At 43.7% G+C, this 69,217-nt stretch overlaps 1 protein-coding gene across 1 annotated transcript; it reads left to right on the forward strand.

Moving 5' to 3' along the window:
• The first annotated feature begins 49,101 nt into the window (after nt 1–49,101).
• LOC143713995 (uncharacterized) lies at nt 49,102–58,612 on the forward strand. Its single transcript, XM_077204911.1, has 3 exons — nt 49,102–50,892; nt 52,088–54,864; nt 58,170–58,612. The coding sequence occupies exons 2-3, from the start codon at nt 53,196–53,198 to the stop codon at nt 58,610–58,612; spliced, it is 2,112 nt and encodes a 703-aa protein (XP_077061026.1). The 5' UTR covers nt 49,102–50,892; nt 52,088–53,195.
• Nucleotides 58,613–69,217: the final 10,605 nt, after the last annotated feature.

Raw genomic sequence — 69,217 nt, forward strand, 5'->3', positions numbered from 1 at the left:
TGAGGAAGCCGGCCGTCTTCGCTGCCTTCAGCCTTCCGTGCCTGCTACGCCATCCGGCGACGAATATCCTTTTAATGCTATTGCTTTCTGTGAGTGTTCGCTGCTGCGACACTCACTTTCTAAAATAGTTTTTCTAAAAATGCCTTGCATTTCATGTGGCTCGTGCAGAGCCCCGCCCAGCGCCAGAGACCGCCATGTGATCTGTGCTCTCTGCCTTGGCCCGGAACATGGGAAGCGCTTCCGCAGTCAACCCTGCGGGCTCGACTCGAGGCCTTCGGTGTGGATACTCTCACCCCGCCCTCTGGACCGCGCCGCTCGAGTGCTAGATGTGGAGAATGTGCCCACAAACCTGTGCTCACACCTACTCGCTGCCCGCGCTGTTACACGGCAACAGCCTAACAGCGGCCAAGTTATGAATGTAAGTCACATGCCCGCTCACGAGCGCTCACGCTTACTGACAAACACTTCGCCCCAGAATCCGCTCGCAGTAAATATCATCACAAAATGGTCCCCATTCCCAGTAATCGGGTCATCTCAAGTGATACAGACAGTTACAGCTGTCAGCGAGCCGCCGTTCCCGAGATCAGAGGGCGCGCGCGCCCCCCACACACCTCCGGTTCAGTTTCCCGAGCCCGTGAATTGCGGCGATCGGAACCCGGAGTCCATTCTGCCCCTAGCTATACATGTAGAAGCATGGAAGGCTATTCCAGGTGTGCCAGAATGGGTGCTGAGCACAATAAGACAGGGATATTCGCTTTAGTTCGCTCGTCGTCCCCCTCGCTTTCGAGCACGGACCGAGACAAAAGTGAAAGCGGATGTAGTCAGGCTTTTATAGCCGCTATTTTTCTCGTACCGAAGAAGGACAGAGCTCTAAGACCTATCTTAGATCTGAGATATTTGAACAAAGCTCTCGTGAGACGGCCGTTCAAAATGCTCACGACCAGACAAATCCTCGTGCAAATTCGCCCGAGGGACTGGTTTATCTCTCTCGATCTGAAAGATGCATACTTTCAGATCCCGATAGTCCCCCGTCACAGGCCATTCTTGAGATTCCCTTCGACAGTCGGGCATATCAATACACCGTCCTCCCGTTCGGCCTGTCTTTGGCACCCCGTACATTACGAAGTGCATGGATGCGGCTCTCGCCCCCTTGAGAGTGAAAGGGCTGCGAATTCTGAACTATTTGGACGATTGGCTGATTTTAGCACAGTCAGAGATAGAACTGTTATCTCACAGAACAGTGCTCCTCAGCCATCTGGAAAGCTTGGGCTTGCTGCCTGACAACGCTGGCTGAACGCCCAAGTGCCTCACCAGGCTTGGGTTACAGGCTACAGACGAATCAGAGTGACTCAGAGCTGCGTTTTGGCTCTGCAGCCCTGGTTAGCGGCCGACTGGTACCAGCGGGGAGTGACAATAGGGGCTGTCTCACACCGAAAGGTCATCTCGATGGACGCCTCTAACTTAGGTTGGGACGCCGTCTTCGAGGGCAGACCGGTCTTTGGCCTGTGGTCAGACCAAGAGAGACGCTTCCACATAAACTGTCTGGAAATGATTGTGGTCGAGAACGCGCTCAAACACTTCCTCCCGTTCATACAGGACCAGCATGTGCTAGTCTGCTCGGACAACATGTCTGTGGTGTCCTACATAAATCGTCAGAGCCGTGTCAGACCCAGAAGCCTCTGCCATCTGACAGAACGCCTTGTTGTATGGTCTCAGTACCTCCTGCGCTCGCTGAGAGCTGCGCATGTGCCAGCCCACTTGAACGACGGTCCAGACAAACTGTCCAGGAACCACGTTCCCCCAGGGGAATGGTCACTGCACCCCCAGACAGTCCAGTTACTGTGGCGCCTTTTTGGCAAAGCGAAAGTCGACCTGTTTGCGTCAAAAGACAACTCTCATTGCCCACTGTTATTTTTTAAAAGAACGAGGATGCGCTGGCCCAAATCTGGCCCAGCTTCCCACTTTATGCTTTCCCTCCGGTCTCTCTGTTACCACAGGTAATTAAGAGGATCAGGGAAACACGCCCCTCGGTGCTCCATATAGCCCCGCGCTGGGAGAATCAAACTTGGTTCCCGGAGCTGATGCGGCTGTCTCACACAGCCCCTTGGCCGATTCTGGTGAGGAGAGATCTCCTCTCTCAAGCCCGCGGCTCAATCTGGCATCCCCATCCAGAGCGCTGGTCTCTGCACGTATGGTTAATCAACGGATACCCGTTGTCCTGCCAGAAGGAGTTATGAACACGATTACGCAATCCAGAGCTCCCTCTACGAGGCTGCTTTTACGCACTAAATGGTCGGTGTTTTCCAAATGGTGTGCTGATAGAGATCTAGACCCACAAATGTAGGGGGTCCCGGGGTTGCCTGGCTTCCTTCAAGAGCTGTTGGATAAGGGCTGGTCCCCATCCACACTTAAAGTTTATGTTGCGGCCGCTGCAGCGTTCGCTGAGTCGAACTGACAGCTCTGTCGTCAGTCAAACCTTTGGGGGATTTACACCCACTATCTGTTAGATAGCTGTCTTAAGTTTCGGAACAGCTCTTTGTCTCGTTTGGTGGGCGCACCAAGGGTCTCACCGCCTCGAAACAGAGCCTGTCCAGATGGATAGTGGAAGCTTTCAGGGCGCATTCCACCAGAGGCGTGGCCTCGTCGTGGGGTTGGTCCAGCGGAATTTCCATTCAAGACATTTGTGAGGCGGCAGGCTGGGCCTCTCCGTCCACATTTGTTAGGTTGTATAACCTGGAAGTTCCCGCCTTGCAGGCTAGACTTCTGTCAGTGTGAGCGGTGTGTATATCCTGCCCAGGTTATCATGCGCAGACTACTCTAACACGATGTTAGCTCTCCTGGTTGAGCTGCACTATATGGTGAATAGTTATATGGACCGGCTTCGCTGCTCTGTATACCCTGTATGTGCTTATAACATGTGCTGGCCCGCATTGCTGGCCACCTGTTTCCCACTTATCCATGTTCCCCGGGAATCCCTGGGACTCATGAAGTGGAGGCTGGGTGTGCACGGCTGTCACGGACCAAGCAGTAAAGGCAAGGCACAAGGTCAAGGATTTGCAAAAAAAATTGGCTTTATTTAGCCTACAAATCAATACAAAGTTTCAAATCATTGAAAAACAAAGTAACAACAGAATTAATCAAAGTGGGTCTCAACTAAACTGAGGTCAACATAACAGAACCACAACATAAGTCTGAACGTAACAAAACTGACCTGCTGAATGACACAAAATGGGGGTATATATACACACAGGCTAGCCTACACCAAACACAAAAGGGGGGAAAACTTAATTGACTACAATTAAAAAGACCCAAAATAAACCCAACCACCAACCATAAGAATATACTGTACAAACAAACACTACTGAAACCCAATGTTAACCTAACAAACAAAATATCCACATGCTGCTGTGCTATTAAAAACTTTGTAGTTCAGAGTCCCTCTGCCCACTGCCAGGAGTTGGTTCCTTCCACTTCCTGTGGTGGAGTATAAAAGGTGCTCTCAACTCCAGCACACCCTTTGGCAGATGACTCGGCAGCCGCATGTGGAGAAACAAAAGACAGGTATAAATCCCGCCACTTTAGGTGTTGGCGGTTGGTAGAACCGCCACATACTCCCCCTCCTCTGGAGACTCGCTGGGACAGCGGGAGAGGTAGTCAGCCGTAGCATTCTGCTTGCCTGGGATGTAATGTACTTCAAACTTATAAGGTTGCATGGCCAGGTACCAACGGGTTATTTGACTGTTGGTATCCTTCATCCTGTCCAGCCACTTCAGGGCTTTATGGTCCACCTCAAGGGTAAATTCCCTCCCCAAGAGGTAATATTTGAGAGAGTCCAAAGCCCATTTGATTGCTAGACATTCCTTCTCCACTGTAGAATAACGCACCTCCCTTGGGTACAGTTTTCTACTCACATATGCCACTGGCTGACGGAACCCTTCAGGGCCTTGAAGGAGCACAGCACCAAGCCCACGGTCTGAAGCGTCAGTCTGCAGAATGAATGGTTGTTTGAAGTCTGGGCAGTACAACACGGGATCGCTGCTAAGTGCCTGCTGGATGTCTCTGTAGGCTGTTTCGGCCTCTTCTGTCCAACAGAGCTGATTGGGCTTTTTGGGACTGGTCATATCTGTAAGCACAGCTGCTCTTGCAGAGTAGTTAGGTATGAATTTGTGGTACCAACCTGACATACCGATAAAGGACTTGAGCTGAGTTCTGGTTTGTGGGAGTGGGCAAGACTGGATGGCCTGAACCTTCTGCACCTGTGGTTTGATGACCCCTCCTCCAATGACATGGCCTAGGTACTCAGTTTCTGCTTTGGCAAAGGTACACTTGGCAGCATTCACTGTGAGCCCTGCAGCCTGGAGGCACTTGAAGACAACTTTAAGATGTTTCAGATGTTCTTCCCAGGTGTTACTATAGACCACAATGTCATCCAGGTAGGCCAAGGCGAAATCTGACATGCCACCCAGAACTCTATCCACAAGCCTCTGGAAAGTAGCCGGGCCCCCATGCACCCCAAAAGGCATAACTGTAAAATTATAGAGTTAACAGCTTTGAAAGCTGTTAACTCACGGCATGACTGGGCTAACGGGACCTGCCAGTAGCCTTTACACAGATCAATGGTAGTGAGGTACTTTGCCTTGCCTAAGTGTTCAATCAGGTCATCAATGCGGGCTGTTGGATAGGAGTCAAATTTGGAAATGGAATTCAGATATCTGAAATCAATGCAAAACCTGATTGTGCCATCCTTTTTAGGCACCAAAACAACAGGATTGCACCACTCACTTTTTGAAGGTTCGATGATTCCAAGAGACAGCATCAGATTAATTTCTTTTTCCAGTGGGCCCAGCATGCGCTCAGGAATCCTGTAACTCAAACGTCTAACAGGGGCATCTTTCTTCAACACAATGTCATGCTCTACCAGTGTTGTATGACCAGGGTTTTCCTGAAAGACTTCTGGTATAAAAAGAGACCTCACCTGTGACTGCTGAACTTCTGTGAGGTGATCCAGATTAGGCACTGACGGGGCAGGCACTGGCAAGTACTGCTCTTCCACCTCCTCATCCCCCACACTCCGGATAAGCATCACGTTAGGTCTCCCCACAGGATTTCCCTCCAGTCTAGGAATCCATTCCTTCAGCAGGTTGATGTGCAGGATCCTTGGACGGCTCCGACCCGGAGTGGAGATTTCATATGTGGTAGGGCTGATCTTTCTAATTACCTCATAAGGCCCTTGCCATTTAGCCAGAAGCTTGCTCTCCTGAGTGGGCAACATCACCAGTACCTTCTGACCAGCCTCAAAACTCCTTTCTTTCGCCAAGCGATCATACCAAGCCTTTTGCTTGAACTGGGAAGCTGCCATGTGCTCCTGTGCCAGCGTAGCCATTTTCTCCAGTTTCTCTCTCATCTGAAGAACATAAGAAACAACATTAAGGGGTTCTTCCTCAATGGAGGGTCCCTCCCACATTTCTTTCAGGAGGGTCAAAGGCCCCCTCACCTCATGACCAAATAGCAGCTCGAATGGTGAAAACCCAGTGGAAGCTTGTGGCACTTCTCTGGAGGCGAACAGAAGGTAAGGCAACCACTGGTCCCAATCAGAGCCAGTCTCATCAATAAACTTACAGAGCATCTGTTTGAGTGTCTGATTAAACCGCTCCGTCAGCCCATCAGTTTGTGGATGATAAGGTGTCGTTCTCAACCCTTTGATTCCGAGCAACTGATACACATCCTTCAGCAGCTTAGACATAAAGTTGGTGCCTTGGTCGGTGAGTATCTCTTTGGGAAACCCAACCCTTGAAAAGAACTGAACCAGGCACGATGCTACCGCCTTTGCCTTAACTGACTTCAGGGGAAACACTTCTGGGTACTTTGTAGCATAATCCGTAACGACAAGCATAAATCTGTTCCCAGACTTACTCTTCTCCACTGGGCCAACAACATCCATTCCTAGACGTTCAAATGGTGTATTGATCACTGGTAGAGGCTGGAGGGGAGCTCTGGTTGGACGTTTTGTTGTTGTTTGCTGGCACTGAGGACAACTCCGGCAGAACTGGGCTACATCTTTATGTAAACCAGGCCAATGAAAATAGCGGTGGATACGAGCTGTTGTTTTGTGCTTCCCCAGGTGGCCTGCCCAGGGAATGGAGTGACCCAAAGCAAGTACTGATTGTCTAGCTACTTTAGGAACCACTAGCTGGTTTCTTAATCGGTGTTGATAGTAAAGGAGACCGTTCTGTAGGATATAGCCTTCAAACCCATGCTCCAAATCAGTTCTCCCTTCATTTGCCTTTGCTCTCTGGATATAGTCAGCTAAACTAGCATCTTTTTGCTGCAGTTGCACCATGTTGACCGGTAATTGGAAACCCATTGTCAGCTCAGGGGTTGACCTCACAGGGGTTTTTTCCGCTGTGTGATAGAACTTTTCTTGCCGTCTTTGCCTGCGAGACTTGCGAGACTTCCCTGGCTCGGCCTCAACCTCGGCATCATAAAAAGGCAGAGAACATAACGTGCAATCAGTCTCACCTGGATGGGATGTTAATGCCCGCGCCTGAGCCCGGGTCAAGGCCATGCTGCAGGTGGAACTCTGCTGTATCAGGTCAAGAAGCACTGGTAAATCATGACCTAACACAACTGGGAAAGGCAGGTTATCAGTGACACCAACCTTTAGGAGGTAAGTCTGCCCTTGCACTTTGACGTACACATCCGCCGTTGGATAAGGTTTCTCATCCCCATGGACACAAAAAATTGGGACTGTCTCAATGGTACAGACAGCCTGGGGGGGAATGTAACGTCGATGTACCAGTGTTTGATTACTTCCAGTGTCAATAAGTGCCCTCAGGATCCGACCATTAATTTCAACCAATGTCTCTTTAAGGGATTGCCTCACCTGCGGCCCAGGCTGACATTTCTTCCGGGGTGCATAGCACATCTGTGTAAGTTTTACTGGATTCTGTGGACAAACTGGCTTTGTATGCCCCTCTTGTCCGCATAAATAACAAACCACTGTATTAAAACTTTTACCGGAGCCATGAGCAAGTGGCCGATTCTCCTTCACAAGTGGCTTACTTATTGGTGATTGCGGGCGTTGCTGAGCCAAGACAGGTTTCTGAAAATCCTTTGAAGCCTTCCAGGACTTGCAAACCCAGGAAGGATTTTTACGGCGTGCGGCTACAAACACATCTGCTAATGTAGCAGCCTCTGCCGCAGTCCGTGGGTCATGCTCTTTGATCCAAACCTGCAACTCAGGGGACAGCATACGCAAGTATTGTTCAAGAATAATAATTTCACCAATCTCATCAACAGTTTTGTCTCTTGGTTGAACCCATTTCCCATAAAGCTCCTTAAGTCTTACATACAGCTCTTTTGGGGTCTCCTCAGGTTCCACATTAAGAGATCTAAATCTCTGCCGATATGATTCAGGGTTAATATCATATTTCTTGAGAATGGCACATTTAACTTTATCATAATCCAGAGACTCATCAAAATCCATGTGTACATAGGCACTTCTTGCCTTACCCGTCAGCAATGGAATAAGTCGAAAGCCCCAATCTTCTTTTGGCCACTGACAGGCCACTGCTATCCTTTCAAAGGTAATAAGAAAATGTTCAATATCATCTGCATCAGTTAATTTTTGAAGCTTAGGTTCTTTAAAGAAGCGTGAATGAGACTGACCATACTGAGAGTCACCCGGCTGGAACGCTATTGGTGGATAAGCTGCCGGAGATGGTGAACTAACCTGCGCTCCATTAACCTGGCTATCCTGCTGAGGAGAGGGTGATCCAGAAACAGCTGCGGTCCTTGCTTGAACTTCTAATTGCTGAAGACCAAACTGGTGTTGAAGTGCCTTGAACCTCTTCTCTTGCCTGGTTGCTTCCTGCTCCCATCTGGCCTCACGGGCTTGCTGCTGCCCCATGTGAGTACGAACGATGCTTACCAGGTCAGCAATGGTTGGTTCTGCCACATCTTTATCCTCCATGCCAGTGCCTCCACCAGTAGCTCCACCTACATCTGCCTCATCGTCTGTTTGATCTTCAATTTCCGCTGGTAGTCCTTGACCGCCTCCAGCTCTTTTACTTCCTCTTCCTCGTGGCATTCCAGCAAAGAAGGGGGGGTATAGAGAAGAGAAAAAAAAAAAAAAAAATCCAAACTCCTTGTGTCCTGTACTGAATGATCCCACCGCTGCCACCACTTGTCACGGACCAAGCAGTAAAGGCAAGGCACAAGGTCAAGGATTTGCAAAAAAAATTGGCTTTATTTAGCCTACAAATCAATACAAAGTTTCAAATCATTGAAAAACAAAGTAACAACAGAATTAATCAAAGTGGGTCTCAACTAAACTGAGGTCAACATAACAGAACCACAACATAAGTCTGAACGTAACAAAACTGACCTGCTGAATGACACAAAATGGGGGTATATATACACACAGGCTAGCCTACACCAAACACAAAAGGGGGGAAAACTTAATTGACTACAATTAAAAAGACCCAAAATAAACCCAACCACCAACCATAAGAATATACTGTACAAACAAACACTACTGAAACCCAATGTTAACCTAACAAACAAACGAGTATTGCGTAACCCGACCGTGCAGGCGCCACGAGCGATTTTCGCTTCAGCTGATGAAACCAGTGACACAGCCTCCAATCCTGACATTTATACGCTAAGCCAGCCCCATTTTGGCGAGCTATGATGCATAGAAGGCGCAAGCGCCCTCATTGGGCGTGACGTCACACGCAAGGCTCAGTGGTAGGCTGCAGCAGTTGTCACATGGCAGCCAATGAGCACGAAAGATGGCCTGCTCTAGGCTGCTCGAGAAAAGATGACTTTACCCGTAGCGTAAGCTAACTTACGCAATACTTGTTCCCTCTTCTAGAGAGAACCGAGGTTACGTACGTAACCGAGTACGTTTTTTAACAGTTAGTTAACATTAGAATCATTATGTATCATGCACTGACAATGGCAGTATTTGTTCGAGGTTATTGTAAGCTCATAACATTAGTTTACAAAATGTTGACATTAACCTGCACTTATATTATGTCATACTTACTCAGGTTATATTATGTTTTATTGCCATTGTGTTCTGTTTGAAACTACGGAACACGTTGTATGCATGTGCATGACGTCACCATTTTCACAAATTGAAGTTTTTGTAGTGTACATGGAGGCGATAATGGTGTCGCTTTAAAAATTTGAACTTTGTAACCCGATTTCAAAAGCTTGCATTTTCAGGCCACCAAAACGCCACTGTTGTGTAAAGGAATGATCGAAACACAAAACGTTTTTGGTTTTTAGTTGAAAATGGTGTTGTGAAAAAGGCCTCTTAATAGAGGTTCTTTATGGACATTGATGGTTCTGTCACCGGCACAGGTGGGGGTGGTCGCCAGATGTCCACTCAAGACCCTCAACTGTGCACCCCCATGAGGAGCCGACACCACAAGAACACACAGGCAGGCAGGTAAGATATATAAAGTATAAATGCTTTATTGATATATAAAAGAAAGTCTATTAAAAGCAGTCTTTATTTAGTAAGCCACGTGACTCAACGGTGGGTCCCCAGGGAACTCCTCTTCACAGGGCCCAGGCGGGAAAGAAAGAATTCGGGTCTCCCAGCACAGCAATACGTCACAAGACTCAAGTGGAAAAAGTGCTACGTGCTGCACCAGCGCTGCTGTATGCTCATGAACCTCAAGCAGAGAGGATGATCAAGGTTTCGTCAATGTTACAGTGCATTCACAGGGCTCCAGCAGAGAAAAGTTACGTATCTCACCAGCGTTGCTGTATACTCATGGGCTCAAGCAGAGAAAAGGTACGTATCTCACCAGCGTTGCTGTATACTCATGGAACTCAAGCAGAGAGGATAATCAGTGGTTCATCAACATTACAGTGCATCCACAGGGCTCAAGCAGAGAAAAGGTACGTATCTCACCAGCGTTGCTAAGAAGAAATAGAAAGCACATTCAATACTTCACCCCCAGCAGAGTTTCTCTTCATTGATGGTATCCACAAAGACCGACGTGTTGGCGATCCAGGCCCACCACTGCGTTGGCCAGCACCCCAAACTCGTGCTCGATTTCAATCTTCACCCAAACAAACGTGGAAGGACATGGAAAGTACTGCACAACACTGCACTCACACAGTTAAGGCCTAGACGGGAGGCTCCGCCCACCGATCACGTTGAAACTCCGTAGGAATCAAAGAGCAACATATTAAACACATCCGAATGCAGCAGACCCCTCCATTCCAATATTAATTCTCCCCCGATGTTCACTACAAGCATCAATTGTGCAGAAATTCAGTCCCCAAAGTCACTTATCTCTCTCTTCCAGCAGACTCCAGCCTGTTACAAGTATCCTCTGCCCAGCTTCCAACCGCCCATCACACCTGCTTTGCGAGTCCCGCAAGGCCCCAGCACAACGTGACCAGATCTCACCCGTCCAACGGCTCGACCGGAACTCAAAGAACCAAACCCCCCCCAAACTGCTCCAATCGCAACGCCCCCTTCTCGTCCCGCAATGATTTCTAATTACTGGTGATGAGTTCCGTCATCATTCGCTACAACCAGAAATTCCAGGATCTCGCACCGGAAGTCTTCCCCTCCGGAAACTCCGGCTCACATCCAGCGTTCCGATCTAGGAATTGACAGTTCCATGAAGAACATCCATCTTACAAAATGTTCTTCATTGCAGAAAGCAGTTCTTTAGATTATTCATATTTTCTAGTGTTTTTCTTTAATTTTCGCTGAAAGCTTCTTTGGGGAACCAAAAGTAGTAATACAGTGTCACAGCTGTGAAAATCCTTTTTTAGAACTTTGTTTTTTAAGAGTGTATGTAATCATGCTATGCCAGACTAAAAACGGAAAAAGATATTTCATGAAAATATGGAGGCATGACATCAAACTTTGTTCATTATGCTAAAAGCTGCATATTCCAAGTTATTTGCGATGTGCAAAGTGTTTGCATTTGAATGAATTTCTTTCCTAATCAGTTTGCTCTGAAGGAACACGAACTAGGCAAAATGGCCTCAAATTATCCATATAAGATAAAGCTTAACAGACAATCCACATCATTAAGGAATTTGCCCTCTGTTTATACCATCAAAACACATCTCTGTCTGAGATCACCACACAGACTTTATGACACTGGAAGATGACTAATCAGTCAGCTTTAATTTCTTTTGAGCAGATAATGGCCAGAGAGACCCGCTGCCCTCATCAATCATGCTGTCATCCCGCCTCGGTCTCAATTGTCTGTGTTAATTAGTTCCCTGTGATGACAGTTTGGTGCAGGAAAGCACTGTGGGATTACTGTGTTGATCACCTATAAGGTCAAATCAGAACATTTTTATGAGGAGCTGACGAAAGTACACATGATAGCTGACACGTAGTTACGTAACATATGCTACGTCTGGACTGCAAATGAAAGCCGCAACATGACGATGCTATATTGCTTTCATTATAATCAATGCCTTTAAATGCTGAAAACATATTAAAAACATCTGTTTTCCCTCTTCATTCCAATTTATTTTTAATTTGTAAAAACATTATTGGTGAGCACTCATAAATAGATTTTATTTCAACCATTATTTTTATTTTTATTTTTTTACAAAGACCCCATGGTTTCTGTTCGAGTAGTTTTGTAACATAATTAGGCTTAAATGACTAACTTCATATTTCTCCCCCAAAAACTTGTACCATACGTGGATAGAGAATAGATTAGTGGTGGTAGATAAGAACAGATGTGCTTTTGTCGCTGCTGGGCCAAATCAGACATTATTTTTTCTGCGTTGAAAAAAGCAGCTGGCTCCTGAATGAAGCCATTGCAACATTGCTAATGTTACTAAGCATGTTTCTTCAAAGACTAGCCCATCTGTGCAACTTAAATTCCAATTATAGAAGGTTCGGCTGGATAATTTAAGATAAATATTGGGATTTCAATCATGTATTATTGAGGCTTTGGCCCCATTTGCTGTTTTTGTTACAGAGTTCTACAATATTTATAAAGGTGGCAATATTTGAATTTAAATTTAATCAATAAAATATTAGAATTATGAGCAAGTAGAAGGGACACTCGCAATTGATAATTAAATATATGTCCAAATATATGCATAGTTTCATCCTAATATACTTAATAATGGTTAATAATTGTATTGTTATATTTAATTATTTATAATTAATTATATTGTATTTATTTGAATTAAATATTAACATTTTGTTATATTATATTATATATATTTATTATAATTTATTAATTTTATTCATTATTTTTATAATTTTTCTCCGCATTTAGTATGTTTTTACTTGAGCAGTCCATCCTGGTGCTGTTTTATCCTTGTCTGCTTCACATCATGTGAATGAACAAATCTTCATGTTTTGGAGGAAAGGTGTTGTAAGGTGTTCATTTAGCAGATGCTTTTATACAAAGTGACTTTCAGTACACAATTTATGAGGGCAATCCCGAGCAAGCTGGAGTTAAGTGCCTCACTCAGGGGCTCAATGGGGATGCCTTTTGGTTTTCTCCTAATGGGGTTCAAACCAGCTCTGAGCTTTAGCCATTACATCACATTCCCCAAAGGGTTTTGGTGAATATTTGCAGAGCATTAAATCCACAGAGACCCAAGAAACAAATTGTAATCTGATGTTTTTTTCATTAAAAATGTACCTTACTACAATGGTTGTACCTCCATCCCTTGGTTATTTCTCATCCAGTGGGTTACTTCACCACTGTCAAAATTGGCTTTCAATACGTGGCTGCCTACACAGTAAAATGTTAATATTTTACTGATTTTAATCAGAAAAAATAAATCGCCAAATAGGTAGGAAAACACCCATAATGCCCTGGCATGTTGCCGTCCAAGGCCACTCCCACCAATCTACTATGGATAAGCTTACTAGAGTCAAATACTGCCTTGCTTTAGTAGGAAATACTTCTTAGCAAACCTTTAGCCATAATGGCATTGACTTTGTTCCCAATGCAAGAATTCAAAGAGTAAATGTTTAACATGAGTGAATTGCTGTCGGTTTCCAGTGCAGAAGTGCGTTGTAGGCAGTGGCAAAAGGCAAAGTGCTATAGGAAAAAGTGAAAAACCTGTGTTTGTAGTCAACATTTCAAACTGGATGACTATAAACACAGTGTTTTAGGCCAAACGGAGGGGGAACACTGAAAGAAAAGTCTCGGTTACGTATGTAACCCTCGTTCCCTGAGTAGGGAACGGAGACGTTATGTCGGATGATGACGAATGGGGTTTCGCTTAGAAAGCCTATCAACTTCGAGTATTACAAAACGAGCCAATGGCAAAGAAATGCCATGGGTCTGCGGAATTTGCATAGCGTATCTCCGCCCCACCTCGTGGGTATAAAAGGAGGACGCCGGCAACATGCAGAAATGTTTCTTCGCTGAGGAGCCAAGACTGAGCTCAGGCGATCCCCGTAGTACAGCGGAAAGTGGCAGGCAGACGTATCCCTTTCGTTGTCACTCCGAGTTACGTCGGATGATGACGAATGGGGTTACCAGTGTAATCACGCCACCTTCTCGGCTGTCTTCCAGTGCCCTGCGTAAATCTGAGATCCTTGTCGTGAGACTGGCACGGACGAAGGACTCCTATTTAGCACAGGAATACCAAGGTACACTAGGAAGCATATCCCATAGCTTAGAGGAAGTATGCAATTATTGCCAACCCAGAGGGGGGGACTTAGAAAATACACATATGACCCAGAGGGATGCATATGGAGAACACTGGGTTGTCCAGCCACAGGTGGAATATTTCAACCCCAGGGGTGGCAAGGTGGCTTGCCAAGGGAAAGACACATGCTCAGATAGGCTTACAGTGGAAATACACATGTGGGGGTCGCTCGGAGGAGGGACCATGCACACGGGAGGCACCTAGCCGACGTGCAGGCAATAGACACTTGCGCCGACGTCAGGAATGCTGGAGGAACTCAGGGCTTTCGGAGAAGCTCACCTGAGGAGAAATCGCACGTATCCAGTTTGTGGAGTGGAATGGTGAGCAAGCGAAGACACCTGAGCGGGTCCAGTACTAGCTGGTTGAAGCGAGTACATGAGAGGACACTGGCTCCACTCGGAGATTGTAGAATCTGGCGAATGTGTTAGGTGTCGCCAAGCCTGCAGCTCTGAAGATGTCTGTTAGCGAGGCGCCATGCGCTAGAGCCCAAGAGGATGCCACACTCCGGGTGGAGTGGGCAGTCACACCAAGCGGGCACAGTCGACCTTGCTGCTGGTATGCCAAAACAATGGCGTCCACTATCCAGTGAGACAACCTTTGCTTGGAGGGAGCCTTTCCCTTCACCTTTCCACCATAACAGACAAAGAGCTGGTCTGAGGTCCTGAAACACTGCGTCCTGTCTACATAGGCGCGGAAAGCGCATACTGGACAGAGCAGTGCCAAGGCTGGGTCTGCCTCCTCCAGGGGCTGCGCTTGCAGGTTCACCACCTGGTCCTGGAAGGGAGTGGTAGGAACCTTGGGCACATATCCGAGCCGGGGTCTCAGGATCAAGTGAGAGTAAGCCGGCCCGAATTCCAGGCACGCTTCGTCAACGGAGAATGCGTGCAGGTCCCCTACCCTCTTGATGGAGGCCAATGCAACCAGGAGCGCTGTCTTCATAGACAGGAACTTAAGCTCCACTGACTGCAAAGGCTCAAAGGGTGCACTCTGCAGGGCAGTTAGAACCACTGAGAGGTCCCAAGAGGGAACGAGAGGAGGACGAGGAGGATTCAGTCTCCTCGCTCCTCTCAGGAACCTGACGATCAGGTCGTGCTTCCCAACAGACTTACCTTCAAACTTACCTACCTGCCTAGCGTGCCCTCGGTCAGGGAATAAAACAGGGCACAATGGGTCAAGTAGTGAGAGGCAAACAGATGTATCTGTGCGTCCCCGAACTGGTCCCAAATCAGCTGAACCGACTGGGGATGGAGTTGCCAATCTCCCGTGAGGGGCTGAAGCCGTGAGAGCTCGTGGGCTGCACAGTTCAGAGCTCCGGGGATATAAATGGCATGAAGTGACCTCAGATACTTCTGACTCCATATGAGGAGGTGGCGGGTGAGTTGCGACATACGGCGGGAGCGTAGACCACCTTGATGGTTGATGTATGCTACAGTGGCGGTATTGTCTGAACGGACTAGTACGTGTTGGTTCTTGCAACTCGAGGCAATTGACATGCCAGAGGCGTCGGGGTCCTGTCCAGGAGCCCGCGGCAGCACGTCCATTGCATATGGCACCCCAGCCCGTGGAGGAGGCATCTGTCGTTACAACAACATGCCGCGAAGCTCGTTCCAGGGGCACTCCGGCCCATAGAAAACTGAGGTTCGACCACGGGGTGAAGGTCTGACGGCAGGTCGAAGTAACTGTTACTCGGAGTGTGCCGTGTTGCCATGCCCACCTCGGGACTCGGTCGCGAAGCCAAAACTGAAGTGGTCTCATATGAAGCAATCCGAGCGGCGTTGCCGTGGCTGTAGATGCCATATGCCCCAGGAGCCTCTGAAAAAGTTTCAGTGGAACCGCACTCTTGCCCTCGAACTGTCGCAGGCAAGTTAGCAGTGACTGCGCGCGCTCGCTCGTAAGCTGCGCGGACATGGCGACTGAGTCGATATCCATACCGAGAAAAGAGATCCTCTGCACGGGGCAAAGTTTGCTCTTTTCCCAGTTGACCCGGAGGCCCAGACGAGCTAGGTGCTGGAGCACTAGGTCCATGTGTTCGCAAACCTGGTCTCGAGAGTGAGCTAGGATCAGCCAGTCGTCGATATAGTTCAGGATGCGAACCCCGTGTTCCAGAAGGGCACGCGCAGGTCCAGGATTGGCCGTAACCCACCAGTTTTCTTTGGGACAATGAAGTACGGGCTGTAGAAGCCGGTCCTCATCTCGGCCGGAGGGACGGTCTCGATCGCACCCTTCGCCAGCAGGGTAGCGATCTCTGGTCTCATGATATGGCCGTTGCCACCGACCAAAGTGGAGCGGACTCCCCTGAAGCGGGGAGGAGACCGCGCGAACTGAATCGCGTAGCTGAGCCTGATCGTCCACGCGACCCGGCGGGACAGGTGGGGAAGCTCTAGCCAGGCTCCCAGGAACTGTACCAGCGGGGTCATACGAACCACAGACTTCCCACCGGTGGTGCAGCAGGGCGGAATGACTGGCCCAGACGTGGACGGCATAGCGGCCCGGTGTGGGGGCACAGTCATTAACCAACCCCCGACAGAGGAGACCAGGGAAGGAAGAACGTTCCACGGGGGTCTGCTCTGGCAGGGGGCTGGCGACAGAGGCGGATGAGAGCGGCACGGTCCGGGGACGGCGTGCACTGTCAACCGGCTCTGAGACAGAGGAGGACGAGGGGTGCACGGCTCGGGGGCGGCGCACCGTGTCGTCCGAGAACTCTGTGTGCTCAGGGATGGAAATGTCACTTCTTTCTTTAACCACATTAGGGTGCTGCCCACCCGTGGGTGAGCAGCGGGGAGTGGAGAACAAAAGATTCTCCCCCGGCCCTCCACCGGGGGAAGGAGTGGTCCTGCTACCATCTCCTGTGAAGTAACTTTCAACATCCCTGAGCAGCCCGTCTCAGGAGCGCCGCTTGGCCCGGCGTTTAGCGGGGGGCCGGGCTGGAGAGGGCTGGGGCGCCTTCTTACGGCTTCCTCTGCGACCGGGCCCGGGTGGAGGCATGGGGGTGTCGAGCAGGCGGGACCGCTCAGCATCCCGCATGTCAGCCAGGTTCAGCCATAGATGTCTCTCCTGGACCACAGCTGTGGACATCACCAGACCCAGGGAGCGTGCGGTCACCTTCGTCGCCCGGAGGGCGATGTCGGTGGCAGCGCGCAGCTCATCAAAGAGCCCTGGGTCCGTCCTACCTTCGTGCATGTCCCTTAGCATCTGGGCCTGGTAGACCTGCAGAGTGGCCATGGCATGCAAAGAGGCAGCCGCCTTTCCCGCCGCTCTGTAGGACTTCGCCACTAGGGTAGACGAAAACCTACTGGCTTTGGATGGGTGCTTAGGCTCGCCGCGAGAGGAAGCACTCTGAGGACACAGCTGCATCGCAACAGAGCGTTCAACCGGGGGGAGCCCAGTGTACCCACGGGCAGCTGCCCCATCGAGGGGAGGAAAGGCGGATGAAACCAGCGAGCAGTCGCGGGAAGACATGGGAGTCTTCCAGGACTTCGAGATTTCATCATGCACATCCGGGAAGAAAGGTATTGAGGCAGGCCGAGGACGGGAAGCCGCAGCTGCACCCAAAAACCGATTGTCCAGCCACCTGGGAAAGCATGGCCGTCATCTCAGAATCAGACTGAACCACAGCCGTATTCACACCCGAAGGTGGCAGCTGTGACGAGTCGTCACTTCCAAATGAATCAGACTCGCCTTGTGATGCTGCGATTGACATCACGTCTTCCTCTGGAGCGTCAAAGGAAACCCGTGGGACCTCAAACGACGGTCCTGCGGGAATCCCCTGAACACTCGCGGTTTGCAAGACTGGTGAAGGTGCTGTGGGGCACGGACAAATAGTCTGTGCTTTGTTCCACACAGTCACCCTCAGATCACCCTGGCCACCAGCCGAAGTAGAGCCTCTCGAGGAGGCGCTAGATCGGGGTGTGGATGAGGGGACTCTCACTCTTGCGAGATCATTGAGTCTCGATCTAAGTGTTGCGATGGTCATGTTCCCACAGAGAGAACATGGCTCATCCACGAGCACTGCTCTAGCGTGATTAATGCCCAAACACACTAGACAGCGCTCGTGCCCATCAGAGTCAGACACAAGCCGACCGCAACCAGAAGTGCACGGGCGAGGCATAAGTTTAAAAAGACGTGCCGTGTACAAGCTCTTTTTGTGAGAGAAACTCAGTGCTGAAGCGCCCGCGGAGAACACACTCACTGGCAAACCACGCTCAGATAGTCAGGAAGTGTGCACTCGCCGGGAGATCGCTGTCGCACCAACACTGGAGAGTTGCTCGTCTCGTAAGAAGCTGACAATCAGAGATAGCTTAGGGAGTGAAGAATTACACTTGGCTCCGAAGCGAAAACATATCTGCATGTTGCCGGCGTCCTACTTTTATACCCACGAGGTGGGGCGGAGATACGCTATGCAAATTCCGCAGACCCATGGCATTTCTTTGCCATTGGCTCGTTTTGTAATACTCGAAGTTGATAGGCTTTCTAAGCGAAACCCCATTCATCGTCATCCGACGTAACTCAGAGTGACAACGAAAGGGAACTGCCGTTTTCACGAAAGCCCTGGAGCTGTCAAAAGACTTTTGCCGTCAAATAAGTATCAATTTCTCGGTCCATAACATGGAGAGAGAGTAAACATTGTTCATTTACATATACTACAGATGTTGTAACAATACAAAGTGGTTTGAAAATCGGCAAACTTGCACTTTAAGTGTTTTACTGGTAACACTTTACAATACGGGTGCACTAATAATCATTAATTCATGCTTAACTAATGCACAGATAATACTGAATTAATGTGTAACTAATGATTGTCTAAGCTATTCATTAATGATTACCACATTAGGAACTAATTAAGAGTCTGTATGGTTAATGTTTTAGTTCATACATGAATTGTTATTAATTAAATATGTAATTGTGAATAAATTCCCTAATAACTAATTTTTTTAACTAATAGTGTTAATTAATATGTTAATTACCAGAATGAGCCAAAGCCTTGTATTTCAACTTCCAGATAATACAGGTACACATTAATACATGATTAATTACTTCATTGTTAGTGCAAATTAATGTGTAAATTACTACAATTACTAAATGACTAGTTAATAATGATGTGCCTCAACAAGTAAAGTCATAACATAATTATACCTTTGCAAATCATTAGCTAATGATTAATTAAAGCAGACAACTTGTAGTTGAAGTGCATAGCTTTGACTAATTGTGGTAATTAACACATTAATTTACACTATTAGTTAATAAAATATGTTATAAAGGAATTAATACACAATGACACATTGAATTAATATCAATTCATGTATTACTTAATCTATTAATCATATAGACTCTTTATTAGTTGCTGATGCAGTAATAATTAATTAATGGTTTAGTTCTTCATGAATCATACATTAACTCATGATTATCTGTGCATTAGTTAAACATGAATTAATGCATATTAGTGCACCCGTATTGTAAAGTGTTACCGTTTTACTCAAGGACACAGCAAACGGGCTAGCAATTGGGTCTACCAACCCAGAAGTTAAACCAATACACCTCTATTTTACGGCACATTCAAAAAAGAGAAAGCACTTGAAAAGCTAATCTGCTTTGAGTCTATAGAATGCCTCAGAGCTGTAGATATACTGTTGGCTTTCAGCATCTCTTAATCGTTAAAAAGTCATTTGGATTAAACTGTTCTCAACAGAAAGTTCACAACTAATGTATGAATATATATAAGCTGCCTCTAGCATGCAATCACAACCTACACAACTAAACTGAATGTTTACATAACTAATGAAGCAAAAAAACTAGTTTTATGAGTGCTCTTGAATATTTTAATGGAGTTATGATGGAGTATTATGTCAACTGTTTGAGTGAGTGCCTGGAGAGTTTACACAACAGCTGTGAAATGCCAATCACTGCGAATAATGTCTACAGGTCCATTTTGCTCCCAATATCTTATTTCATGAATTATTAATTTGTCATTATTTGCCCATGTATTTTCTAATGAATCCACTCAGCTGGTGAATAATAGAATATTTTATTTATTTTACCTGAGAGATGAGAATGACAGTGAGAGTTTGACATTTGTTTGAGAGTTGTGCTCTAAATTTTGGAGCTCGGCATGTTGATTTGTAAAAGCTTTCAGTTGTTCTGTTGCCATTAATCAAATAAAAACAGAAAAAGACATTATCATACTTACTAATTAATTGCATCCATATCAGTCTTAAAATAACCCCAAGACATGTTTCCCTTAAAATAGACAGTCATAGTTTAAATGAGGCCATTAATTATTCAATCTCGTCAAGTCACTTCGTCCAAATATATTTTCAACAAAGCTTCATTTGCAATAGTTATTTTCAGTCTCTTCTTGTGTTTTCAGTGGTGTAATGGTATTATTTTTGGTCTATGGAACGTCGATCAGAAAAAAATATATATATTTCATGAGCTCTACTTCTGATAAGAGATCAATTATTTGATTATTCCAATTTTTTTTGTTTTTCTCTCTCTTTCAGACACTTGTCTTGGTCTTGCTCTTTTAATTTTGCAGAAGTGTTTCAAAGCAGCTATAAGCCAAATTTTAAAAGCACCGAACAATAGTCTAACGTTCTATGATCTGTCTTACATCAATGCATTGATACCAATGAACCAGCACTGTGTGATGAGTCACACCTAGAAGGAATTCCGTAATTCTACAATATTCTTAGGCTATCGTTGATTTCAGGATATGCAGCCCTGATTGGTTGGCAGGTTCTCGGCCAGGTAAAGCAGCAAAAGTGATCCACCAATAGTCAAAAGCCTGGCTGCATTCTTCATTGACACGCAAGGAGATGAGACGATTGAGGTAATGTTTAAGATCTAAACTCTAACTTGAACTCAACATTTGAACCAACATGCTGAAAAAGTCTAGGGAACAGTCAGTGCTCTGCTCACACAGTGTTTAAAACCTCACTCTTTTAACTTGCATTTCTTTGGTTATCAAAAATCAATTCCATAAGAAATGTCAAGTCAAGTCAAGTCACATTTATTTATACAGCGCTTTTTACAATACAGATTGTATCAAAGCAGCTTCACAGTGATAACATGAAAATAATATAACAGTTTGTTTCTAAAAGAAAATTGAGTCAACGTCCACCTTAAGTAAGGCAGATCAATAATATTATTGAATATTAAATGTCCCCAACTAAGCAAGCCAAAAGCCAAGGCAACAGTGGCAAGGAACCAAAACTCCATCAGGTGACAGAATGGAGAAAAAAAACCTTGGGAGAAACCAGACTCAGTCGGAGGGCCAGTTCTCCTCTGGCCAACGAAGGAACAGTGCATGATTTATGATTCGGGCAGCATTACAAGGCAGATTGGATCAGAACATTTAGAATATTTATCCATTTCCATCTTTTCAAAGTCCAAGTAATCACTCCGGTGTTTACGAGACGAGTTGTTGAGGATCAGTGCCGTCCACCATAGAGGGTCCATGTCGCCGTTGTTGAGTCGTCTCTTCACAGGCTTTGTGATTGGGGTATCTGAAGTCTCCGTGAAAGGCTGGATACAAACTGGAGCTGACGAACGCCGTTTTTCTCAGGACTCGCGTCCCGAGATAACAGCAGAAAAGCAAAAAGGGAAAATAATTAGCGTAGCTGCTGTTCATAATGATTTCCATAACACGGGCGTAAATGATAAAAAACATGAAGACAGTGATTCTTCCGTCCCAGAGTCAACCCCCTCCGTCCCCCACTCAACTCAGCCCTGCTTACTGACCTCTACATCCCTCCTGCTGCTGAGACCCAACCACAATCTCACAATCTCTCCGCAGCCCAACCATAAGCGCCGACCCGTTTGACTAAGGCTGTCGAGCCCCACTGTCGTCGTTAAAGCAGGTTCAGTGGCAACGGTTCCGTATGGCATACCACCTACCGCAAAACACAATATCTACCCAACCACCCGTCATTCACGCAATATACACAGGAACATAATGACTGCAAATACTATGCAACCTATACAAATAACCTACAGACTCTTCAAGTTTTATAATATTAAATTCATTCTGATTCAGCAGTGGTATAAAAGGTAAGCATTATGTAAATGCTTGGCTAAAGAGATGCGTCTTTAATATCAGGAAGGCTATTCCAGAGTTTTGGAGCTATATGTGAGAACGCTCTTCCTCCTTTAGTGGACTTAGATATCCTAGGAATGACCAGAAGCCACGAATTTAGTGATCTTAAAGAACGCGATGGATTGTAGGGCGATAGAAGGTCCATTAAATACACAGGAGCTAAACCATTTAGGGCTTTATAGGTCAGTAATAGTACTTTGTAATTGATACGGAATTTGATAGGTAACCAGTGTAGAGATGATAAAATTGGTGTTATATGATCATATTTTCTTGACCTAGTAAGAACTCTAGCAGCTGCATTTTGCACTAACTGTAGCTTGTTTATTGAGGATGCAGGACAGCCAGCTAATATAGCATTACAATAATCTAGTCTCGAGGTCATGAATGCATGAACTAACTTTTCTGCATCAGAAACAGATAGCATGTTACGTAGCTTTGTAATGTTTCTAAGGTGGAAAAAGGCTGTTCTTGTAACATATGAAATATGATTTTCGAAAGACAAGTTGCGGTCTAGTATAACACCCAGGTCTTTTACTGTAGTGGATAAAGTAACAGGACATCCTTCTATATTAAAGTTGTATTGTAAGTGAGTTTCTGGGTAGTTTTTTGGACCAATAAGTAATACCTCCGTTTTATCTGAATTTAGTAGCAGGAAATTACGCGTCATCCAGCATTTTATATCTTTGAGACACTCTGTCAAATTTGATAAGTTAGTGTTTTCATCTGGCCGTGATGAAATATATAATTGAGTGTCATCAGCATAACAGTGGAAATTAATTCCATGTTTTCTTATAATATTACCAAGTGGGAGCATATATATTGAGAATAGCAGAGGGCCTAACACCGATCCTTGCGGCACTCCATAGTCTACTGACGTTATCTTTGATTTTTCCCCATTTAAACAGACAAAATGATAAAGGTCTGATAAGTACGATCTAAACCAGCTTAATGCCTGTCCCTGAACACCAGTGTAGTTTTGTAGTCGATCCAGGAGTATTTTATGATCGATAGTGTCGAACTCAGCGCTAAGATCGAGTAGAACTAGTATTGAGATACAGCCTTGGTCAGAAGCTAAAAGTAAATCATTTGTAATTTTAACTAGCGCAGTTTCTGTGCTATGATGCGGTCTGAATCCTGACTGGAATTTTTCATATATCTCATTTTCTCGCAAGAAAGAGCACAATTGAGCGGACACAATTTTTTCTAGTATTTTAGACATAAATGGAAGATTTGAAATGGGTCTGTAATTTGCTAAATTATTTGGGTCTAATTGCGGTTTCTTAATGAGAGGTTTTATTACTGCCAGCTTGAATATTTTTGGAACATGACCTAAAAATAAAGACGAGTTAATAATATTGAGAAGAGGCTCTTCCACTACAGGTAACACTTCTTTCAGTAGTTTAGTGGGTATTGGATCTAATAAACATGTTGTTGGTTTCGATGCAATGATAAGTTTATTTAGCTCTTCCTGTCCTATAGTTGTAAAGCGGTGTAGTTGCTCCAGAGGGGCGATAATTGAGGCTGAATCATAAGACACCATAAAAGAGTGTACATTTACAATTGTGTTATGGATGCTTTCTATTTTCTCATTAAAGTAGTTCATAAAATCATTGCTACTATACTGTAACGGAATATTTTGCTCTGGTGATGTCTGTATATTTGTTAGTCTAGCCACGGTGTTAAATAAAAACCTTGGATTATTTTGGTTATTTTCTATTAGTTTGTGGAGATGCTCAGCCCTGGCTGCTTTTAGAGGTTTTTTATAACGTGACATACTGTCCACGCGATTCTAAAGACCTCTAAATTAGTTTGTTTCCATTTACGCTCTAAGTTACGAGTTTCTCTTGGAGGTCTATATACAGTCGCCAAGGCTAGAGATAATAGGGATTTCTTTCTTACATCTAAGAGCGTAATATTTAGTACAAGTACTTCAAACAAATTAAACCTGTGACCTGTTTACTGAGTAACATTAAGAATATCTCTATAGATTATTGCAACACCGCCGCCACGACCGATCAGACGGGGCTCATGCTTATAACAGTATCCTGGTGGACTAGACTCATTTAGACCGAAATACTCATTTGGTTTAAGCCAGGTTTCAGTAAGGCAAAGTACATCGAAGCTATTATCTGTGACCATTTCATTTACAATAACCGCCTTAGGTGTGAGCGATCTAATGTTTAGAAGATCTAGTTTTAGAAATTGTTTTTGTTCATTGATATTTAGATTTTCAGGTTTAATTACAATAAGATTTTTCCTAGATCCTACAGTAGATTTATTATATGGCCTCACTAAACGAGGAATAGACACAGTTTCTATATAATGTTCTACACTACTTATATCAATTAATTTGGCACAGCAAAGACTGTGATTTGGACTTTGATTTTCTAGTCATATGGTGTGTAACGTCTTGGAGATGTTGTCCGACAGAACAGCCGCTCCGATTCTGCTGGGGTGCAGGCCATCAGCACGGTAGAGCCTAGGTCGCTCCCAGAACAGATTCCAATTATTTACAAAGAGCAGTTTCTGTTCATTACACCATGACATTAACCATTCATTTAGTGCAAATAATCTACTGAACCTTTCCTGTCCTTGTCGGTACGTGGGAAGCGGTCCAGACACGATGATCGTTGCCTCAGGCGCTGTGCTGCGTACCGTCTCGATCAGGCTCTTGTAGTCCTTCTTCAGAACGTCCGTCTGCCGCAGCCTGATGTCATTCACTCCCGTGTGCAGCACCACAGCTCCGACGCACTCGTCACCGTTCAGGATCTCGGGAACCTGTGCGGCGACATCAAGAACACGAGCACCAGGAAAGCAGTGAGTGCACACCGTACCCTTACCTGAGGTGGTAAAAATGTCTTTAATATGTGAGTCAGGCAACCCCAAATGAGCAGGTTTGTCAGGATACTGAACCAGCTAATATTACGTTACTTAGATCTGAAAGGCCTTTCAGCGGCTGACAGTAAAAGACACTGAAACTCTCCTGTTCAGAATCTTCTGATTATCCTCACCTCAACTGATGATGGTGCTATTTCTTTCTGTCATTTTTTTTAAAAACCTAAATGATTAAGCTTATATTAAGTACTGTAAGATCAGAGAAGACTGATCACTGTACTTCATTAACCACTACAATAAAGAAAGAATATTTTAGTTATGCAATCAGTTCCATCTCTGGCTTGCCAGACACTCTTGAATAGTTGGATGTACAACTACACTTTAGGTCTGGAATTTGTCTACTATAAGTCTACTTTAAACCGCTTATCATCTACGCCTATACTCTCTATCTCTCTTTGTCTATAAGTTGTATTAAGAGTTATTTCTTTATGTATGTGTCTGTATTATGTATTATTATATTTTGTGTATTTTTATTAATTGTTATTTACTATAAAAATCTACTATATTCAATATATAAACTGAATTAGTATAACATTTTGTGAACTATTATAGGCAGAGCAATAAAATAATACATTTTCTTATTCAGTCTGTACTGTTAAATAAGAATATTGTTGAACATATGCATTTAAAATTCATATTACAACTAATGCATTAAAGTCTTTGATTTTAATTACATTTTGCTACTCATTTTGTTTGCAATGCAACTTTGGTATTGTGTTGGGTCGCCACTTGATGGCTAGTCTGAGTCCTGAAGTGAAACCAGATCTCAAATATTGTAGAAAATTACAAAACACAGGATAAACAAATTCCAGATAAACAATAACATATAAAACAGTATTTTCTTTTCTTTATTTTTTTTAAATTGTTTCTTTTATACAAAAATAATACTTGGTCTTGCTTGGCTGAACAGGTAAGATGAGTGCAACTCATTAACTGTCAATAACTAGCATGTGTTTCATGAAATGTTTGATTTAATTCAATATTGAATTGTGGGATATATTCCACAGTATGTAGACATCTGGTGAATCAGACATGCAGACAGACACTTGCTCTTTGATCTGTGATGGCCCCATTACAGCAAACTGGCATCAGGGAGTGTAAAGATCAGTCTGTTCAGTCAGGCAGGTTCACTTCAGTGTAACATCCCGAGGGACGGACGCAGACGAGATTAGCAATGCATATTAATACTAATGCACTTTTAGATCAGACAGAATGACAGAGAGAGTAGGAAAGTAGAGAGATGTTTAACGATAAAAGTTACTGATATAAATCCCAGAGATGGTCCATTGTAATGACAGTGATGTGGAGGTTAATGAAAGTGTCCATGAGAGCATTCCAATCAGCCGATAGTGCCATCTCAACAGATATCTCCATTGACAAAGAGTAGATTCAGTTCAAAGAAACCACAAATGGCACAGGGCACATAAAATATAAAAAAAATCTAAATTATGAATAATTTAGAAATGTAAAACATGAATAAAGACATATAAATATACAGGTACAAAATATATAAAAAAGAAAAACATAATAGAAAAATAGAAAACGAAAACATTACTAATGGAATATGAAATAAGAAATTATAGCATTACTAAAACAACAATTATTTATATTTATTATATTATATATATTATTTACCTATAATAGTTATTTTAGTATATATATATATATATATATATATATAAATACATTAAAATTAAACAAATCTAAATTCAGAATTTAATAATTATAAAATACAGTGATATATTATTTTATTTTTTTATAATTAAATATATATTTTAAGTTTAATTCTGAAAAATTAACAATAAATAGCCACAAAAAAAAGACATACAATAATATTAAAAATAATATTGCGTTTCTTGACTCATTTGACATATTAGCCAAAAGTAATGTGATTACATTAGGCATGTAACTTGTAAAGTTTGAACGACAATCAGTCACTTAGTTCTCATCTCACTCCACCACTCATAGTTTGGTGCCTGTAACAACTGCACTTTGTTGCTTATAAAGGATTTTAGATTCAAGAAGCGAACAGACACACAGCAAATATTTCAAAATTATAAAGATAAATGCTGAATTTACTTCCGCAAAACCTTATTTGATCAAATTGTGTCTGCGGGGCTTGTAAACTGAACTGAGAGAGTTTTCAGGGAAGCTCCATTTGTCAGAACAGTGATCTATAACCGAGTCTGTTTATTTGTTGTATGGTTATAATGTATGTGTTGATGGTAGCTACTGAAGGGAAAGCAGTGGTAATAAGATGTTATTGAAACCCTGAGGGGGACTGTGTCTCCATATTCTACAGAGTGGAGTACAGCCTATTGCCCTCAGAGTGGACACCATATTACAAACCACTAGCAATAAAACACCTTTAATGTCATAGTAAAGTAGTTATTTGAAGGACCTATAGCAGATAGCAGACCTTTCTCTATTCAGCTACAAATGTGGATGCATTTGATATCCTACTGAGGAATTACCCTTCTTAATAATTTTGTCTGTTCCTCATAGTTTTTTTGTTGTTGTTGTGTGTGTGTGAAAATGGTTAAAGGTAGGGTAGGCATTTTCTTCTTTTATAAACACTTTTTGTTATACTGGTTGAAAGTCTCTTTACATCCTGATAGCAATCAATAAAATAAGTGGTCTAATTCTTAAAACATGTACATATCTTTGTAAGTCTCAGGACCAAAAAAATTTCCTCCAATCATTGCATTCGGTCCGAATGCAATGATACAATGTCCTACCTACCTTCCATAACTGTTTTTGTCCTACCTGCCTTCCATAACCGTAATTACGAGATGGCAACCCGTGATGTTCTACCCGGAGCTGTTCATGTCCTCAGACTCAGGTTTTTGTGTTGCGATGTCAAAACTATCAGTACTGAAATTAATCTGCAGCAGTCAGGATGTACAACTAGAGCTCTAAAAGTCGTTTACGTTCATTATTGTTGTAATGTTATATGGTTTGAGAAATGAGGTATCGCTGTCTCTTGGCGCTTTGCAGACTGCTCCGTGTGTTTTGGAGGAGGTGTGTCTTTGGAGACGCTTTGAAAGAAGGCTGGGATCTAATGCTTTCAAGCTTGCTATTGCTTGGCTTTCCCAAATTTCGTACCCTAAGGACCTGTGGACTTGTTCTTCAAACTAAATATTTTGACATTGACATAATTGTTTATAGGGATATGACTCAAAATCATGCAGTCAGGAGCCCATGTTATAACTTCAATGCCACAGATCTAACGGTGTTCCAGATTATACTACACATACTACAGATGCTTACCACATATTTATAAATCGTGCCAGTAAGTTGGAAAAGGGTTAAATAATGAGACCTTACCGTTAATGAAAAAAAAAAAAAAACTTATGGTTTTAAAGTTCTATTTCTGCCTCTCATCATGAATACACATTCTGAAGCTTAACATGTCATTAATCACATCAACCCAGTCTGTGCATCTACTGTGCAACAGCCAACTCATTTCTCTTTAAGAATGAAATGAACTCTTCAGTACTGGTAAGTTTTATGGCTTAGATCGTTTACAGTATGTGCAAGCAAGGGCTTCTATCCAGAACCTTAAATGAACATTTACATGATTTGAAACACTTGAAATACGAACTGTCCAAATAAAGCGAGTCTGATTCATCTGAGGCCTTGTGTCGCATTTTGTAGCAGAATATTTTATTTAAATGGTTGTTCACCATTTTGACCTTAGAATTTAGAGTGTTTTCTAATTTTATTAAATTACTTAACTGCTTACAGAAAGAAATTATACAATAAACTGAGATTCCATTGTATCTCAGAGCAAGCTGATGACAGAACTGCTTGAAACTAGAACAATAACTGTTTTAGACTCTCTGATTAGCCAGCATTTCTTTAAAAAATATGTTTTCTCATCTTAACATCTTGTGGGAGCTGAAGCCTCACAGAGGACTTTATTTATTGCAGAACACTGCTCTGTGACAGTGATATTGTTGAAACTTATTATTACTTTCTTAATACTTTTTGTCCCCTATACTACAGCTTTGGGATAATATAAAAAGAAATAGCAGCAAACTAAAGCTATTATCAAGACAAAATGTTAAATTTTTCCGAACTTTAACAATGACAAACCTTGGAAGAGCAGACATTTTGCAGTACAGCCCAATATTAGAGTTTGACAAGTCATCTGTAATACTGTGTGTATATAACTGGACAACCAGCTCATACCTCTCCATGTCTTTTATATCTATATATACACTGTAGACGATTTGAAATGCGTAGAACACATATCTAACATATACAGTATATCAGATAGATAGACTCTTTTTTGGTTTATGTTTGGATATTTTCATTGCTGAACATTAATCCTGTTATGTGCAAATTTAAAGCAATGATTTTAATGTGTGTAGTAAAGCTGTGTTTATTTCACTTAAAGCTGTGTTTATTTAATATCTCCTTATTCTATTGAATTCATTTGGGCTATTGTTTGATTTTTTTTTTTATTTGTTGAAATTAGTCTTTTTACTTGTTTTTTTAATAATTGTATAATTAGAAAATAACATTTTGCATTGAAGAAAAGCATCTCTACATGATATAAATAATTGTATCTCACAATAACGATATATGTATATCACAGTATGGTTATTTTTGCTTTAAATAATGCTTTTATGATATCAAAATTCTTGATACTATTGAAATTTCACAATTCTTGATACTATTGAAATTTCACAATTCTTGTCACCAATTACAATATTCCAAAAAAATGAATTCTAGCCTAAGTAAAAAAAAAAAAAAAATACCTCAAGCTTAGTGAAGACACGTAAACAGTCAGTGATAAAAATAAAATGAAAGAAACTAATTACAAGCAACAGGACAACAATCTAGATGAAATAGATCTACCTGAAAAAACTTCAAGCACGAATGCACAGATCCAGTATACTGATACACATGCATTTTCTTTATCCACTGTTGATGTTATCCCACCCTGCAAAACTCATTTCCGGGAGCCGGCCCCTAACCCCCCCAACACCCCCAGCAACATAATCATATAAGCGTAACCACGATAGTCCAAAATCTCTACCAGTTGACACATTTCTACCAGTTAATCGTGTCTACTGGTATATCGCCCACCCCTAACAGACACATACAGACTAAATCTGATTTATCTCTTAGAATAGGACTCAACTATTTACTTTGAAAAATGCTTAGCCTGAAGGGCTACAAAATCTAATTTCGAACCAGTGCAGTTTGAATGAGAACAGCTGCTAAGATGGTTCGATGAAACTTAATACCAACTCAATGAAGAGGGACAGTGTATTTTCATCATCATTTGTTTTCAGAGAGTGCCGAGTGAGCTAATATGAGCTGTCCCACATTCAGTGAGCGACACAGCACACAGACGGCAGAATCAGCAATGGCAGTGGGTGGGATTCACACTTTCCTCCAACGGTACAGGTGACAGATGACTCTGAGCTTGAGTGTGACTGTATGTGTGACTGCTTACCTGTCTTAGAGAAGATATTTGAGTTCGGTTCCTGACTGACAGACATTGATTTTCACAGGCAGACTGAAGTGTGCAGACTTGGAAGAGGACGGCTGATAAAAAAGAAAGATCGAGAGAATATGAAAGAGTATTAGTTGGAGTATAATAACTTATTTAAAAGGCAGAAGGTATGGCGAGGCCCATGACTGCATCCCAGAATGCAATGCACTCGACTTGCCAATGTTCATTTCCAGTATGGAAAGTGGAGGCAAAACCATTTATTTTAAACAGTGTCTTAACTTCTGACAGTCTAATCAAATAATGGGTCAAGACATTTATACAAATTGTATTAAAGGGTTAGTTTACTTACAAATGAAAATTTTGTAATCATTTACTTGCAACTACCTAACACGTTGATGCTTCAAAAAGTTAATAAAGAGATTGTGAAAATAATCCATTAAATGACAAGTTCGGTATTTTACACTTAAATCCCTGTTTTAAGATCGTTTCTGATGAAATAGAACGGTTAAGATTGAAATTTGGACAAATGCTGCTGTCCAGAGAATTTTCGGTTTCTGTGGTAGCACCCAACCATTTTTTTTTCTTTATTTTTTGGTGAATTAACCCTTTTAAAATACGAAATAGTTGTATTTATTTATAATATGATAACAGGATTTGGTGAATTCAACCTTCAACATGCAACTGAAGTCTTAAGATTAACAATGTTACATAGTACTCTATCATCTATCTATCCATCCATCCATTTTAAAAGGTTATTAAAAATACTGCCAATTACAAAAAAAAAAAAAATTTGTCAGCCAGTTAGCCCACACTCAACATAAAACAAATCAATTGGAACAAAGTTGAGGTTTTCTAAGCTAAAAAAAAAAAAATGCCATCTCCATCTTAGTATCTTCTTTATTGGCAATGCAAAACCATGAAATTTATGGGCTGTTACATACTCACATTAAAGCTTTATGTAAACTCGACCAAACTTACCACCAGGGGTTCATGGAAAGTCTTGTTTGCTATTGCCTAAGATATAGATACCGTGAGCTTATCCTGACTTCATGTGTAAATAAGTCACTGTTTGTTCACAGGCGCTCCTAGTTAATATTCCATGTGCTGCGCATTGCAATTTGCCATTCTCCCCAACGTCATCTTTTTTTCAGCGAGTTTCTTCTGCACATAGAAACGTGCCTCTCATTAACCATGTAAAGAGAGACTCATTGGTGCTGACTGTAGTCATCTTCACATATTCACAAACAGACCCAACACTGAATGCAAACGCCATTGCATCAAACTGTAGTCCTGGTCAAAGGCCCTGAAATAGATTCCGGGCGATTTAGTTGAAAATGATGCGTGAATAGCCTGTTAAAATGTAATTAATATGAGAAACTCATGCATCATTTATATAGAGCTATGGCAAAGGTGTTTCACAGATAGATTGTAAAAGAAAACGACCTCAGTAGAGAGCTCCGATTGCAGGTTCATTTCAACATATGTGTATACATGAGGTACAAAAGTTATATTATATTATATATAAATTATATTATTATCAGAGTAAAATGTACTTGATTAATCACAGAAACAAATAGTACACAATCTTGAATATATTAATTTGGTTTATAGGTACACTACCTATATACTACTATATAAACTGTGCGGATGAATATGGATACCCTTACCTACTGCTCATAAAACATTAACTACTAGGCTTAAGTGATATAACCGGTTTAAATGGAAAGGTTCTCAAGCTGAACAGCTGAAGACGTTACTGTTGCTACTCCCATTGATAGACAGGGTACTTCCTTGAACATAAATTCCAGCACAGTGCTACAACAACCATAATTAAATTACTTTTTACAATGAACTCTGATAGAAAGCTACATATGGCAATTTATCAGTTCAATAAAATACCTTACTCATCTGTTGAGTAATAAAACATCTCCGGATCACTATTACAACATTTCAAATTCCTCAGATCTCGCCATCTCCGAAAAGACAAGCCAATGTTGATTCATGTTTTTTTGTTTTTTAGGCTCTGTCTTGTTCTCTTTTAGCCAGCAGACTATCTTTTGTTCATCATTTGTTTAAAATGGGTGATTCCCCTAAGGTTCGAGATTTAGCGTGCTCCGGCATGTCAACCTTTCTCGCTCGTTGTGACAACTAACCTATGAGTAGCCGGAGCAACTTTTCTCTGTTTACGGATATGAAGAGACACACTCCAGCGAGTGACATATGTATGCAATTTCTTGCGAAAACCATCCCGTCAGGTCTAATAAACACTTAAAGGCTTCCCATAGTGAATTTAGTAAGACAAAAACACTTCTTGGAACAAGGATTGATGATATATTGATGTTAATTTAAAAAAAAAAAAAAAATTATATATACTTTTAACATTTCTTTGTCAATTGTTTTTTAAATACTACAACTAATGAGGAGCTCAATTAGGGTTACAATAAACTTGAACAGTTATATTTACATAAAACAAAACATAGAACACTGAATATACCCACTGACTAGATACTGTATGTAGTTTTGTGCATCCACAGTTAGGGCTGATGGGTTGGCTGGTGTAGGGGTTTGGGTTGGATTAGAGTCTGGAACAATCCTTTACTTTTTTAAAAAGTCTCTCACAACTCTTACTTCTGTGTGGGCTTACCCTTCCCTTTCTGTCCGATTTATCATCCATTCCCCTCAGGATTTACTGGTCCATTCACATTTGTTCATTTAATGGAGCGATTCCTCTTTCTTACAGCATATGTTCATGAAAGTGAGGGTCAATTTATGAGACTGACACTGACAGATTCTTCAATACTAAAGCGCAAAATTTACAGCACGTCTAAAATCAACCCTCTACCTGACCATTCAGTCGTCTTTATTGGTCGCAGCTTTTAGAGTGCCTTCAGTGCTTGCTTTGACCTTCTACTGTTCAGCATTGGAGTCTTAAGTTGTACCTTCATAAGAATTATTAATTTTTTTTAACCGTAAAGAATAGGCTAAGGTCACATTGTCTGCAGCAAAAGAAAAAATGGAAAAAAAGTGTGTTCTCTCCCAGATATGCTATCTTTTTAAGCAAATTCATTGTTCTCATTCACTTACATGAACTATATTTTTATGAATGTATAAGTTGAATGTGAATTTGTAAAAATAACCAAAGACCCTATTTCAATTATGAAATTCATTATTAAAATGTAATTGAAAATGTAGAAAGGGGGGGGGGGGGCTTCTATAGCTATGTTCTATGTTGCCTTTCCATAGCTTGTTGCCTTTCTATAGCTTGATAAATAGCTTGATGTACGGAGCCCGTAAAGGATCATGGTGTTGAAAAAAATAGGAGATAGGAGAATTTTTCAAGTTCCCCCAAGAAACTTTCCATTCGATCGCAAAGAATCTCAGCAGTTTTCCCTCAAAAAAAAAAAATCCGGGACATTTTTATAGTGTACTCAAAGTTTATCAGGGCAATGCAAAAAACATTTGCGAGCGAATGCAAAGTTTCTCTGGGGAAATGCAAAACATTTGCGAGAGAACACAAAGGCATTAACATTAATTTTCCTCCCATCTGATTTTACACTCATTTTTACTTTATCAAATTAGCTTACAATGGATTATACTGCAAAAGTTAAACTTCAGAACCACAGATACACATTTATATCACTCAGCGTTGAGGTAATATCTTAATATGCCACTTTGCTTAGATAGAAGGGTTTTCTGGCTTCAAAAAAGCTTTTACTTTTGTTTGTCATTCTGTGGCAAAGAATAGGCCAAAAGGAATTGTTCCAATGCCATCTGCTCTTTAGTTGAGGAATATCAGGGCCGCTTCAGAGACTGAAAAATCATTCTGCCAAGAGTAAGACTGACTCACTGGAAGTGCTCAAGCTGTTCACAACAAAAGATCTCCCTGGCTTTTGCCCTACATTTGACCCTCTGTGGAACAGCTTTCCAAATCGGTCTGCTATACGGTACCTGTTATTTAAAAAGCCCATGTCCAATTTCAAAATACTCTTTCCCTGTGGTGAAAATGGCTCTCAAAAGCATGATGCAGTACCAAAATAAAAAGAAGAGTAAAATTCCACTTTCACTTTACTCTAAACTGTATATAACATGGTTTATATTCCAGAGCATCGTTACTCTATTTCCTACAGTATATCATTTCCAATGGGATGAGGATCACATTAAGCATCAGAAGGTTCATAGTTGATGACAAGTTCAATGACAAGTTGAACCTCTCCCATCCAAACCATCACTTCCAGGTTTTGTTTGAACAAATACACTGATTGATATGAATTTTGCCCGGCCGAGCATCAGCTGAACACCGACTGCAGCATAAGAACCAGCGTCAGTTTGGTGGAAAGGAGGTATTACAACAGGCACATTTGGTCATCACACCAAATTATTTAATGTGTGTGTGGGTTTTGTGTCTGAGAGAACAAGCCCCTAGTATCGGGAGCACAGAAACTCAGGAGAGTCCCCACTCCACATTAAAAATTCAGGCTAACAAAAAAGACTCCCTAGTTTTTGATGGCTGGTTCAAAGCCCATTACAGTTCGTTTGAAAAGTTACCAGTGGGAGAAGTTCTTTAGAGAGTCTAAGAGGAGCAAGCAGCGATGATGTGGCAGATATCTTCTCTTTTTTTCTCTCCGGAATCTCTGACAGAATACTCAAAAACAGCATCAAGCCAGAGTCCTGATTTTCAGGGACTAAAGGGACTGAGGGATCCGTCTCACCTTTTCCTGACTCGGAAAGTTCAAAAAGACTAAACAGTGGATTTCAAAACATGCATCTTGTTCACTAATCACCTGTAATCTTGTTAAATCAGCAAAAAAAAAAAAAAAAGACCTTGTTTTTTGTCTAAAATATATGCTAAATATGTTGGAATCAGTATGTCTTTTATCACTTTGTAGGATAATTCTTAAGCTTGTAATGCTCAAATGAATGAGACAGAACACTGAGACATGCCAGCGCAAACGTTTTTTAACACCAGGCCCACCTTACAACAACGATTAGCACTATTGTTCTGTTGGGTGGCGGGTGTATTTTGTGGTCGGATGCTGAGCTTAAGACTGGATATTTTTTAGATTAAACCATGTGGATTTCAGCAGCAAACCTGGCGCGGATCAAGCCCCGTGTTCCTTTGCAAGACGATTGGCAGCCAAAGCTGGCAATCTGGCACCAAGACACTGTCATCGAGGTCAGGGAAGCATATCTGAGCACACCTGTCAACACAGATGTGGATTAACAAACAGTTGTATTCTGGATTCACACTACCATAACTCTGGCGAGAATCACTGCAATATTAAGGCTGATAAATAAAAGATCAAGGAGAGGCGACATTTCTTATTTAGCAAACTACCGTAACGGCTGATTTCCTGAAGCTGTCAAAGAACTTCAATGAACCAAAAGTTTGATTATATTAATCTCAAGATCCCCATGCCAAGGATACCCATAGAAAGACAATAATCCATGATAGAGATATTATATGGGGCATGTCTTTTAAAATTGATCGTAAAACAGTCCTCAATCAAAATGCCCTTGAGAAGGTGAACAAGTCAGACATGACAGCACAGTTACACAATTGAATACTTCGCCTCATGTCTCACCTCACTATCTGTCTGTCTATTTGCACACATGCATGAACAAACATGACATTCATCATGTCAACTTCTCTGTGTATGGTCCAGGCACATGTCAGTTTCTATGATTTATACATCTGTCATTTAAATATTTCTTCTGGAGACTGCTGTCTTGTGATTTTCAAATCATCAGTTTATGTTATTGTTTAAATTGACATAATAGTGCTTGCAAAGCAGCAAACTAAATATTTGGCTAAAATTAGCTTAGAAATGGAAAAGAAACCATTTCTAAATGCAAATGCAAAGTGTTTGGCGATTTTAAATGTATTTTTGAGATATATACATATATTTACAGTAGATTTTAAATTTATAAATGGCAAAAAAATATATGAGGAAGTATAAGTAATTTCAAGTATTTCAGCAATTATCAAAATATATTCATGCATGGCCATTTTATATTGAAATATTTAATTTTATAGAATTAAATGTGAAATGTGCAACAATGCTGTGTAAATATTTTCTTGATGTCTGATATGTTATCATTATTTCACGCTTCCATTAAATGTAGCGATATATTAATTTCTGCAAAGGACATAAATGAAATAACTTTTATTATATTACTTAGCTACAGGAAATGAAGATGCATGCAATTTGTCAACAACAAAAAAGGCACATGAGATTGTGCACCTTTAGAATTGTCTGAATTTGAATTTCATTTTCATTTTGGTTGCAAACAGGTAATATAAATTTAAACTTACAATACATTTAAATTCAAATAAATAAATTTTAAAAAAGCATCTAAAACTGGATTAATGTCAGGTAAAGATTTTATCTTTGAGTCTAATACGTTTAAATAAGGGTATTCCTGTATTTTTTCAGTCCTGGGCCGCCTCCCTTAGACCTACATTTTCAACATGTCACATATTACCACTGAAACTCATTAACTCCAGAACTATATGTAAAATATGTTAAAATTATGCCATGGAGAGCTTGTGGGGGTTGACTGTACATGGTGAGAATAAACAGTATGTAAACTTGAGTACTGATTAATTATCGGTTCCATATGCAAATAAACAATTTGCATCATATCCATATGTAAATAACTGCATGTGCACCCACATCTCTGAGGTATATGTGAGTTATGCATGGATAAACTGAACTCTCTCTCTGTTTGACTTACTCAGAGATAAAGTTGGCCATACTTAAATGCAACAGAAATCAGTGGATTAGTTATGCTCAGTAAATGCCAATCAATTATATGCATTATGAGTTTATGCTCTTCAGTGAACCCCCGGAGTAGTTTCCATTACAGTTTTTTATGCTTCTGTATGGGTGCCAAAATATGTAAACTCATTTCTTGTATATCAGTAGAAATGTCCAGCAAAATGAACCCATCTAGTTTATTCCCTGTGTTTGAACAGGCTTTTTTTGTTGTTGTTGCAGTATAGTTTAATGTGTATGTTTGTGGACAGTATAAAGAGCTGGTAAAAGTGTTGAACTTGTACCTCTGCTAAAGATATAATCAGGCTGTTAATCATTTCATCCTTGATCCATTCACTGCTGCTCTCTAAAATCCACACACCTTATTTTATACAACAGTCATGCCCTGCAAATGTCTGATAAATGTCTGAGATTACCTAAATACCTGATTTTGCAGAAATCTTCCTTGTATATAAAAATCATTCAAAAGATTGTATGACAGCATTGGTATGACAAGCTTAGTAGTTTTTCCGTTTGACTGGCATTTAATTACCCTGCGATTTTTCTCATACCTGAAATCTTAGCATATGATTCAGCCGAATTTAAGGGGTTAGTTCAACTGAAAAATTACATTTCTGTCAAACACGTCATGTTTTCAAAACCTACATGATTTTCTTTCTTGAATTAACACGACCAGATTAACCAGCCATTTAAACGTGTCGTCCATTTATTATTCACAGATACCCTCAGGATCTATCATTGCAATGTTTTTAAAAGGTTCAAATGTACGTTTTGGACACCGTACAATAATGTTTTATTCCCTTTAGATTTACATGATGTTTGATACTGTTTATTTGAATCTGAAGCCAATTAAACTTCATTCGATAGTCCACTTCAGACATTCTATAACTACAACTAACTTTGCAACTACCTGTACATGCCCACTATTTCTCATTAGAATATTAATAGACTGTTAGATTAGGATTAGGTGTAAGGCTTGGGGTTAGTAAAATAAATTAACACGGAATAGCCATCCACAACTGACAGACAGCTTTTTACAGGAAGAAGCTTCAAATAGTTCCGGAATAGATGAAGAATGTCTACCAGTGTTTTGAGTTTCATGGGAGACCAAATATTCACTATAGGGTTCAGATCTGGACCAGGACAAAACATGAGCCTGATAGACTTGTTCTCAAGCCACTTCTTGGTTGTCTTTGCATTTTGGGCAAGAGGATTGTCTTGGTGAAAAATAACATCTGATCATTACTCTTTAGATAACAACTTTTCATTTGTGGGAAGCAAGCCATTCTGCAATATTCTCCTCCACTTCAAAGCATTAAATGACTTTTCACAGTGAAGTAGCTCACCAATACCAGCAGCTAAAAAGGCACCAAACACAATGACACCTTCATGCTACAATGTGTTAGAGATGCATATATTAATATATTTCTCAGCAGGTTTTTGAAGACATGCACTGAAACATCACCATGCAACTCGTGTTTCAGTGCGGTTCATATATTCTGCCAAAAACCTCATTCTGTCTTTGATGTTTTTATGCGACAGCAATGTATTTTTAAGCGGTGCATTTGTACGGTGGCCGAGAGAGCTCAACCCGCTGCAACCGAAGAAAAGTCCTCAGGCTACGACTGTAACCCTTGTTCCCTGAGAAAGGGAACGAGGACTGCGTCGATTGACACTTTGGGGGGAACGCCCCTCAGCGTAGCGCCTCTGAAGTATGAATGAAACTAAGCCTATCTCTGATTGGTGTTGCGTCATGACGTAATGTGTGACGGCATACAAGCGGAAGCTATAAAGGACGCGGCACACATGAGATGTCAGCTTCTGTGATGAAGCAAGCACTCCCAGGCAGGGGAAGGCGTGGCGAAGGGACGCAGTCCTTGTTCCCTTTCTCAGGGAACAAGGGTTACAGTCGTAACCCGAGGACGTTACCTTTCGAGGGAACTCGGACTGCGTCGATTGACACTTTGGGGGAACGAGTACCCACTATGCCACAAAGCGCCCTGCCTGTCCTAGTGTGAAGCTGCTCACAGGCACACATAGGACGAGAGCACGAAAGTGCCAGGTGTTGACGGAATGTCCAGGCTATAGAACCTAATAAAGGTATGAGGGGTGGCCCATCCAGCTGCATCGCAGACTTCCTGGATTGGGGCCCCCGCGAGAAGGGCTCTAGAGTACGCCATGCCTCTGGTTGAATAAGCCCTCACGGCCAAAGGTGAAGGCAAACTGCGCACCTGGTAGGCTAAAGAAATAGCATTGACAAACCAGTTGCTGAGGGTCTGTTTGGAGGCGGGAAGACCCTTCTTGGGTGACCCGAAACACACCAGCAACTGGTCCGACTTCCGCCATGAAGAGGACCTCTGATTATAGACTTTTAGAGCTCTGACAGGACAGAGCAGATGAAGTCTCTCCTCATGCGCCGTCACGTGAGGTGGAGGATGAAAGGCCTGCAGAACCGTAAGCCGTGCCGAATTTGATGGCACCGTAGACAAATAGCCCAGCCTGGGATGTAGGATGGCTTTAATGTCGCCTGGAGCAAACTCCAGGCACCCGTTAGATATAGAGAGCGCCTGGAGATCTCCTACCCTCCTCAGAGAAGTAATGGTCAACAGAAAAACCACCTTCAGGGAAAGGTTCTTGGCCTCAGCCGACTCCAATGGTTCGAAGGGGGCCTCGGCCAGCCCTTCGAGAACCACTGCCAGGTCCCATGTGGGAACCCTGGAACGACCCGCAGGTCTCATCCTCCAGGCCCCACGGAGGAAACGTACGACCAACTGCTGTCTCCCAAGAGGTCCATCACCCAGTGGAGCGTGGAAAGCCGCAATGGCAGCCACGTACACCTTGAGTGTGGACGGGGTAAGACCAGCTGAAAAACGATCTTGGTGGAACTCCAGAACTGAAGGCACTGGGCAGTTAACTGGATCCACCTCACCTACACCAGTTGGTAAAGACATTCCACTTTAAGCCGTACAATTTCCTCGTGGAGGGAGCTCTGGAGCTGAGTATGGTCTCCACTACTCCAGCTGATAGGCCGGCCTCTAGGTACTGTGCCCCCTCAGGGGCCAGACCTATAGTTTCCATAACTCGGGCCGAGGGTGAAACATTGAGCCCTCTGCCTGTGACAGCAGGTCCCTCCTGAGGGGAATCTCCCACGGAGGGCCGTCTAGGAGCGGTACAATGTCTGAGAACCATACTCGGGCCGGTAACTGTACCTCGAGCCGGGGCTACCAGCAGTAGACTGATCCCGTCGCAACGGACCCTCTCTAGAACTCCCGGGAGCAGAGCGTTCGGGGGAAATGCATACAGACGCAGCCTCGGCCACGTCTGCACCATGGCATCCAACCCCAGCGGGGCTAGATGAGTGAGGGAAAATCACAGTGGACAGTGGGTCGTCTCTCGAGACTCGAATGGGTCCACTTCCACTGGGCCGAACCTCTGAGATATTGACTCCACCACCTTGGGGTGGAGTCTCCATTCCCCTGGCCTCAGCCCCTGTCTCGACAGGATGTCTGCTCCCTGATTTTGACTCCCTGGGATGTATGTTGCTCTTAGAGATAACAGCTTCCCCTGGGACCACAGGAGGATCTGATGCGCCAGTCTGCATAGAGGGCGAGACCTCAGACCCCCCTGATGGTTTATATAGGCCACAACCGACATATTGTCTGACCTCACAAGGACATGATGACCTTTGTGGTCCAGCAGGAAGCTCCTCAGAGCTCGGAGCACCGCCAACAGCTCCAGGCAGTTTATGTGCCAGGAGGAATGATGGTCCTGCCATAGCTGTCGTAAAGCGGCCGTCCATGACCGCGCCCAAGCCCGTGAGGGAGGCGTCTGTCGAAACGGTTTTCCGGCGACATGACGCTCCCAACACTGGACCTTGGGACAGAAACCAAGCTTTTTTCCACATAGATAGGGAACGAAGGCATCTGCGCGTAACCCTGATAATACGGAACGGATCCCCCCTCGGGGAGAACCCCTTGGTTTTCAACCACCACTGGAGGGCCCTCATGTGCAGCAGGCCAAATGGAATAATGTTGGACGCTGCTGCCATGAGCCCCAATACTCTTTGAATTCAATTCCTCGGATTGAATTTGACTCACGATGATGGGAATAGTGAGCATCTTGAACCTGAATATCCTCAGAGAACGATTCAAGTGTCTGAGATTTATTATTGGACGCAACCCGCCCATCCTTTTTGGGAACTATAAAGTAGCGGCTGTAAAACCTGGACTCCCTGTCCGGTGGAGGAATATGTTCTATAGCCTCCTTTACCAGCAGGGAGTTTACTTCCTGTTCCGATACCCGACCCTGCACTGGGTCGACTGCAGTCCAGACCACCCCGTTGAACCTTGGTGGGCATAAACCGAACTGCAGCCTGTACCCCTTTTGAATGGTGCGCAGGACCCAAGGCGAAATATTCGTGAGATTTTTCCATGCATCGAAATATTTTACCAAAGGAACCAGGCTCTCGAGCCTGGCTTCGGGTACCAATCGGGATTCGTTCTCGACCCCCTGAAGCGGATCTCCGGCAGGGTTTGACCGAAAACGATTCTCGATGGGCGGACGCGATTGCTGCCTGGCCGCAAGCCTCTGGGGCAGACAGAGCAGCATGCGTTCGCTGGAAACCGATGTGTCCCGAAGCGCACTTAACAGCGGGATACAGACATCGACTTCCTGAGGGCTCCCCTGAGGGGAGGCTCTTTCGGTTTCGTTCTCGACACCCTGAAGCGGAGGACCGGCAGGGAATAATCGAAAACCGTTTCCGATGGGCGAACATGAGCACTGCCTGGCCGCAAGTTTGCTGAAAACCGATGTGTCCCGAAGCGCACTTGACGCTGGATACAAACATCGATTTTCTGAGGGCTCCGCAGAAGAGCAATTCTCGCTCGTCCCTCCACGGGGGGATAGCCCTGTTATTTTTGTCTCGTTTTCGATACCCTGAAGCGGAGGACCGGCAGGGAAGAATCGAAAAACGATTTTTGATGTGCAGAAGGAACACTGCATGGCCGCAAGCCTGCGTTCGCTTCTTATCATTTTAATTCCTCAGAAATAAATGTAGCCATAAACACTGTATAAGTGAAACACGGTCTGAATGGTAGGCTGAATTAAAGTATCTAACTTCCGATATTCAAAAGTCAGAAATATTTCATCATTTTAATTTCTTAAAATTAAATGCAGCCATAATTACCAGACAATACTGTTTTGTGTTAGGCTATCTCGTAATCCACACGCTGCCTCGGCAACGCGAGATTCGAGTCGTTCACAATATATTTGGCTTCCACTCCAAGAAGAAAGTCAACAGGTGCGAGGCTGAAACATCCGACAGCGCACGGATATATGCGTCGAGATATTTCTCAATGAACACAGCCAGCACCCTCGGGAGTGACTGTTCATGCTTCGCACACACACGGAATCTTTATTGCAAAGTAGATACGTAATCTACGCGTTGCCTCGGCAAACGCGAGATCCGAGCAACTAGATCCTGTATTGCAATGTAGACCTTTGATCTACGCGCTGCCTCGACAAACTCGAGATCCAAGTCACAGAATCTTATTGCAGAGTAGACCCGTAATCAACGCGCTGCCTCGGCAAACGCGAGATTCGAGCCACTATAGATTCTATATTGCAACAGACCCATTTGCGAGCCCCATGAAGAGCGTTGCCGCGCCGCCTCAGCAGACGCGGGTCCCGCACCACGGGGCTCGCGAGCCTGACCATCCTCCTCCTTTTTTTTTTTTTTTTTTTTTAATGGCCAGACGGGAGCGCAGCACACGGATTGGAAGTGTTTCACAATCCTCGCAAGCAGCCCCCTCAAGAGCTGCCAGCGCGTGCTGCACTCCCAAACAATGTGTAGGCCTACACAAACGATGTGTGTCCCCACCCGTGATATAACGAGGGCAGGGATGCACACACCGAGTGAAACCTGGGCTCGCCATAATATATATATATAGTTGTAATGCTTTGTGACATACAACACCAAATAAGACAGACATCAAACAGAGAGCGCTTTGCTGAAGAACAAAAAGCTGACATTTCATGTGTGCCGGCATCCTTTATAGCTTCCGCTTGTATGCCGTCACACATTACGTCATGACGCAACACCAAATACAATAAAAAAGTAGACTTTGAGCTGTAAGCATGTCCCATCCGGGTTCGTCAATCATTGCGGTCCCCTGGAAACATTTATGTTGTGGTCTGTGCTACTTGCAGCGCGTTTTAGGTGGTGTTGTGAACATTTGCAGCGCATTTCTGTATGTGGTTGTGCTGTGAGTATTTGGAGCACACATGTGTTATGAAACTGATGAAGATGTTTTATGAATTTGCGGGTGTTTTTCTATTTGCATGTGTTTTCCTCAGTTGCAGCACTTTGAGCTCTCTCGGCCACTGTACATTTGCTTAAATTTGGCTAATTTCCTGACCAAGTGTTCCTTTTTAGTGTTTAGCCATTTTGGGCTTGACCCTTTCTTTTGCCCAGGAGTGTAGTTAGTAGAATGTCTAAATTGGACTGTCAAAATAAAGTTTTACTATTTTTTCAAATCCATGCTTTAAAAGAGACGACTTGTAAATTGTACATTTTCAATTTAATGATATTGTTAGATCTCGGTTTTCCTTTTAGGGGAAAACTGAACTTGAGGCAATATAACACATGTCTTTCAAAGTAGCATTATGGGAGAATATTGTTACTGGTTACTGACATCATAGAGACAGTAAACCTTATACCTTAGAGCCAAAGATTCAGCCAGAACACATGAGATCTCCAACTTTTTTACAGTTATTCAGTAAGGATACATTAATTTGATCAAAAGAGACATTTATAATGTGATATTTATATTTAAAATATTTAAAATCAATCCTGAAAATAAAAGTATCCAGGTTTCCACAAAAAATATTAAGCAGCACAACAGTTTTTGCCATTGATTATAATAATAAATGTTTCTTGAGCAGCAAATCAGACTGCTAGTATAATTTATGAGACATGGCTGCTGATATCCATTATAGGAATACATATAGTTTTAAAATATATTCAGATAGAAAACAATTAATTTAAATTACAATACTATTTCCACAATATTTACTGTATTTTTTATCAAATAATGCAAGCTAAGTGAGGATAAGAGACTTCTGTCAAAAACATGAAAACATCTTCGAGACCCCAAACTTTTTAACAATTCTGTATATCCTCCTATAAGTGTCTCAAATATCACATGATATTTCAAATATCACATGTTCCTATAACAAAACTCTTCTCTGTAGCTATTATCTTACACAACTCCAACAGACTTAACTGGTCTATCCAAATATTACCCATCTGCACGCTAGGGTGGTCTTGTCTCAGCTTACTATAATTAATTATTGTCTGAACAGCAGGACTGACTAGAGCAGCAGTGTAAGTGCAGACCATCTGTTTGCGTGAACTATAAATCCAGTGACAGTTAGACCAAGCCAACTTGCATAATTAAGTGCCATGTACTACATTATCATTTGCCCTAACTGACCCTTAACAAACCACACGACAACCAAGAGCTTTCAGTTTTTATAAAAGTCAACGATGAGCCCACATCTAAGCAATGCATTATAATATCCAGCACGGTCACCGTGATTTTGCCAAGTAAGAGATGTTCCTGGATCAACATATTCCTGTTAATAAATAAAAAAGGTAATTGTGACTTTTTATCTCACAATTTGTTTGTCATAATTGCAAGTTTAGATCTCACTTTTCAGAGTTTAGAACTCACAATTGTGAGTTTATATCTTCCAATTCTTAGAAAAAGTTTTTTTATAGGCCTACATTGCGAGATATAAATTCGCAATTGCGAGGAATAAGTCTCAATTGCAAGACATAAATTCTGAGAAAAAAAAAAGTCTCAAATGAACTTGCAGATATGAGAATAAGTCATAATTGTGAGATTAAAAAGTATTAATTATCTTTTTGTTATTTTTTAAATTCCGTTGCGGGATACAAATGTTTACCTCAAGAACCCTGTTATTACACTCTATTATTTGAATAAATATGACCACAGTGTCTTGCAAAGGGTATAGGAAAACTTTCCTCTGACACTCTTTGACCATGTTTGAGAAACTCGAGCAGCTTGGGCAGCAGTAGGGAGATGGTTTCAGCCGTGTGCCATCAACAGGCATGCTGGGAATAAACATGTCCACCTGCCATTCATTTCTGTCCCTCTTTTGTATACAGGCAAAGTGAATCTCAACAACAGGACCACCAAAGGCAAAAGTCAGTGCTCATCAAGGCACATCGTTATACAGCCTGAACACTAATGAGGAAGATGCTGTGAGTGTGACAGCCTCGGTCTTGAATGTCTCTTGGGGGTAAGGAGTATTGAATGTAAACAACATGACAAAGAGTCTGTGAAGACCACTAGTTGCCCGTATGTAGTCTTACATGCACATCAATGGCAATACGTAAGTCCTGCTCTGTGCCAACTCCATAGGCCATACACATGGTCAGCCTATCCGTTCTCTTCCCAGCCATCTGTGGACATGCTGAGCGCCCAAATCATGGCTGTGTCTGCCACTAAAACATGTTGGCTTCTCTATGAGAATATGGCAATGAAGTCATCCCTGTTGGCATCACTGGAACAACATCCAACTTAAACAAAGTATAAATGTGCTTTAGCTTGGTTCAAGAAGAATTATTATTCAGTCATCTGTTTGTGCATGTATTTGTTTTGCTTCTACAATTTCATTTTTAAAATGTGTCTTATACTCAACAAGGCTATATTTATTTGATTAAAAAAACAGTACTAATGTTATACTATTACAATTTAGAATAATGGTTCTCTTACGAGAGGTTCTCTCGTATTGCGTAAGTTTAGCTTACGCTACGGGAAAGATTCATCTTCTCGAGATATTGAAGCCAAAAAATTATCCTTAATTTTGTATTCATTGTCAACGCAGTGCAGCAGCTAGCAGACCTAGAGCAGGCCATCTCACGTGCTCATTGGCTGCCCTGCGGGCAACTGCTGCAGCCTACCAGTGAGCCCGGCGCCCGCGCCTTCATAGCGTCACAGCCCGCCGGAATGGGCGTGGCTTGGCGTACAGTAGGGGCTGTAGGCTGACTTCTCAGATTTTTCGTCTCTTCAGCGATCTCTTCGCATCGCTGATTCTGAGAGAAGCCACCGCCGCCGTCGAACAGCGAACAGCCAGCTTAGGACAGCGCTGAGGAAGCCGGCCGTCTTCGCCACCTTCAGTCATCCGTGCGAGCTACGCTATCCGGCGACGTATCCTTTACCTTGCTACCTATTCTAAAAGATCAGCGAGTGTCTTTTTAAAGATGCCTCGCGCTTCCTGCGGCTCATGTAGAGCCCCGTTCAGCGCCGGAGACCGCAACTTAATCTGCGCTCTCTGCCTGGGCCTGGAACATGCAGAGCTCGCCCTCGCGTCCGGGGGCTGCGAGCTCTGTGAAGCGCTTCCGCAGTCGACCCTGCGGGCTCGACTCGAAGCCTTCAATACCGCAGCAGTCACTTCGCCCTCTGTGGGACCGCGCAGGAAGAAGCGCCGTTCCCTGAGACAGCCGGAACCTGTGGCCACAGCAACGCGCTCGCCGGAGAACCTCCCTCGAGCCTCGCTTTATCCTTCCCCGCCCCCCTCACCGACGCGCAGCTGCCGCTCACGAGCCTCACTACCGTCACATCTGAGGATGAGGCCGAGGGACACGCCACGAGAGACTGCTGCTCCATCCTGGCATCAGACAGCGAGGAATGGTCGCTTCACTCTGCCTCCTCGTCGATCCAGGAATCCATCCGTACCCGCGCTGGAGCTGATGCGGAACTGATGCGCCTGCTGACGCAAGCTGGTGACCGTCTCGGGCTCGAGTGGTCGCTGCGGAAGGAACCCGCGCCGAACAGGCTCGACGGCTGTTTCCTTCAAAGTCGCCGCCGTGCAGCTTCAGCAAGCAGGCCCGCTCCATTCCTGCCGGAACTTCACTCGGAGCTGACGAAGTCATGGAACGCACCATTCTCCTCGAGACTTCAGTCCCAGGCCTCCGCGTCGCACTCCCAAGTGGACGGCGCCGCCGAAAAAGGGTACACAGCTATTCCCCCTGTGGAAGAGGCGGTCGCAGCGCACCTTTGCCCGCCCTACGCGAGATGGCGGTCACGGTCAGCCCTCCCATCAAAAGCCTGCAGAGCCACTTCCGCCTTGGTCGGCCGCGCATATGCCGCCTCCGGCCAGGCCGCGTCTGGTCTCCACTCCATGGCTGTGCTACAGATCCTGCAAGCCGACCTCCCCCGTGAATGGGATGAGAAGGGCCGGGATCCAGTTACAGACCTGAGAAGTGCGACGGATCTCTCTCTCCGCGCCGCTAAAACCCCAGCTCAAGCCATTGGACGAGCCCTGGCCGCGTTGACTGTAACAGAGAGGCACCTCTGGTTGACGCTCGCGGATATGAGGGAAACTGATCGAGTCACCTTCCTGAACGCGCCGCTCTCCCCCACTAGTCTCTTCGGCCCAGCGGTGAACGGGATCGTTGACCGTTTTTCTGAGGTACAGAAGACCACGCAGGCCATGAACCTCTTCCTGCCGTGACGCTCGAGCTCGGCTACAGGCCGCTCTCGAGAGAAACAAAGAAAAGAACAGGTCTGTGCCCACAATCTGCCCGCTCTGTTACACGATCAAAAAAGCAGGTTATGAATGTAAGAGAGAGCGTTGACGCTTGCTAACACAAACCTCCCCCCGGGCTCCGCCCGCGCGTTTAAGTGTTATCACAAAACGCAGGGCATTAATAAGACGCTCCCCATTCATTATGATTGGGGTCATAATGGATGGCTCACGCGTACAGGAAGCTTTTCCGCCCGGAGAGCTGCTCGCGCGTCAAAAAGTGAAAAAAGAATGTTCCCCATCCAGGGTCCGAAATTAGCACCCGCCAAGCGCCAAATGCGGGTAGATTTTCCGTTTGGCGAGTAAATCTCAAAAAGCTATCCGCCACACTGGCGGGTGGATGTTCCAGACATCCAAAGTCTTGCGGAAGTTTCGGGAGTCTCCCGCATATTGATAGCGGCTGCCTGATGCCCGCAAATTAGTTCAAATCTCCAGGAATCTAGAGCGAGCGAGAAAGAAAGAGCGCGCTCATACTGTGCTCCAAAACGTGTAGCGCGCGCAGTGCAGAGAGCGAGAGACCTTGTGTGTGTGTGTGTGCCTCAAGAAGCGTGTGTGAACCTTCTCCACACCCAAAATAGACCAACACTAAATATATTATTTTAACTTAAAGAATTAACAAATTAAGATGACAAAAAGAAAACACTGAATCAGTTTGAAGCTTTGAAAAAAACGCTTTTTTTCATCAGACTACGTTTTTTCGTCAAATATAAATAGCAGGCCTACCTCAATCCACAGCTTGTCTAGTTTTTACTTAAAAAAGTAATATGTCTACATGATGTGGGGTGAGTCTGGATCTCCGATGGCACAGATGTCCCGGGAATACAGAGATGACGTCTCGCTAGAGTGGCCAATTTCGGAAAGCGCCTTTCATTTGCTTGTGGATGTTTGCTTCGCCAGTGATATTGCATTGTACTTGCACTAGGCCTACTGCTATTTTAATACCACGTAGCATATTTTGCAAGTAACTTCGTCGCCCTTTCTGTCAAAATGGTCCCACACAGTAGCTACTTCTTTTCGCTTGCCTTGCTTCATTGTGTTTGCTCAGCGAAATATGTCTTTAGGCGCGTGTGGTTGCGCGTGTCGACGCACCCCATGATTTAACAAATACAGGGTATATATACTGTTTGTTTTTTTACCATGCAGCAAACAAACAAAAAAGCTAAATGTGTGTGTGTGTGTGTGTGTGTGTGTGTATATAATTTTAAAACATAATTTTATGTTTACTTTCGGTAAAGTATCTGATAGTTTTACAAAACCTTCAAATGTACTGTTATGAGCACTAGTTCCATGCTCACATCTTCCATGTCTTATATTTGTTGCTCTGATTTGACTTCTATGTACTCTTATTCATTCAACATAATACTTATCTCAATTAAATGTACTGAAATGAATGTATATGTGACACAAAAAGGCTGTTTATTATTTTGGCCGGTAAAAAATATGCTTGGCTGGTGGATTTTTTCATCTACCAGTCCCCGTGGCAGGTGAGCCAAAAAGTTAATGATTGGAACATCTCACATAAATCAGCCGGTTTCGGCTTTAAGCGAGCAGCCATTGCCCAGAAGCGAGAGCGCGCGCGCCACGCTTTCGGCTCCGGTTCAGTTTCACAAGCCCGCAAATTGCGGTGATCTGAACCCGGAGGCCATTCGCCCCCTAGCGGCTCACATAGCTGCGTGGGAAACTATCCCAGGGATTTCAGAATGGGTGCTGAGCACAATAAAGCAGGGCTATACACTCAATTAATTCGCCGTCCCCCGCGCTTTCAAGCCCGGACCACAACGATAGTGAATGTGGAAGTAGCTCACCTACTTCATGCAGAAATAGCAAAGCTGCTGTGCAAAGGGGCTATAGAAAAGGTACTTCCTTCCCTGAGCGAGTCAGGTTTTTACAGCCGATATTTTCTCGTACCCAAGAAGGACGGAGCCTTCAGACCTATCCTAGATCTGAGACATTTGAACAAAGTGCTTGCGAAAAGACCGTTCAAAATGCTTACGTCCAGGAAAATCCTCGCGCACGTTCGCCCGAGGGACTGGTTTATTTCTCTAGATCTGAAGAATGCCTATTTTCAGATTCAGATAATACCCCGTCACAGGCAATTTTTGAGATTCGCCTTCGACGGTCAGGTATATCAATACACCGTCCTGCCGTTCGGCCTGTCCCTAGCACCCCGTACATTTACAAAGTGCATGGACGCGGCGCTCGCCCCCCTGAGAAGTCAGGGGCTGCGAATAATGAACTATCTGGACGATTGGCTGATATTGGCACAGTCAGAGACAGAACTGTTATCTCACAGAACAGTGCTTCTCAGTCACCTGGAAAGCTTGGATCTCACGGTCAACTGGACCAAGAGCTCATTACTGCCCAGCCAGTCAATTTCCTTTTTAGGAATAGAACTGGACTCGGTGACCATGACGGCTCGTTTATCGACACAGCGGGCGCACCGTGTTCACCACCTAGCCGCATCTTTCCAGAAGGGCAGCTTTCTCCCTTTGAAAACATTTCAAAAGATGTTGGGCTGTATGGCATCAGCTGCAGCGGTGCTTCAGCTGGGCCTACTGCGCTTGCGCCCGCTCCAACGCTGGTTGAATGCTTGCGCGTCCCGCCGAACCTGGGTTTCTGGCGGCCAGAAAATCAGAGTGACTCTGACCTGCTTAGCGGCTCTGCAGACAATGTTAGTAGCCGACTGGTACCAGCAGGCAGAGGTGGAAAGTAACGAATTACATTTACTCGCGTTACATAATTGAGTCGTTTTTTTGTGTACTTCTACTTTTTTTAAGTAGTTTTTAAAATCTGTAATTTTACTTTTACTTAAGTACGTTTTGTTTGAAGTATTGTACTTCGCTACATTTGAAATCATATCCATTACTGAGTAAAAAATAATACAAGGGAGAAAAAAATCACACGCAGGAAACTACTGCATTGATTGAAGGGCGGGAGAACAAACGCGCAAAAAGGTGACGCAGACTCAGCTGAAGCTGAAAGCAAAGCGCCCTCGAATTCTTATGAAGTGAATTATGGCCAGTATGGAAATACTTTGGATGTAGAAAAAAGTGTGATTGTCCTCGAGGAGATATCCAATTTGCAAAAAATGTGGACACAAAGTGGCTGCAAAAGGAGGATACATAGGACACCATCCCTCCTGCAGATAAAGGTATGTCCCGATTATAACTTAAGGCGAATGATTTACGTGATGCATAGGGAATCCCGGAATCCAGTCATGAAAATGGAATTTACATAACGCAGATGTCACATAGCCTAGGCTAAAACACGCAAAATGATTGATGGATGAATACATGGAAAGTAGAACTGTGCAATAAATCCAATCGCGACATGGTCTGAATATTTAAGTGCAAAAATACTGCTGTGTAAATATTAGGGCTGTCAATCGATTAAAATTTTTAATCTAATTAATTACATACTCTGTAATTAATTAATCTAAATTAATCGCATACACAATCTTACAATGTTTACATGGTACAATTTCTGGTAAGCTACGTTTTTATTATTATTGCTTGACACAAATTTCACGATTTCAGTTTAATTTAATTATTGTGATTTAATGCAATATTGACTCATTTGGATAAATATTAGGTACACAAGATAGGCATTCATTTTTCTCAAGAAAAAAAAAATCTCACCCAATGCTGTAAAAATACAGAGAGCCATATCAGCTGGTAGTATTTAAGGTTAAAAATAGCTCAAATTAAATATAATGCGTGTTTATTACAAATAACAACTTTGATATAAGTAAAAATATAATACATACGTAATATACTAGTAGGCTACATACATTTTGAAACATACTCTCTATAGCTCTTTTTCTATAGCCAACTATAACATGCTATATGGTCATGAAATGGCTTTCCTGAGGTAACTTAGGGCTGAATGTTATGTGACATAATTGTTCTCCAGCTGTTTTATTGACCTCTTTTCGCGGTTGAAAAACACTGATTGATCGAGAGATATACATTTCGGTAAGTTTTAGGCTGCCCTACTGTATCTTTCAACATTGGTTATTCGTGTTTATTTACTATTAGCTAGAGATGATCGGTTCACGTGCCGCTATAGGGATCTGTCATGTCACATTTACAAGCGCCAAAACGGTATTGTTTGATTTTCGTAAAATTAACAGAATCTGAGAGCTGAGATTTTTTTAATATCATAACGTGCTCTGTCTTGTCTGTTTCCGTGTCCTCTCTTTGGTGCGCGATTTTTCTGTGCGTGAAAAAATGGTTATGTGACGAGAGAGCGCGTGAAAAGTTACAACACACACACAAGCGCGCTTTCTCTCAGACACACTCACCGACTCACGCACACACACCTGGATGCTTTGCATTGATGTGGTACTTTAGAGTTTGACGAACTCCGTTTGTTATAAGTAAATGTTCCAAACAATGATCCAAGCAGCGCGTTCTTGTCTCCCTCCTTCTTTTTACACGAATGCTAGAACGGCTCCGCAAAGGTCAAAACGGAATGGATTAATCTGCGTTATTTTTTTTAACGCGTTATTTCTTCTCAGATTAATCAATCGAAATTAACGCGTTATTTTGACAGCCCTAGTAAATATATAAGCTGCTTGTTCTGCGTTTCTGTGTGAATCGGTGTGAATGAGCTGCTCTGCTTGGTCTAAGTTACTACATAGGCTACTCAAGTACGCGTGGTGTTTTCAGCGTCTCACAAACAATTTGAGGACATGAATACATGAACATTTCCAGAGCTGCTCTGAGAGAACGCCTATTGAGCATTTTCACCATTTTATTTGAGAAAAAACATTGTCAATTACACTTTGAAACAGGTCTTCACTAAAACCCGTCAAAATAAAAGTCTGGTTTAATTAGGAGAAATTATGACAGACATGTATTAATATTGTAGGCATAGAACATCAAAATAATAATAATAATAATAACAACAACAATAATAATACAATTTATTTAAACATTATATACACAATATATTTTGTGTCCATTGTTTAATTAGTAAATCTGTTTTTGCAGCTCTTCCCCAAAAATAAAAGGACACAAGTATAAATTTTCATTTGATTACCACCGTTTTTGCTAATATATTTGGACTAAATCATAAAAAGAAACATTCATTTTCTGAATAAAATACATTTCATAGGACTACATTATTCTTAAACATTTTAATAAATTATTAATGTTAAAAAAAAGTTGTTAATCTAATTCATTATCAATTATTAAATTTAATTGATTCGTTTTATTGAAATTTTAATAAACAAAACAAACACATGGTTTCAAGTTTGTTATAATAAAAGCATTCGTTCAACCCCCAAAAAACCTGTTTTCTTTAATTTAATTGTCATTTTAACTGATGATAATAATAATAACCATAATTTAATAATACCTTTTATTTATTTAATAATTGATTAATACTGTAAACCGTGATATTTTCTGAGACGTTATCATACTGTGAAAATCTCATACCATTACAACCCTACGCGGGAGAGCCCCCCACCCCACCACGCTGTTAAAAAAGTAATTCAGTAACTTTTACTTGAGTAAATTTTAAATGAGCTACTTTTTACTTTTTCTTGAGTAGATTTTTAGACCGGTAATTTTACTTGTACTTAAGTAAAATTTCATTGAAGTAGTAGTACTTTTACTTGAATAGAATATTTTAGTACTCTTTCCACCTCTGCCAGCAGGGAGTCATGATGGGAACCATCTCTTATCAGAAAGTCATTTCGACAGACGCGTCCAACTCGGGTTGGGGCGCGCTGTTCGAGGGCAGACCGGTCTTCGGCCAGTGGTCAGACCAAGAGAAGTGTTTTCACATAAACTGTCTGGAAATGATAGCGGTCGAGAACGCGCTGAAGCACTTCCTCCCGTTCATACAGGACCAACATGTTCTTGTCCGCTCGGACAACATGTCTGTGGTATCCTATGTAAACCGTCAGGGCGGTGTCAGATCCAGAAATCTCTGCAATCTGAAGGAACGCCTCCTTATTTGGTCTCAGATGCACCTGCGTTCGCTGAGGGCGGCGAATGTCCCGGGCCATTTGAACGACGGCCCAGATAAACTGTCCAGGGACAATGTTCACCCAGGGGAATGGTCCCTGCACCCCCAAACGGTCCAGAAACTGTGGCGGCAGAGCGGAAGTCGACCTATTTGCGTCAAAAGACAACGTTCAATGCCCGACGTTCTTCTCGAAGGACGAAGACGCGCTGGCCCAGGTTTGGCCCAGCCTCCCGCTATATGCTTTCCCTCCGGTCTCTCTGTTACCACAGGTGATCAAGAGAATCAGGGAAACGCGTCACTCGGTGCTCCTCATAGCCCCGCATTGGGAGAATCAGATTTGGTTCCCGGAACTAGCACGGCTGTCACTTACAGCTCCGTGACCGATTCCGGTGAGGGCGGATCTCCTCTCTCAGGCTCGCGGCGCGATCTGGCATCCCCATTCAGAGCGCTGGTCTCTGCACGCATGGTTGATCAACTGGTACTCGTTGCCCTGCCAGAAGGAGTGATGAACACGATCACGCAGTCTAGAGCTCCTTCCACGAGAAGGCTCTACGCGTCTAAATGGTCGGTGTTCTCCGGATGGTGCTCCGACAGAGGTCTGGACCCACGGACATGCGGGGTGGCGCATCTGCTCACCTTCCTACAAGAGCTGTTGGATAAGGGGAGGTACCCATCCACACTCAAAGTATACGTGGCGGCCGTGGCAGCGTTCGCAGAATCGACGCATGGCCAGTCACTGGGAAGACATGAGTTGGTCATCCGCTTCCTTAGAGGAGCTAGAAGGATGAACCCGCCGCGCCCCCCGTCGGTTCCTATGTGGGATCTTTCATTGCTCCTCGAGGCCCTGAAAGCCTTTCCATTTGAACCACTAGACTCCGTGGGGTTGAAATATCTATCACTGAAAACCGTCTTTCTGACTGCACTGTCGTCAGTAAAACGTGTGGGGGACCTGAATGCGCTGTCTGTCAGCACGTTGTGTCTTGAGTTTGGGCCGAATGACTCTAAAGTCATCCTCAGACCTAGACATGGCTATGTTCCTAAAGTAATGGGCACTCCATTCAGAGCGCAAGTTATTTCGCTGTCAGCTCTGCCAGCATCTGACAGCGAAGGTGAGGTGAATCTCCTCTGCCCTGTCAGGGCGCTGAGATTTTACATTACGCGCTCCGCCTCCTTCAGGCGTTCAGAACAGCTTTTTGTTTCGTTTGGTGGGCGCACCAAGGGTCTCGCCTCCTCGAAACAGAGCCTGTCCAGATGGATAGTGGACGCTATAGCAGCTGCTTACGCGTCAGAAGGTCTGCAATGCCCTCTGGGCATCAGGGCTCATTCCACGAGAGGCATGGCCTCGTCATGGGCGTGGTCCAGTGGGATTTCTATCCATGACATATGTGTAGCGGCGGGCTGTAGCTTTCCATCTACCTTTGTCAGGTTTTATAACCTAGAAGTTCCTGCCTTGCAGGCTAAACTTTTGTCAGTTTAAAGGAGAGGTGTATTCTGCCCAGATCCTCCTGCTCAGATCACTCTCACGTGACTCAGCTCTCCTGGTTGAGCTGCACTAGTAGGGTATGTGCCATGTGCCTATACAGACCGGCGCGCTGCTCTGTATTCCCTATGTGTGCTTATGTACAAGTAATGGCCCGCGTGGCTGGCCACCTTATTTTTTACTGAAAGTTCGGGGTCTCATGGTGGATGCTTGGCGCGCACGGTGTTGACAAAGTGTTCCCGTAGCGTAGGCTAAACTTACGCAATACGAGAGAACCTCTCGTAAGAGAACGATACTCGGTTACTAACGTAACCTCGGTTCTCTCTAGAGAGGGAACGAGTATTGCGTAACAGGCCGTGCTCGCGCCACGAGCGACCTCGCTTCAGTCGATGAAAAACCAGAGAAGTCAGCCTACAGCACCTACTTTTATACGCTAAGCCACGCCCATTCTGGCGGGCTGTGACGCTATGAAGGCGTGGGCGCCCTTCATTAAACTGCATTTCATATTTTTATACCTGTCTCTGTAAAGACGAAGCAAACTCTTTGCAGCTGGTACATGTTAATATTATTTAAACGCCTGATTAAGACGAGAATCTCTTTATCAGAGCAAGACGTAAATCTGATCAAGAGTGAGTTTCCTCTCTTCAGTGGTAAAAGGCCTTACATAATGTCATTATTGAATTCGTGGTTAACCCAGTGATATTCAACAAAAACGGTAAACTCCTGGTCAAAATTGGTTTAGCTACCCAATTAAAGATCTGATACATTTAAATATAAATCTAATACATAAAAATGTTTATGTGAGTAACAACAGACGGAAATTCCTGTTGTTTCACATCTGCGTGTTTTCACAGCGAAAAAATCCTGTTTCACGCTCTTGTGCTGTACAGCACCGAAAGATCCACAGAGATCTGCTTGTTTATTTGTGATTTATTGCAGGAAATCAGCGCACGACGCGAGCTGAAAGCTCTTAGTTTGAATCACATTAAAGTCGGTTGTAATTCTGCTTGCTAAACACCAGAGGGCGTCCTTTAAGTGTTTAGGAGTCTCGAATTACGCCCCGCCTTCTGACTTCAGCCTGCATGAGCGCAATTACGCCATCTTGTGGCCGTTTCAGATAATGCTCTCTTTACTGCTGAATTCATTTCCCTGTGAATTAAGGGAATTCATTTCCCTGTCTAAATTCTCAATAATTATTTGCATTTAGACCTTTGCTCGTGCGAATATTATTTTGTGTTAGACAAATTTTTCTGCTTTTGACTGGTACATTTACTTTGAGTTTGGTTCAAGACAAGATTTGAATTAAAACTTAAACTAAATCCCAGCACAGCCAGAGAGAGTCCAAGTCGGCTCACTCAACTCTCCTTGTCTCTCTGTCCAATTCTGTTTGAATTGCCTATGTCTACTTTTCTCTTTTGACTATTTTATAGTTATTGACGATACTTTACTGTTGTCGTTAATTATTATAAAATTTTATCCTGATTTCTCAATCTCCTTTCACGCTTATTTTAATTTGGTTTTAAACCAGTTTAAATTTACATTGTGTTTGCCTGTCAGTCACTGATATCCATGTGGAGGAAACAGCGCCACCCTGTGGCCTTTCCCCGGTCGGTATCACGTTTTTCCTCCTTTCACTCTGTTTTGAATTGTGCATCTATCTCATCTTCCCCTTTTGGATTATTTTATAGTTATTAATGATATTTTACGGTGTTATTAGCTATTATAGGATATCATTCTGATTTCCCTTTTAATTCTTTCCTGCTTGTTTTAAGTTTTAAATTTAAACAAGTTTTGAATTTTGAATTTGCATCAAGTGTTCTGTTTACCCAGGCAAAGCACGGAGAAGGAGTACGCCCCCCTTGTGGTGAAAACCCACTATTGCGGCCTGCTTCTTCTACAGTGTTTCAATCCTGTCTCTTCATATTTTGATTTTTATTATTTTTCCTCTTTTGGGTTAGGTTATTTTGATAATTACCAACATTATCATAATTCCCTCTTTTTATTATTATTTAGTAAAACCTTCGACTCTTATTGCTACATAAATAATTACTCAATTTGGTTTAAACAAACAAGCCTTAATTCACTTTAATCTTCCCTTGTTCATCCTTTTTTGTATCTATTGTAGTACTCCCTTGGTGATTTGAAGTCATCTCTGGTGGTGTTCCGGCCAGCAAGGTTGTCCGACCAGCGTTACCAACACTGGCTGTGTGTGAATCTTGGTTTCTTTTATCTCTGTCCGTCGTTACGGCCCGCAGTGCTGACATCAGCAATTTGGCACTCCAAAGGTAGTCAACCAGTCCAGCCGACACAAAAGACAATTTCTGGGACCAGTACCTAAACCGGGGCCTAAAAAGAGGCCACTCCTCCGGGAGGGTTCTGGGGAACAGCCCAATTTTGTAGTGTTGTCTGGCGATTGACATCTTGGCGTTGCCGAGTTGTGTTTAAAGTCACAAAGGCTGTTTGGGAGGGCGCAACGCGACACAGAGTAACGGAGGGCCGAGGACACCGCGGGTCAGTGTTTGGGAAGCGCCAGGGAGGTTGACCATGCCACTGCTTCTCACCGGAGTGGACTCAATTCACCGCAGGTAAACTAAATTTAATAAAACCCATTCCACCTACTATGAGCCACAAAATACTAGATATCTCCCGGATATTTTAAGTGTTTGGCCCATCTCTTCTCCAAGCCACACCTTCTTAGGTTGCTATCCCGACAACCCCTCTCACCCGTAGGCCCTATCTTAAACCCTTTCAGCGGTAGTAGGCTTAGGCCTCCTTATTCTCCCTAACACTTCCAGTGTTAGTATTTATTCCAGTTCATTTCAGACCTATTCATTTTCATTGTTTCCTTTCACTCTGATCTCTTCTATCTCCGTGTTCTGTTGTGATTTGTTTCTTTCATTTCACTTAGGGACAGTAACCTGTGAGAGCCACCAAGGAAGCTAAATAATAGAATAGAGTGACAATTACGCAGCCGGTGTCATCACGTGACCCGCTAGGCTACTGCCTGTCAAATCTCTTGTTCGGGTCCTTCGTCGACCCAAATCAATTGGCTTCGCTAACTGTTTACATCAGTTAGCCCCAAAATTCTCATGAACGGCATAGCCCGTATGAGTATAGCTTGTTAAGCTTAGAACGGACTTGCATTGGTCTCTTTGTTTGTGTATGTTGTGTTCCTCTCGCCCACAGTGAGCCAGTATGTTCCTGTCCTACAGTCATGGTCGAGAGCCATGACGATCCCCTTCCTGCCCAAGGACGCCAGTGACCTGCAGCATCTGAGCCAAACGCAGCTGGACGCCGAGCTGGACAAGCTGATAGCCCTGGATCCAACCCTGAGCTACAACTACAAAGACTGGGCCAGAATCGTCGGAGGCATCGCACACAACCTCGTCCCCCAGGCAAGGCTCAGCGAACGGAGTAACATCGACCTGGAGCAACAAGCAGCAGCGCTTCTGCTACAAGCGGAGGAGGCCCGGAAGGACCAGGCCCGAACTCAGAGTCGCCTTGATCAGCTCCTCCTCGAGACCCAGAACCAGCGCGAGAAAGAGGACGACACAGATCCAGAGCTACAGAAAGAAGTAGAAAGACTTCAATATGCCCTGCAAGATCTTCGCCTCGACACAGACTACTGAGAACAGTTGGAAAGAGAAGACAGAGTGGAACTCGAGGCAAAACTCCAACAAAATGATGCCCTCCTAGAACTCAACTGAACTCAAAGAAAGTGGCATTAAAGCCAGTGCCTGCGAAAAACACTTGCAAGTGGCCCGAGCTAAAAGCCATGAGTTTACTCAGCAGAGACACGATCTAAAAAACGAACTTGACATTGTTCACAGAGAGCTGAAACACTCTTATAGACTGCAGAATGACCGGGAAGGGGAAACGCACACCACAAAGTTTCCCCTAACCAGCCGGTCCGTACCTTTCAGCCACAAACTCAAAGCTGAAAGGGGGGTTAAAAGCCCATTGCTCAAGATGTCACCAGCCAGCTTCCAGACAACCCCTGCCGCTAACCACAGCATGGCCCCCAAAGAACTCGACAAGCTGGCCAGAAACATCCCTACGTTCAATCGAGACCCTGCAGGAGGTGATGACATTCACTCTTATCTACAGGACATTGACTTTCACTTGCAAACTGTCGCCAACTTGACAGCTTGGGACAATTTGTATCTGTTAAGAATCACATCCAGCGGTGATGTGCGCAGCTTCCTAGACCGTCAAACAAAGACTGTCAAAACTGACTACCAGCAGCTGCGACAAGCTTTGATCCGAGCATTCTCTGATCCAGAATCAGACCAAGGGCTCATCATCGCCATGGACCTCAAGCAGACAAGACTTGAAACCCCACAGACCTACTACGGCCGATTCCGACAAGCCTACTTCGAAGCACGGAACGAGCCAGGTATGGAAGAGGATTTCAACTTCAGAACTCTGTTTCTCTGAAATCTGCATCCCACAGTGAGTCATCACCTGGCCTGTTCACGGACCATGTCTGCCCAACAGCTACGAGACTTGGCCCACAAAGCTTATGTCAAGCAAAAGACTGTGTCCAAAAAGACTGTAAAAAACCACACCATCTTCCCTGTCTCCGAACACTATTCAGAGCTGACTCTAGAGGACGCCCCACAACACCACAGACCTTTGTACAGAGAGTCAAGACAGTTCCAAGCCAGCAGAGGGCAGCACAACCGCAATGGTGCTCGTCCGAAGCACCAGAGCGGACGCTCTGAAAGATTCTGGGACCGGCAACACCCATCCAACAACCCAAGGGGTGGAGCCACCTGGGAAGCCAGCCGGCGACCCAGAAAAAGCCGATCCCCATTGTCCGGAGCATCATGCCCAGAAAGCCAGCATCTGAACCCCTCTCAACGTGCCACTGGTAAGCCCAAGTCTGAGCCCACATCAGATCAAAACAGTGCAGCCACGTCAGAGAGGGCAGAGATCCTGAAGGTGCTGAAAGAGCTTCTTTACAGAAAACTCGCAAGAAAGAAAAAACAACACATCTTATGTCTAAGCATAAGAACTGAAACCAACGCCCGGTCTGACTACCAACTGACTGAGCCAAGCACCCCGAACACTGCTCGTCAGCCACAGACCACATAGCTAACTGTCACATCACAAGGTGACAGCATCACCCAAGCTCCACAGCTGACAACTGCACACCCTGAATGAGACAGCACACTTCCTCATATCAGGTACCACTATCCCAAGGTACCAGAAAATGCTGTTTTGGCTATCTGCACCCGCAGACAGCCACACAAAACCGGTCATAACCACCCATTGATCGTCACACCTGCCCCAATGACAACATTCCTGGGCAACCTGGTCGAAAAGGGGGTGGGCCGGTAACTCCTCCTGAACATCACGTTGGAGAAGTGAGCAGGGAACACACAGCATCACATCTTACGGTGATCTCTTCTCAACTTGTCAAAAAGACTCCAATTTCAAGCTAAGAGACAAGATCGAACTCTGACACCTCAAACTTGTGAACTGAATGTGCAATCCCACAGCCAGAACGACATCCGGCTCAAACAGGTAGCTCCCATCCACCTGACAATTGATTCTATGAGTCTGATCCACCCAGTGCACACCTAAAAAATGAACACTTACCCACTTCTAATTGGCAAAGACCTGCTAGATCGCTTTGAACCTTTACAGGACTTCAAACAACTGAAAGTTTGGGCTCAAGTGCGGGAACCCCTCCCCCTCCAGTCAGACAGGCCAACCGAGCCAGACTGTCAGGTCACAGAGTTCACGGGAACTCTCACAGCCAGCCACGGGGACACAGTTCCAGCACCAGACCAAGATTAAAGTTCACCACTCTGCACATTTCAGCTCAACAAAGACTCTGATTCCTTCTGCCCCAAGGTCACAACTGACCTGCAGTTGAATGATGTAACCACTACTGACTTTGTACTTGCACTATGGACAGACAACTCAGCCATCAGTGTCTCACTATTCAATGCTCTCATTAAGACACACCAGACCTTCCTTCTGCCAGCAAGCGCACCCGTTTTCCTTTAAACACGTACCCATCAACCATGATGACGGCCAAAGGTGTCTGCGCTTTGAACCTGAACTGGAACCACCGGTGTCTGACCCATTACTTCCTGGTCCTTCCGGACCCGCCCCATGATGTCTACATTGGAGTAGACATCCTGACTCACCTCAAGGCTCATGTGGACATCATTAATGAGGTAGTGTGGGCCCCATAGACTTTACAGCCCCCTGTTGTTCCAACCAACACTGAGAACCTCCTGTCAGGTCAGACCATTCCTGAGGTTGGCACCCTAATCAACGAACAGGACACTGTGATACCAGCTTACACCAAAGGGGTCGCCGGCCGGCTCAACATGCGTTGTGGTCAAACCCTAAACCACACGCTGGGCTTCTTTCAACCTTCACCCGAATGTGTTGAACTTGGACTCACGCTGGAAGCCACACCCCTTACTGAAGTGTCATCGCGTGTAGTCTACATCCTTTTCAACAAAAGTCTATCGGGTGGGATGGCTAGTGAGCCACGACTTCCATGACTTTGAACTCACACTACCAATCATTGGGCCCATCCCATTGGCCCATGACCCAACTGGAGCAAGAAATACCCAGAATCAGAGGAGCCACAATCTTCTCAACACTTGATGTGGCCTCTGGATTCTGGACCATACCTGTACATCCAGAAGACCAGCACAAGCTAGCATTCACGTTCGGCAAAAGACAATTCACTTTCACCAGGTACACGTTAGGCTATGCCAACTCACCTGCTGAGTTCAACATCTTCCTGAACAAAGCATGCCCAGATGCCAGAATGAGAGGTAACCTTATCTACATTGATGATGTTCTCATGAAAAGCACAACAGTGGGTGACCACCTGAAAGAGATAGACTATGTTTTGAACCAATTATCCACTGCCGGCGCCAAGAACGCCCTCCACAAAGGACAGTGGTGTCGAACCAAAGTCAACTATGTGGCCCCACTCATCGGATCACAAGGCCTTGAAACCGCAGTCCATCCGTATTCAAGCTGTTCAAAACATCAAGCCACCCACCAACATCTCAAGCTACAAGCTTTCTATGGAAGCGCAATTACTCACGGCAGTTCAGCGAAAGCTACTCAGACATTGCGAAACCTCTAACTGCCCTTCTGAAAAAAGACTGCCCATTTGTATGGACAGAAGTTAAAGAAAATGCCATCAATGAGCTAAAACGACACTTATGCACAGCTCCATGTCTGGCTTACTCTGACCCACAAAAAGAGTTCTATCTAGAAGCTGGGTTCTCCAACCACTGTCTCAGTGCTGGCCTGTACCAAAGGCATGATCAAGACAAAGGAGTCGTTACATATGCCAGCAGGACACTTCTCCCACCAAAGACTAAATTCTCAGACTTTGAAAAAGCCCTGATTTGCACTGGGCCATCCAGAGATTCTCCATTTATATTGGAGCCCATTGGAGCCAGTGCATCCGAGATGGCGTGGTCACCAATTCACGCATAGCCACATGATTAATGGCCCTCCAGGGGCACAATGTTGAGGCACGTTATGCTCAAAATCACAAGTCTGCGCTAGGCCACGGCCTGGCAGCCTGCCAAAACTGCTCTGATAACACACCAGCTGCGACGGTGGATGTAGAAGAACCCCAACAACAACAACTGACCTGTCACAGGTACTTTAAAGAGAATGCGTGTCAAGGTATGCCCACAGCCTACAGCGATGGATGTTCCTACCACCATGAGGGCACCCGTCAATCAGGTGCGGGCATGCTGTAGGTAAATGACATACCGTGCCCACCACAATACTTCAAGTTGGGCCCGCAGTCATCACAATATGCTGAGGTAGCAGCCATCCTCGTAACGCTGCACATCGCGTTGACGCATAACATCAAAGAACTCCTTATGGGCACAGACTTTAACTATGCCAGACTCAGTTTCCCATACCAACTTCCAGGCCGGAAACAAAATGGCTGTAAGACTTCAAACCACATGCCTGTCACACACCAACACCGGTTCCAGGCATGCGATTACATCACAAGAACAAACAACATGTTTGTCTACTGGAAAAAGGTGAAAGGACACTCAAGGCAACCGGGCCTTGACAAAGACTTGAATGACCAAACCCATACCCTCACCAAGCCTGGCGCACTAAACGACTAGCTGTGGTCACTTCAAACCCGCCCACCCACCCTGAAGTTTGAAGTGATTACACACAGCATAAGACCTTTACAACCTAAACTGTCTACCTCACAGCAGTTTACGCTACATCCGCTGTTTACGAACACAAACATAACGAACATGCGGGCTTCTGACACAATAAAGACTTTGCTTCACCACCTCTCAGACCCCTCCAACCAACCCTTGACTGCCGTCTACACTCACTGACAACCAGTTACTCAGAACTCGGCATGACACCAAGCACATGCTGCGTGCACAGAGCTACATTCTATGTGTGCACCGTCTGACAGCACAACGCAAAGACGTGTAATGCAACGGCGCAAAGGGGGGATAAGGCCAATGTACGTCCATGACGCATCATGCGCTGCAAACCACAGCACCAGAGCCACTGACAATACACTGAAGCAAGCGACATGCCAGCAGCAAGATGTGGCAAAACATGGGCCAAGGCAAGCTAAACCTAGTTGCCACCCATGAAATAAAAAGACTGCCCTGTCCAACCAAAGACAACCCCCGCTGGCTTTTTCCTCCCCTTACTTTCTCTCTCTCCCTGTTGTCTGTACCAGGTTGCTGCTGTGGTTCGCCATGCCGTGCTGTCAGCCATCCAGAGGACAGCTGCCACCGAGATAACAACCGAGACTCCTGATCACCGACTGCAGGACCTACACCCATCAAGCGCATGTTCGACTCATCCAGCCCCACAAGGCCTACAGAGCACACTACCCCAGCACCGTAGCCCAATACGGCTGGGCAAGTGCGCGATGGACAGAGGACTCCCTCTCTCACGCCAAGGCCAAGGTCGAACACATGTCCAACCAACTTGGGAAAGTGACTGTTACACAATCAGGACTCTTAAGCACCAACTAACACTCAAAACGGTTCCTGGGAGCGTTGCTCGGAGCCGTAGCTGCCGCCAGAACTCTGTTCGACACTGGTATGCCAAGTATCCACACAGCAAACATAGCCACTGCGAAACGGCATGTGGTTGAAATTCAGACTGAACTTTCACAGCTAAAAGAGCAACTCACCACGCAGAGTGCATCTTTGCAAACCATCGGCAAGACATTGAGAAGAACACGGTCATTCTCAACATTCACAGCGTCCTGCTGAATCAGACCATGAACTGCATGAAACCGCTGTTTACTGTCTTCCAGAATGACTTTGCCCAAACTCAGCTGGTTACAGCCCTGATAACAGACATGCTTTGGGAGTTAACTCCTCAAAAGACAGCCCTGCCACGGGTAGAATCCCACCGTACTTGAAACCCTTAAGCCTTGTGCTAACTATGCTGGTTTCCGCCATCAAGGGGCCAACTGATCCTCTTACAAATACACCTGGCCTACTCTCTGGGTAGCGCCATCCCACTCTACGTCGATCACGAGCAGAGGGAAGTGGATGTGCTCTTGAAGCAATCCATCAGCGAGTCAAACCAATTCTACAGACTTAAAGACATTGCCAATGTTAGGTTTTTGAAAAGCAACACCCACATCAAGAAACACATTCCAGATGTGGTGGCCTACCACAAAAGCGACACACAGCTGCACCTGGCCCCAAACCTGCACACGTGTACCTCACCAAAGACATTCACTATCTCTTCCCTAGCAAACCCTTCCTCAGAGACAACACTGAAGGAACCTGCGGGTTGCAACCCCTGGTCAGTGACACACGCTGCCCTGCCAAAGCTAAGCCTCGAGCAAAAGTCACAGAGACGCAAGCAGAGATTGTAGGTGACAGGTGGCTCGTTAACACACCTGTGCGTACAGCTACTCTCACTTACGACCAGCATGACACAACCAGCCGTGTCAACATGCTCAACCACAGTACGTGGATTCAAGCCCCGAAAGGTGCCATATTCCACCTGAATGATCTGGCATTGTACCATCTTCCGAGCAAAGAGTACCAGACAGCACTGGAACTCCCATCCTTCAAGAACTACAACTTCACCTTAGATCCAGAACTGGAACTCTGGATCGAGGAAAGGGGGTCCCAATTCATTGACATTGCTCCGGTCAACACAGCCATTCAAGCACTGTCTCGACTGCCCGTTCTGAACACTTCATCTGCGGTCCTAGGCTGGACCTCAGCCGACATTGTGCTGTGCATCTCTACAGGTAATCAGCCACACTCTGACACTATGCGTGGCATTCATTCTGTACAGAAGACTCCACCAGATGCGACACAGCCGAGCTCACGAAAGCCGTGCCTGAAGGTCTCAGACGGAATCCCCGGAAAGGGGGTGCCAAGTCAGAGACCACGCCAAACCTCATCGAGCTGAATCCTCAGCTTTAAGATCCACCTGCCATCCTACCGTCAGGTTCCACCTGCCATCCTACCATCAGGATTCACCTGCCAGTCGGCCATTGTGATGATTGTCGTCCGATGATGTTCACACAGGGACTTCATCCGACGAAAAGGGGGAATATGTAGCGACTGACCGAATCCTGTTTTCCTTTCACTACTGAACAAATATGAACACACATAAGATTTAATTCACAAATCCTTGAATCATGTGAAATGGGGCCCCAATGTCTGCCAGCAGGTCATTGATTAACCATTAATGACGCATTGCGCAATCAAGAAACAGGTCCCCGTTGTTCTCGAAACCCTCACGTGGTACACACCACGGATGGACAGATGCTGAAAATAAGGATATCCACACATACCCGCACACAAACGTCCTTTGTGTGCAACTTAGGATAGGAATGTCCTTAATGTATATAACACAGAATTGTATCTAACCTTCCTGTATGCATGCATATCTAATTAGTTTTGTCTTATTCTATAGATGTAATTGGAGACTGGTCTGTAACTTCAAATCTTAAGTGTATTTCTAAAGAAAGATTACCTAACAGTATCATCTTCTGTTACTCTCCCTCTTGCTAGGTCATAAAACTTTATGACCCCCAAAAGGAATTCCAAGGGAATCACAGCTCCCACTTGAATTCTGATAAAGAAAGAGGAATATACTCTGCAATTATATATTTTCTATAAGTATAACCACTTAAGAAATGTATAAACATGAATTTGATCTTTCCTAGGTCATGGTAGCCGGTATTATGGCTTTATAGTCGTGTGAGTGAACATTAAATGTGTGTAATTCTGCATGTGAATGTAACTTTATGTTTCTTCTACTCTTTCCGGCCATTCTTGGTACCTGTTTGACCGTCTTGTTTTGACTAAACAAGATATACATAGGATATTACAGTAAAATGTATTGTTCTGTGTGTACAATCTTTCTGGCTAGAAATGACAAAATGTTTTACCATCGTAAATTATCCTGACAAGACAAAGAAGAACTTTTCCCGCTCGAGATGCTCTAAGATGATTGGTTCACATACGCGAAGCAGGCGTGAACACCTCCTCTTCATAAGAGACGGACACAGAAGTTTCTCAAAGAGCACTTTCCCTGTGAGAGGTTTCCGGTCCCATGGCTCCTTAGGGAGCTTTACACCGCGTTTCTTTTCTTTTCCTTTCTTTACTAAGTTTTATTTTCATTTTCGCCTCTCCCTCCCGAGGGAGATGAACTCTGAACTATTTCCTTGGTAACTTCACGTTAGGTGAACCTTTAAAACTTTCCGCGAGTCTGCTCGCCCCGGAAGACACGAGAGAACAAGCCTATAGCGCCGAAGGACAAACACGCATTCGACTCTGCGTTCCTCAGCAACACAAAGAGACCCATACGGATTCGCAAGTATAGGTTATTGATTTGATTTGATTGATGTGATTTCTTGTTGCCTCTCTAAGGGTTATTGTCTGTGATTTTTGCCATGCTGCGATCACCCCGGTGATCTCTCTCATCCTGACCGTTAGTTTCACTTTCTCATCCTCTATCTCTCTCTCTCTCTATATATATAGATATATATTTCACTCTCTCTCTCTCTCTCACTCAATCTCTCTCTCACTCCCGTTGTTATTCGTTTGTCTCGTTAGTTTTACTGTTTATTGTACATACATGTATCCCGGGTTTAAATGTAGAATTCTGTATCCGTAGTTTCATTTTATTAAAACCATTATATTCTTGATTGCTAATTGTCTAAAGTGCTCATTTTTACAAAGTCAATGAAGTGTTCGACCTTTTAGCTACAAAGCTTTACAATTCGTTACTATTTCAGTAACCTAAATTTTATAATAACAAGAAGGTGATTTTTCATGGCCAGAAAATAGCTTTTTTGGAATTATAAGAAAGAGATAATTTTTGTTGAAAATTGATAAGTTAATCTTACGGCCGTTTGCTGGACAAACAGATTGTTCGATAACTAAATTAATTCCATTTAAGGTTATCTCATATAATCGATCTTTAATAAGACTATTGATATATTAATGACGAACCATAACCCATTATGGTGATCATTCATATATACAATCGATCTATTTTCAGCTTCGATAATTTAACTGTAATGTGCAATAAATTAATCATTCATGATTAATTATTAAATTCCCTATATATAATTTGAGCTAATTTAATGTAAGACTCATTGTCGCTACAATCGTTTTCTATTTTAACATATTTTAAAATGTAATTTATTCCTGTTGTCACGGTGTGGGTTCATGTCTTGTTCCTGTCTTGTGTTCCCCCCATTATTGTGTATTTGGTTTAGTCCCGTCTAGTTTTCCCGCTCCTCGTTTGTGTTCATGTTTACCACCTGTTTTAGTTAATTTACCCAGCTGTGTCTTGTTTCACTCATCCGTTCCCCTGTATTTAAACCCTGTGTTTTAGTTCAGTCCTTGTGAGTTCTAGTGATGGGCAGATCGTGGCTTCGTGAAGCAATGAAACAGTTGAACCAAATGGTCCATATTGTTTCGACGCTTCGAATCAATCCGACACCCGTCTCAACAGTGACACCTAGTGGTCACTTGCAGGTGTTGATCTGAAACAACCTTGACGAGCCATGGAAATTTGTTGTTTTTTTATTATTGTACTTTTCTAATATGTGAATCTTGTAACCTATAGGCTCCTCCCTGTGCATAATGTTATTTTGGTCCTGCAAAATGAATATTAATAAAATAAATCAAGCCACAATGTCTCACTCTTTTACATATTTTTATTCAAAAATATTAATTTTTCTGCTGTGGAAGGACTTCGCCTACTTCTTTTTTTACAGATAATTTCTCCAGCCTTTGAAAAAATCTTCTCACAAGGGACACTTGTTGCTGGCATGCAAAGATATTTTTTAGCTAGGACATACAAATGAGGAAAGATTACTGCTCTCTCTTTCAAGTAAATTAGTGGATCATGAGTTCTGGGCAAATACGCATCGTTGATGTTTTTTTTCACTTCCACTGTGGCATCAGCTGTAGCATTGTGTATCATCTGGGTTTGATGGATACGAGTGTCAAAAAGTTCCCATAAAATGCCCTGTGTTTCTACTGGTGTTGATGGTGATGGTGATGATGTTGATGGTGATGGATACATCTATGCATACCTTGCTTAGATGGCCCAGCAGTGTCAGTAGCAGGCCTAGGTACAGGGGGAATGCCATCCTCTGCACCCTGCAAAATGGCAGGATGAGTGCTCCTCAAATGGCACATCATGGATGATGTATTGTTGCAGTAGGCGAGCTGCCGATCACAATACACACATCTCACTTTATTTGGGGTTTCTAAATGGAAATGCTCCCACACCACAGATGTACGGCATCTCTTCTGGGGAGCCTCCATTTTATTTATCTATCCAAATCTATCTAGATATGTATCTCTAATCTATCTAGTATGTAATTAGATATATGTATCTACAATCTATCATTTAGATATGTATATATATAATATGTATCTATAATATATGTATTTAGATATGTATCTATAATCTATGCATCTATAATCTAGCTATGTATTTATATATGTAGGCTATCTTTAATCTATCTATCTATCTATCTATCTATTAATCTAGCTGTCTATATATATTTATATCTATGTATCTATTAATGTGTCACTATATGTATACTCTGTGTCTCTAGCCTATCAGTCAATGTGTTGTGTAAATTTAAATGTAAGCCTAAATATAACTAAACAAATCGCACTATAAATGTCACTATATCACCAAAAATCCGCTATCTCAAAATCAAACTCCTCTCACAA

Source organism: Siphateles boraxobius, unplaced genomic scaffold (genome assembly GCF_051911475.1).
Source record: "Siphateles boraxobius isolate OS27281-9 unplaced genomic scaffold, OSU_SipBor_1 53, whole genome shotgun sequence".
In the NCBI taxonomy this organism is placed as follows: Eukaryota; Metazoa; Chordata; class Actinopteri; order Cypriniformes; family Leuciscidae; genus Siphateles; species Siphateles boraxobius.

Bases quoted from the DNA above. Each gene is read 5' to 3' on its own strand.
- LOC143713995 (XM_077204911.1), top strand. From the start codon at position 53,196: ATGATGGGAACCATCTCTTATCAGAAAGTCATTTCGACAGACGCGTCC. The intron at 54,865-58,169 runs GTGGGATTTCTA...TCTCGCCCACAG, and splicing joins CTCGTCATGGGCGTGGTCCA to TGAGCCAGTATGTTCCTGTC.